General features: G+C 37.0%; 5 protein-coding genes across 5 annotated transcripts in view; 4 read left to right on the forward strand and 1 right to left on the reverse strand.

The window, feature by feature from the left end:
• The first annotated feature begins 3,466 nt into the window (after nt 1-3,466).
• Nucleotides 3,467-16,679, forward strand: LOC145774434 (uncharacterized). The gene is made up of 10 exons (XM_082585684.1): nt 3,467-3,589; nt 5,357-5,478; nt 6,171-6,200; nt 8,030-8,171; nt 10,872-11,023; nt 11,717-12,728; nt 12,957-13,125; nt 13,502-13,717; nt 14,087-14,232; nt 14,547-16,679. Exons 1-10 carry the CDS (start codon nt 3,467-3,469, stop codon nt 15,156-15,158), a joined length of 2,724 nt encoding a protein of 907 aa, XP_082441810.1. The 3' UTR covers nt 15,159-16,679.
• A 9,618-nt stretch (nt 16,680-26,297) lies between these two features.
• Nucleotides 26,298-27,797, forward strand: LOC145774436 (lysM and putative peptidoglycan-binding domain-containing protein 3-like). Its single transcript, XM_082585687.1, has 2 exons — nt 26,298-26,546; nt 27,050-27,797. The coding sequence occupies exons 1-2, from the start codon at nt 26,298-26,300 to the stop codon at nt 27,683-27,685; spliced, it is 885 nt and encodes a 294-aa protein (XP_082441813.1). The 3' UTR covers nt 27,686-27,797.
• An 8,918-nt stretch (nt 27,798-36,715) lies between these two features.
• Nucleotides 36,716-42,548, forward strand: LOC145774437 (uncharacterized). The gene is made up of 7 exons (XM_082585688.1): nt 36,716-36,822; nt 37,458-37,614; nt 39,570-39,669; nt 40,509-40,660; nt 40,871-40,981; nt 41,248-41,311; nt 42,176-42,548. Exons 1-7 carry the CDS (start codon nt 36,716-36,718, stop codon nt 42,412-42,414), a joined length of 930 nt encoding a protein of 309 aa, XP_082441814.1. The 3' UTR covers nt 42,415-42,548.
• A 12,035-nt stretch (nt 42,549-54,583) lies between these two features.
• Nucleotides 54,584-70,652, forward strand: LOC145774621 (uncharacterized). Its single transcript, XM_082585904.1, has 17 exons — nt 54,584-54,715; nt 56,148-56,371; nt 56,931-57,055; nt 57,556-57,754; nt 59,440-59,648; nt 60,302-60,485; nt 61,074-61,200; nt 63,026-63,168; nt 63,727-63,952; nt 64,589-64,774; nt 65,166-65,265; nt 65,733-65,900; nt 66,348-66,436; nt 66,774-66,915; nt 67,137-67,180; nt 67,409-68,009; nt 68,776-70,652. The coding sequence occupies exons 1-17, from the start codon at nt 54,617-54,619 to the stop codon at nt 69,150-69,152; spliced, it is 3,243 nt and encodes a 1,080-aa protein (XP_082442030.1). The 5' UTR covers nt 54,584-54,616; the 3' UTR covers nt 69,153-70,652.
• A 298-nt stretch (nt 70,653-70,950) lies between these two features.
• The window catches only part of LOC145774514 (serine racemase-like), a 2,234-nt gene continuing 1,095 nt past the window's right edge, over nt 70,951-72,089 (reverse strand). The window contains exon 1 of the mRNA XM_082585769.1: nt 70,951-72,089. This exon is cut by the window's right edge and continues 1,095 nt beyond it. The gene's annotated coding sequence lies outside the window, so the exon portion shown is untranslated.

Below are 72,089 nucleotides of genomic sequence, written 5' to 3' on the forward strand. Positions count from 1 at the left end.
GGCGACTCGACATAAAACAGAATTTTATTTCCTGAATAAGCATCTCAATGATGAAACGAAACGTAATAAACTCTTTTCAAAACGAAAGCAAGTAAAAAAAAATTCCGCACTAAATTCCATCCGAGCCTGGGTCCTAAAGCACCCCCTGAACCCCCTGTCAACTTTACTGCTAGTAACCAGCAAAAATGTATTCTGTTTTGCAGACTATGCCAAATCCGATAGTTCACAACATATTTTAAATTTGCTCAGTATGCTGGCTTTTCGTTTTCATGACAATTTACTAGGCCTACAGGAGTAAGGAGTTGAAAAAAAAACAAGCGTCAACCCAGTCAATTGACACAAAATCGCATTTGTGATACTTAAAGCTTATGCATCATTTTTATATCGCTTATAAGCAGTTAAGATTGAAGACATCAACAATTTATCGGCAGCATAGCCGAACGGTGAGAGCCCTGACACGGACGCTGAAGATGAACACTAAAACTGGCTTTATTGCCTTCCCAATTTAAATTATGAACCACTTATCAGTATTTAGGCTGAAAGTTCGACAATTGACTGAAAATGTTTTTTGTTTAATTCACCCTTATTCCCATTGTCGATTGTTGGATCTGGTGGTTTGCAATGCTTCATACAAATTTTCCACATTTTCTATTATTTTATTGATTACAAACTACCACTATTTGAAGGATCGAGATTTAGGCCAAATAGGTTTCTCAATTCTTGTCCGACAGATAAAAATAATGTGAGCAACTTCTTGTAACTAAAAGCAAGAGAAGCAGCTACCACAGCGATTAGTCCACAAATCAATTACTTCAACTTGATGCAGGCGAAGTTTGCTTGAAATCAGATAATGATAAACCACATTTGATTGAGAAGTGATAAATATTTTTGACAGTATCAGATCTAATTAGCAGTGGAGCCGCATCGCTCAAAACAGCTATGAAAATAAGTCACAGGTTGATTAAATTCCATTGCAACAAGGAAAAAAAATCTGTTTTATTTTCACAACTTGTTTTGTCTGTCTTGAGTAGTCACTCTTAATTGCCTTAAAAATAAGTTGGCTTCTTGTAAGAAAATTATGTTTTCGAGTTGTGGCTTCAATGTAAAACTCTGAGGTATTTCAAAACCGGAACGAAACACTTTCAGAGTAATTAAACACCGCTCACTTTTTGATTGTTGTAAAATGCAAAGGTGTTCGGAGTCAGGTTTTTTGGATTTCTGCTCTAGCCTACTCCGACGCCGTTGTCTGTGAATCTAGACTCCACTTCTGCCCTAGATATTTTGAGGATATTGACTGCAAACTCCACTCCGACTCCGAACGCAAGCCATGAATCACAACTTTTTATAGTGTTTTACACTTATACCTTCACTATTTCCTGTCATGAAAAGAAAAACAGGAACAGGACAAAACAAAGACAAAATTACTGCTTGGAAAAAAATCCATAGAAGTACACAAAATGACAATGAGAGAGTACAACGTAAATATTTGTGTGCTAAACGTACTAACTGGCAAAAAAATAGGCTCCGGGTCTTGTTTTTGCCAAAAAATTCTGACTCCTGCTCCACTGACTTGAGAAATTTGAGTCAGTGCGAGTCGAGTCATAGCGGAAATTCGAGACTCGCAGTCCCAAACATTTCAAAACTTTTAGTAGAAAACATAAATTCCATTACTGTAGTCTAATTTTTGTTGATGTCAACCAAACACATGAAATAATTTTTATAAAAAGTTCAAAGCTTAAAGTAGCTTAAATGAAAGGAATATACTGAAATATCTATTTAGTGTCACTTGGTTTCAGTGAATCAATAAATAAAATTATTTAGTTCCATTCGCGTCGTTTTGCTTAGTTTAGTTTAATCGTCCGAAGCATCAAATTATTTATTTCCACAAAAGTAAAAATATAACGGCCCGGAGCGGCACCAAAAAAAGTGCCACCCGATTGTCAACAAAGCAAACCAGAAAATTTGTTGAAATTTTCATGGTCAACATCTGAAAAACTGACACTGATGGAACAACTTTTGTCTTGTTAAAATTGATTGCCTCCTTTAAATGACAGCTTAAAAATGACAATGCATTCGTACGCTATAGCTCTGGATGGTGTCCATTTCAGGATGTCAAAAATAGCAAGTTTTTCCAGCTGGGTTGCTACACCATTGTTCTTTTTAATAAGAAAACAATGAATGATGATTGACTGATAAAAATAATCATGATAATGAATAATAAAATACTAATAATCAGATGATGATTTAAAATTTCTGCATAGCGTATAACGTACAAACAGTTTCGAGAACAAACCAAGTGCTATGAATGAGCCTGGTGATAATAACTTAGGCTACCAAATTAAACATGTTAATTTGCATTAAAAAAACACTTAAAATTTGGGACAGTAGTTAGTCTTGAACACTTGAACAGTAGTAGTCGCCAGACAGAAAATTAGTCGTTTTGGCATTGGTACACACGGTGTTTTCTTATGTACGTTTGTTTTTCATCCAAACAAAAATAAATGACCATCCATTGCTGCAAATCACAGCCGATGACAGCTGCTATTTATTAATGAATCTATATCACTTATGTGTTTACACACAACAATTTGGGTGACAAACAACGTTTTTGCAAAATCGATATTTCTGGGCATCAAATTTCAAAATTTTAATTTTATCAGTTTGATCTCTGAATGAATATTTTATATCATTCTTTCCAGACATAAAATCACAACTGAAAATGCTGCAGAGAAAAAGTGCGGTAGTTGTTCTGAGATCATTTTTGTTGTTGAAAAATTGGTGTCAATGTTGTTTTGAGCAGTACGATTTTTTGTATTTTACACTAGCTAAACTAAACAACTCTCACAATTTTGTAGTTTTGTTTGCTGTACATATTATGTCAAAGGTTATGTCATAAAGGCAACGTCGCCTGAAGATGCAAGCATATTTGTGATATTTTGCAAAACTGGTCGTAACAGGTTTGGTTGAGTTTTTGAAAGCAATACTTTTTCTTACTTGCCACTCTATGGCAATGTTATAAAATTTTCTGTGAAATGGAAGGAAATAAAGAGAGGCCTGTATTAATTTTAGTTAGCAGTTTTAGAGTTACAGTTCTGGCAGAAAGTTATTGAAATATCGGTTAATTGGTTATTTCGTAAACCACAGGACTACTGCGTTGTGGCAAGGTGACATGTTTATTTGTTAGAATCTTTATCCTCGGACGAAGATAAAGGTTCTTTGAGAGCTTAATCCTGACAGTCTTGCATAGTTGTAAGTGCAAAAGCTTTGAACCGTTGGTGCAGGCCCAGACACAAAGATCAACATGTTGAAGTCTTCATGATGTGACTAACTTCAATTTATTTGTCAGAAATAAATAGGGGAATGATTTGAAGTTGAAACTGACAAAACAGCTGAAGTAATTTAATACTTGCTTTTTAAGTAAGTATCAATAACTTACAAACGCGAACAATTGGGCCTAATGGAAATGATGGAATCCTTACAAATACATATAGACATAGCCATGGCACATTACGTCACTGTGTTATTTCTATGTGTCTGTGGCATGGTCTTGAACATTTTACTGCTGGTGCTGTTCTTCAGAAAAAAACAGGTAAGGTATAATTCTTGTTATTTGCATGATGCCATATTTGTCATGGTACTTTGTAAATACTGTACATAATATACAAGCACCGAGCGCATTTCACTGTAGTTCATGCATGCACGAGCGTTTTAGGGATAAGGACTTGAAATTTTCCTCATAGGCCTACCCATGTGAAAAAGATTAGCACTAAGTATTATGAGGAGGATGCCACTAAGGATGATACCCCACAGCCCACCAATGCAACAACCTCCTCATGGATTGGCTAAATGAAAATGCTCGGGCTTATAGCGTCATACAAAACAACAACAACTACGTATTATGTACCAATTTGTTAGTTTAGTGACTTTTTTCAAATTACGCTGTCTATTGCTTATTTTAAATTCACATTTTGCCGTGTTTCCCGGTCGATGTTTATTATATATATTGTAACACTGCTATTAGTTTTAAGCAAGACAAGTTTCAAACAAACCCACCAAAGGTTTAAGTCTATTCTTGGCAGACAGTTAATTTATTGCATGCTTCTAACAGCCTACAATTTGAAAGACATACGCTAAAAGCTAATGGATGCATCGACTTACTGTACCTGTAAAACAGCAAAAATCGAACATTTTAATTCTAGCACGCTAAATTTGAGTTTGTTTTCTGTTTTGATAGTGAGCCTGTCTTGACAAGTTTTCAATGATTTTGTGTTCAAAGATCTTTATATTTTTGATCTGTCGTTGGATCCGTTAATGTCTAAATGTAAATTTTAAAACGCTAAATAATTAATCGGTTATAAATGAAATGCAGCGTTTTACCCGCACGTCAATTTTTTCGGATAACAAACTAGCAATTCATTTATTGATACTCTCACAAAAGTTGAGTTATGTAACGTAAATCTGACTCATGTAGAAACTAAACTCAAGTTTAGCAAACTTTACAAAATCTAAACTACTTTCATCTTCAGTGCTATTGAATAGATTGAAGTGTTATTGCATTGCACTGACGATGAAAACAATTTAGTATTCGAAACGCTTGATGAACATGAACTTAGTTTCTGCACTTTGGGCTCATTAATTTTTAATCAGTATGAACATGCGTTTCAAACTGCTTTGGGCCTATGTTTAACAAGCCACTTGCTACTTTTTCATGCACACGTTACCGTAGGGTAGGCATTGCTATCTCGTTTCATAAGAAATCGGTGACGTAGGGAGAAAGAAAACTTTACTGAAAAAAAGCAACTGTCGGGGTGCAAACGTCATTCAACACTAATTAAAACGTTGTAATAATATTTAACCATTTTTTTAAAAGCAAGATAAATTTTTGGGGGGCGATTCCCCCCAACCTCCATGTGGCTACGGCCCTGTGATAAATCAAAAATCTTTCCATCCAAATCTATATTGTATCGCAGACATGTTACGTTTATTTGCGTTAGCTGCTTGCGGTGTTTTTCAAAGATTTGATCTTGATTCTCACAACAGCCAGGCTAATGTTCATCAAATCTGAAGTAACCAATTTTATACCGAAATTCCTGCTTTAAGACAACAAAACACGTTTAACAAACTGTCTTACCTATTTTACCTTCCAATTAACGTTTAACTTTTCGAATAGGCTGCAGATCATATTGTATAGGGTAATTAAAGTTAAATCAATTCATTGCCGTATGAGCATTTTGGGGCAGAGGGTGTAATATACTTTTACCAGCCTTAATTAAATTTATGTTGAACGAATACTGTTTCAATGTTAAACAATTTGATTATTATGACTTTAACTTGTCTGCACAATTTTACTTTGCAGGTGCGAAACTCTGTCTACACAACGTACATGATTCAAATAGCAATCACTGATTTTTTGGTCTGTATCGTTTGGTTGATTATGGCGGCCATGTATTTGGATGAACTCCCTTCAGAAAGCAAAATGTATGGAACAACGCAATTAAACAATGGTAGGTTACGGTCTTAGTTAACAAAATCAATTCTTTTTGTTTCTCGCAGTTGAGTGTAGCAAGAATTGTCAGTTATAAATGCCATGTTTTGCCCATGAGGCTGAGCTCGTCAGTATCGCACCACTGATTCATGCCACAAGGGATTTTCTACCACCGACTTAGCTCGCTGTGCTAGTGAGTGCTCAACCTTGTGCTGATAGCCAGGTAGAACGCTCCCCTCTTTATAAAATCAATTCTTGTTATTTTGGTTTAACATGTGATGTTGAATTAACGAAAACTTCTTACATAGTCACCCAGCTGGGTCACTATTTTTTTGCAACAGTGTTGGGTCGTTATAAAAACTAGAAATAATCAAACGAAATTTTTGAAGTTGAGGCACTTTAGACTAAATGAACTACATCTCAGTATTGTTTGAAACCTTACTTCCAAAGTCACATACTGTAAAAGCAACTCTTGACTTTCTACTTATCGTACTTACTCCAAAACATGCGATTTTATTTTAAAGACGTTAACCACATACTGAATATATCGTGCTCTCTCACCTTGTTTCATACAGGAACGGATTTAGAAAAACAATCACATGTTTTTTCCAGGGCCACGTGACAAGTGCCACCGGCCTGGATCCATTAAAACGCAAACGCTAAAAAGAAATTCTTTCGAACACAGTCGGGCTCTAAATCCCGAATGCCCACCGCAGTAGTTATATTTGACATCACAGCTCAGAAGCCAGAATGACAAAAAGGTCACTAAATTATATGTGCCAATTGGATTAACGGGTGAAAGGGTGGCGGTCAAATCCTCAATTACCAGTTGCAAACGGTGAAAATTTAAACATCTACTTTCTACTGCAATGCGACACTGGCAGTATTTTTTTGTTCTGCAATATGACAACTAGCTTGGCGTTTGCACTGCGACGCGGCTGGTCTTAGTTTTTTTTATAGCTAATGACGTAACCAATTTGACAAGAATACAGTCATGTCAACGCTACGGTTTGTGACATTGAAACGACGCAAAATGAAAAGTTTTCTTCACTTTGCTTGTTTACGGTTAACTTCTAATGTTATAACTTGACACAGTTCTCTAAAACCAGGAACACCAAAGCTGCTTGTCTTGAGGCGTTTATGCGAGCATTGACATTTTAATGATCGAACTTGTCTTTCGTAACAGTTTTGGCGTTTGCTTTTTGTATGTGAAAACTTGCATACGTTATCTCAGACAGCAAAATCCGTCCTTTTTGCATTGATTCAACGTCTGCAGATATTGCAGACGTTGAATCAATGCAAATATGACGGATTTTGCTGTCTGGATACTTTGCATAAACTGAAAAGGTGTCATTGCGAATTCTGATTTGCTCCAAGTGGCACAACCAGTGGCTTTGTGCCAACTAAGAAGGGGCAGATTCTTCATAAATACTCCCATTAACTTTATCTTAAATATACAGGTATTTAGCATGCAGAATAAGCAGCGGTGAATGGTAGCCTCAAAGAGCTAATGGTGGGCCTAAAATTTGCGTTCAGTTTATCGGTGTCCTTTTCCCTTGCGCCGTAGTATTGATTTTCCTTCATAGGCTACAATGTTTACTTGTAGCAGAAATGTTCTGCTGCTTAAACAAAATTTCCAAATTTGTAAGTTTTGTTTGATTACTTTTACTCGATTTTACATTGAATCAACACAAGTGGTTTTGAGGAGCTGACTACTTTAACAAGATTTTTCTCCGTACGTGTGTGATTCAGGATATCGATTGCTTCACAGCAGATCAAATCGACATAAACGTATAGCCTACTCCGAAAGAGCTTTTGTGGAGAAGAAAAGCTTTTTCAGGTTTTGTTAATCGAACAAGAAATGTAACATTTCTAAAGATCTAATTTTTTGGAAAAGTGCTAACGTTTCGTTTTGTTTGCAATCTCAAAGTTCCACCATTTTTCTATATTTTCCAATGTGTTAATGGGTTAGTTTATCTCTGATTTCACTGGTCACAAAGATGATAGTAGTTTTATTGCTTTCTAGTATACAAACGTTAAAACCGTAGTAATTTGAATTGTATTTTAAAAATCCTGTTTGACAAAATGTATCAAGTGCTGTTGCCATACGAATTTGTATCACCAACTTTGCTTAACATTGATATCACATTTTGTAATATGACTTCATTTTTAAAACTAAATTTAAGAAAAAATAAGAGCAGTAGCCTTGTGTTTGAAAACTAATACCCGTAATAGCCTACATGCTATATATTACTTAAAAGAAACAGAAAACATAGATGACCAGTAATTTGTTTCAAAATACCAAATAGACATAATTTCTAATGATTTGTCTAAATACCAATGTCTAAGTTTTTAATGATTTAACCTAACCATTTTTCCCTTGCTGAATCTTCACATTAGGCAATATTAAACTCATGTTAAGAATAATTTAATTCAACTGTCGCTTGTTTGCTGGTGGCCATTTAAACATGTGCTATTTTGTTTTTCAATAACAGAATCGACCTCCTCTGAAACCTCTGCAAATGAAATGTCCAAAAGTGAGAGGAGGAACTTTTCCGTTTACCGTTTCACTTATGCGATGTACAACTTTCATTACTACAACAACATATTCTTGCTGGCTACCATGAGCACAGAACGGTGTGTAGCGGTTTGGAAATCACTCCGCTGCCAACGATATGAGTTTAATGTGAGTGAATAAAGTTGGAGATTAAGTTTTTGTGTTGATCGTTAAACGTTTTTGAAGTAATAATAGCTTGCAGAAGAGGTAGTATATTGACTAACTCATCTGAAAGTTCATCAAAATTAAAATATGACTGATAATACTTATTGTTACCGGGCTAGGGGTGTTCAATTTCGATTATTTGAATATTCGAAATTCGAAATTCAATTTATTTTCGATTTTCGAATTTCGATTTCGAATATCACAACTATTCACCAAATTGCAAAATGTGATTTTATTGAATGAAACGACATGAAAATTCGCTAGAAAACGCGAAAAAAAGACATGAAAATTTGCGAAAAAAGAACACAAAATAACGTCTACAGCTCCAGGCCCATGTTGGTGTTTATGAACACAAGCTGATCGACATGGTCACCCGTCAGTCGGATCTCAGTTTCGTGACGGTCAGGCCAGCTTTTGAAAACGATCGCTCCGCTGGAGCCGAGGTCGCTGGGATCCCAAACACTTCAAGTTCATTTTCACAGCGAGCGATTCACTGCCGCGACATTTCACTGCAGAGTGCAGAGGTTTCGACCCGAAAGCGACATCGAGTATGTTTGCAAGCGCATTAAGCTAAACGCACGCTCCGTCTACGTAGCAAATTATGTTGTTTTTGGGTGCATTCAACATCTGATGACATTGAATCGACAAAAAATGGTAGATTTTTGCTATGTCCCAGGCAGCAAATCAGTCATTTTTAGATTGCTTCAAAGTCTGCAGATATTAAATCAATGTAAAAATGACAGATTTTGTTGTCTGGTGTTGGATTGTAGCATCGCAACTCGTTCTAGAGATTATTTATCGCGAAGCTGTTGCGGTTTGCATTCAAAAAGTGTTTTCCTGCTGCCGATCGCTAGTTCATCTGTTGTTTTATGTATCAATACAGCATAAAAAGTTGCCCCCACGCAGGCCCGCAGCCAAGGGGGCCTCTCACCCCTTGAAAAAAATGTCGCCCCCCCTTGGCAAAGTCTCAACATTCTCGAGCAACAGCTGCAATTATAATGATTTTGCCCCTTTAAATTTTTTCGGGCCCCCCTAAAAAAAAGTTGCCCCCCCTTGCTCTGCGGTCTGGCTACGGCCCTGCCCCCACGGCTTAGGCGCCTATGGATTCGGTAAAAAATGGATAAAACTGCGACAAAGCTCACCCTACACTTTCTGCTATTGCACAACCTAGCTATCTTCATTCTTGAGAAATTTGTGAAATTTGGCATTAAAAATGCCAACCTGGCATCCCTGGTGCACGACTGGCCGTTGGACCAGCGAGAGCGTGTGATAGTCACGTGATCGACGATGCGCATGCGTCGAAGTCTTTTTCGCTTGCAAAATGCGACAAGACAGATTTCGCGCCACTCGCGTTACTTTCAACCGCGTTCAGCCAAAAGGGCGGCTATAATTTCGAATATGTCCGATACGAAAAACGAATTTCGAATATCACCTTAATCGAAATCGAATCGAATCGAAAATCGAAATTGAACACCCCTATTACCGGCATAATTCATTTGTTAGCTAGCCATTTGAAACTTTGCTCAGTTAATATCTCAGTCGTACTGCATAGGATCCAGCACACAATGGGGTACAGGAGGACATATTGTTCTATGCCATCTGGAAGTTGTTTGGTTAATTTTTTTCACTTTGCAGTCCTAGTTTTGTAAATAATTGAAGAGCGACGTACGTTTTCTTGAAAACGGATACTTTAAAGACTTTAAGATGAATGTAACTTTGAAACGTCTTTGTTTGACCATTCCATATGTTGTAATTTCGGTGATCAATATTCATCACTTTGGTTTGCAAAAAGAATTCAAAGCCCGTCAGATTGACGGAGTTGACCAAAGTTAATGTATACATCGCTATTCAATTCAATGAATATTTTATAATCTATTACTGTCATCGGCATATTTAAAAAGCTTCGAAAGGTCAGAAACTCAACCTGAACAAAACGAATATGACTCAAGTTGTAAACGAACTGCATGCAGGAAATCACAAACAAGAGGCCCCAATCGCTTTCTCTCGGATATTAAACCCATTTTGCCAAAAGGTTGTTTCGAAAATGATTGCAGGCTTGGAGTTATAAAGAAGAATCAAAAAATGACAAAAATGTATATATTTTGGTGTTTGTATTGCTCTCAATACTTTTATTAAGTCCTTTTACAGCATTCACTTCAAACTGGGTAGGCCTATAGAAATAACTTGTCAAGGAAAGCTTACTGTTCATCATTCGCGGATTTGAGAAATAGATCCAAATTGCCGTTAAAGGAGAAATTGTGTGAATGTTATATGATAACCAATTGTTTCACAAAAAATCTTACAGTAGACCTATTATTATTAATCCTGAATAAAGACCTCAAAATGAAGAAGCTAAATTGGTTGAGCTATCTGTTACTAGCTAAATAAATTGTTTTTAATTTTTCGAGTTTTAAAATTGTTCTCAAATTAGCAGTAGCCTACACGTATATAACACAACATTTTAGTTATTTTCCAATCGAATATGTTAGCTTAGTATTTTCCCAATAAAGATGAAAACGGTGTAATTTCAAAGCATTTTAAGAAGTTTATTAGTTGCATTTTGAGCAAAATTTCTACCATTCTCATGATATCTGTTCTGAATACTTGAAGCAATATCATTATCATTGCCAACAGCATTGACTGACAAGAGACTTTTTTTTTCAGCGAAAGTTTATTTGTGCGATCAGTATTCTCATGTGGTTGTTGGCTTTGGCATGCTCTCTACCAAGCTTTATCGATCCAGATTTGATCACGAAAAGCGAACAAACTGATTTGATGTTGCAAAATTTGAATGCAACAAAAGAATACAATTCTGGGTGAGTCTTGTGCGAACCGGATTTAACTGGATGATTTTAATCTCTTGTGGAATCATTTGCTGCAAATGCGATGTGCTTTGTCGTTGGCTTATTAATCAAACAGAAAATCGGCATGTGCAGCCTATTAGGCCTACAGTTTACATTTATGGCTATGGCTCGACATATTGCCTTTAGCGCACCAGTAGCCTACATGTTGGTTGTGATCATAAAAAAGCAAAGAAAGAATCAAAATTTTACAAATATTGTAAGTAGGCGTTTGCGCGAACATTTTTGCATCGATTTTTATCGCAGCTTGTTTGTACCAAATACAAGTTGAAGTCAATGTTTAGTTTTTTCGGTGTGGAAATGTTTGACTCATTAATCAACGCAACAAATAAAAATTATACGTCAATTTTGAATTAGCGATATGTTGTCAAGGCTAATCAAATGCAGTCTTTGAGTGTCATAGCGCATAGACCTGGTTGATTTGCTAATGCACTGATGTCAAACTTACTTCATTTTCTCTCAATTATTAAAAAAAAAATCATATTTCTTTATTGGTTGATGTGACTGAGCTTTGCTAGACAACGTAGCCTACCACGTTGCACCAGTCATGGTTGTGTCCCAAAACATATGCAGGCTAACTATTTAGTGTTGCTGAGTTAAAAGCGCTAGCATACACCAATTAAAGCTGTACCACTTTCTCGTTAACAGACTTTCTACAATGTCTTCAAACTTAATTTCTTGCACCGAGCCTCTCCGCTACGCAATGGCAAGCAATGATTCCTTTGTGAGAGATCACGACGGAGTGTCTGTGAAGGATTGTCTTCGCATTATGATGGAGTATGACAAAAAGTATAATGGTAGCGTGGAAGCAAAAATGATGGAATTTTTCGCCAAGGATATACCAGAGACCCTAAATTCCAGCTATGCGTTTCCGGACAGTTTGTATGACCATCATTTGGACGACCCTTGGGAGGGTGATGAGGGTGAGTTTGATGATGAAGACTTCGATTTCGACGAAAGTGTAGACTTTCCAATAGCCTATTACAAAATGTTCCTGAACGCTTCAGTGACGATACTTACTGACATTGTTAGTAATCGAGACATTGACAATCTGTGTGATCCCCGCCTTTCAACGCGTGCAAAATACTATCAAGTGATAGTCAACCTTGTGATTGGGTTTTTCATGCCATTTGCTGCTATCATGGTGACAAATTTAGCCATTGCTTTCATGATTGGAAACAGAGCCAGACATAGACTGGGAAGTGATGCTGGCGACGAAGGCAATGAAGATTCAACTGTCAGGCGAATGTCGAGTTTTCTTCGGCATTTCGGTCAAAAAAGTGAAAGTAAGCTGGAAGGAGAAGCCTCTGGCATTTACAAACGATCGCCAGTGATGATAAGAAAGGTTAAAAATAGATACAAGACCGAAAAAAATCAACGCAGCAAAGAGCAGAAACAACTGCTCGATGGCAAGAAAGGGAAGCCGGAAGGCGCAACAATCAAGCTTCAACCAGCCACACCATCGACGTCACCGTGCCACGTTTGCGGGCCTGAGGCGACCGAATCCCGGCCGCACTTGTCATCGTTCTCGGTCATGCAAATTCGCGAATCAGCCAGTTCAGCAGAAAGCTTTCCAACGGATTTGACTTCGCTTCATACAGCAAGTCCAAGTCCAGGTGTGAGACTCTCTGCACCATTGTTTCTACACAACGACGGAAAGGTACATAAGTTCACTGTTAACATGACTATTCTTCCTTCGATTTCACTTTTTTGCAAAAGTTATGCTTGTGAAACAAGCCTAGCCTACTGTTTTTGCTGAAACATGAAAAATTTCAATTTTTGGAAAAAAATCAGTTTGAGTGTTGCCAGTGGGTGTATTCAAAGCTTTCATTCGAGAAGTTTTTATTCAGCCTAGCAAAATACTTAAAATGAGCTTTTGTGTCACTAGGTGTGTTTTCAACGAGCCTGTTCGGCTGATGATAGTATGACTGGTAGCGGATGTTCACACAACCACCACGCTTCCGCTAGACGGTGGTCAAGCGAAGTTTTCAAGAACAACACTCTTGGTCAAGACAAAAAGATGAAGAGTGACTGTGACAGAGTAGACAAATATAAAGGTTTGACCGTGCGAGTGATAGGTCTAAGCCTATCTCTTGCAAACCAATATTAATTTTATCAATCTTTGTCAAGGTTAAGTGTTGAAATGTAAAGTTTTGTAAATTGCTTTCGAATCTTTGATAATAGTTTAACACCTTTTTTAATCTACTTCAGTCAAGATGACTTGTTTTGTCACATCCATGCCAATGTCAATAGGTGATAATTATTTTTTCTGTTCAAGTGTAAGTTATTGAAAATACGCAAATGCAAGTTATTTGCAAGCAAACGCGAAAGTCTTGATTATCACAGACTTCAGATCTCTATCAGACATTAATCGGGACTATTTTAAATGATGGCTCACGTTTGAAAGCATACATCTACTTGGTATTTTGACAGAAACTAAACTTGGTCCTGGTGATAACAATGGAATAAAGGTCGCCTCCCCTTTGACCTCACCTGTTGAAAATGCGATGGTTGATTCAACACAAGCACTCTTGGTGGACCACCAGCCAAAGATACAAGTGTATAAACCAAAATCTGTGCTGCGGAATAGCTCAAACCTGTTTGCTGACAGAGAGCGGGCTTGTTCAGTTGCCTCGAGAACAAGCGGAGGTAATCTTACGCTTAACCAATGCAACAAAAGTCTTTGTTTTTCATGACATGTGGTTTCACAACAAAATGCTATTACGCCGGTGAATTCATTGTCAATTGTCTCAGCAAGCTTTGTTCCAGTCTTTTTGAACCTCTTGCATATTTTTTCCTTATTTTCCGTTCATAAGAAATTTTTCAATACTGGACACAACTGGTGGTGTTGGCAACCCTTCTTTGTACGCTTTTACTCCGAAGTCATTGTATTTTGATAATTTTATACCAGTTTCTTGCAATAGCAGTTTTAAACACAAATTTTATTTTACGCTGGTTAACACAACTGCTAGTCTCAACGTCATATCAAGTTCAGAGAGAACAATTATTATCTTGCAGCTGGTGAAATAAAGAAACGAAAAACACTGGTCTTGAAACAGGCGGAGAGGCAAATGAGAATTTCAAACTCGATCCTGGCTTACGTATTGGTGTTTGCGATATGCTGGCTTCCTCAACGAATCATCACAGTCATATACGTCACTGAAGTACGTCATAAACTTTAAAAATTGATTGCAAGTTGAACCATGGTGGTTTATGACTATAGGTCGGCTAAATCTTTTCTTTTTAAATGGGTATTGAAATTTGTCAGATATAGCCTAACTAAAAACTTGGAAAGTTAAAAAACTCAGTGGCCTAACGATTAACTTAATATGTACAGTATTTTCACTTCTTTCAATCTTTTGTTAACTTTAAGGTTGTATTAAAAATTAGTTGTTGTGTTTAATAATATTTTTTGTTGGTTAAAATATATGATATTATCGCAAGAAAAGTAGCACAAACCACTATCTTGTTTTTGCAGGGATTCATGGGAAGAGACGGAGTCTTTTGTCATCTCACTCTTTCCTCAACAAGAATTTTAAGCTTTTTCAGTGTTCTTTTAAATCCAATCGTTTACGCGGTCACGCAGAGAGAGCTACGTCATTATCTTCGGCTCACGGTCAATTGGGTCAGCAAATGTGTCTGTCCTCATAAATGGTTGAAGAAAAAGACTCCGAGTACAGCCACGGTAGTCAGAAAAGATATTCAACGCTGCACGGGAGCAAGCGCTAACGACAAAGGGCATTATTCGGCGATTGCTCTCAACAACTTGACAACTGAAGAAGCGACGCGCCAGGAGAGACATGCGAGAAACAAAGAACGATGGTCGCGAATGTTTCAGCGTCTAGGAAGAAAAAACTTCCATTTTTCCATGTCGAGAAGTGTCATGTCATCCCAGGGAGGAAAACCCAGCGACGGCACCATTGACGAAGAACGTGAAGAAGATAAGTGTCAAAGTTCAAAAAGTCCGAGTTCATCGGCTTCGAATAAAACAATTAACAAAGCAAACGGAAAGGAAGATCAGAAACAGATGATAGACACGACTTTACCTCAAAGCGCGCCTCAACATTTGAATGACGAGACAATCTTGTAATTTCTTATTTTGAAATTTTAGCCTTTAATTTATCTTCTTCAGACCACAAATCAGTAGGGCTGCTCACAGCGTTGAGACGAGCTACTTTTATGTCTACAGAAATAAAAGCGGAACAATGTTGGAACAGAAATAGCAGAAGGGGCAATTGAACCTAATTATTTTCTTCAATTGAACTTATTTCTTATGGTACCGTATACGAGGAAAATAAGCCAAACTGAATACTTCTTTGTTTTTCGGCTTATAGGCTATTTTAAAATTCTGCTCTGCCTATGGTGGCAGCAAGAACTGCCCTATTTTCTTTTATAGCCTATATTGACAGTTATTTTTCAGAAGATAAACTCAAAACGGTTTTTATCAAGCACGTTTTCTTTTATTTTGTTTAAGTTTCTTCGCTATGGAGTTTCTTAAACGAGATCGAATTAACAAATCACAAAGTCAGTTGTTGAAAAGTAGCTTAAATTACTGTCGGGGCTTGCATTCTTTTTGGGAAAAGGCCACAAGTTTTGGGAAAAGGCTACTATGTAGCATGACGATGTTCGCCCTTCGTTTCTGAAAATGGCCAACAAGACTGAATCAAACTTTAGTAGGTTTGTGTGGTTGACATGCATGGGTGCGAAGATGACTGATGAGGCCTATTTGTGAGTTGAATCTTTCGCTGCAGGATGGACACGGGAAGGATGATTGGCTAAAGTTCTTGTTCAAAGCTCTGATCTTGCACTGTTTCCGTTTCTTGACAGCAGATAGTGTAGCCTACGTTGTTTAAAGGCTGATTCTGCGCCTTCAGAAATAAGACTGGGCCATGATGATCGTTCTGCGGTTAAGCCTTCCCAAAAATCAACTTTGATAGAAATTTTATTTATGGAGACGCAGTGGAAGCCTATTAGCAACATAAATTAAATTTCTTTAATTATGAAAGCATTAATAAAAAGGGAATATTTACTTTCTCCCTTATTAGGTAGAGTACTTTCAAATCTTTATTAACTAAATCTAATCATCAAAGGTTCATTTTGTTCCTACATTAGAATTTTACAATCATCAGACTACAAATGGGTTATTGGTTATTTTTGAACACTGCAGCATTTCAGGACTAGCCTACCGTTTTTGCTTGTTGGAAGACTTGCGTGGGTCTCTTTACGTGCAATGCATGAAAAAGTTTTCAGAGAAGTAACACAACCTAATGTTCAGAGACACAAGCTTCCAAACAAGTAGGCTAAACTTGAAAGTAAGCAAGCACCCACAAAAAATGCTACACTGCCTGATGTGGTTGGTTACTGTAGGCCTACAGTAAACAACTAGTCAAAATTTGTTTCTATTTCAACCATTTTTGAAAAATACTAACAACTCCCAAGACAAAAAAGGCCAAATTACCTTTTGCCTAATATTGTGTTCATTGTATTCAGTTTTATAGTTGTTTTGTTTTTTAATCATGATTTGCTTGGTTATGTTGTGTTTTTATACATAGTCTATAAACCGTTTATGTGCTCGCTCAGTTATCAGTGAATTGAATCTTTCTCTGCATTGGTACGGTAATAGGCATTCGCGGCGTCTTCAAGTCTATGTCTATGTAGCATAATAGGCTACTGTAGAAAGTTATTAGATTAGACAAATGGTCTAGAACCGGGGAAGAATCACGGGAGAATTTCATGATTTCAAAAAAGAAATTTTAACTGTTTAATTACCGGTAGGCTACCGTAGCCTACTCAACATAGCTAAGCAGTGGCGTACGAAAGGGGGGATTTTGACGACCGGCGGGCGAAGCCCGACGGCGTTTTCGCTTTAAACGACACCCAGCGGCGGGGGGTCTGGGGGGCCTCCCCAAGAAAATTTTGAAAAATTGCTTTGAATTTGGTGCATTCTGAGAGCATTTTCAACAAAAATGTGGGTATGGATATTCCTGTAAAATGGTGCTGTCAGGTGGCATAGCAAAAGAATAAGATCATGTTTTCTTCGGCATTTTTCGGAAATAAAGCTAAGTCTCTATGTTTTCGTGTTGTTAATTCCTGGCTGAGATGTTTGAATGTTTGGTATTGGCAAAACTCGCTCTTTTAATGCAGTTTTGTTTAAAATTAGGCTAGTTTTTTTAGACTGAAAGCATCATTCCCAAGCATAAAGAGACTGAAAGCATCATTCTCAATATCGTGACGTCACACGCGTGCCAAGTGGGGTTGTAACCCCCCCCACCCCCACTTGGCTACGCCACTGGCCATTGATATCCCAGATGTCTTCATGATATCCCAGTATGGTTTTAGTTTAGACTATATCCATTTCTCTCTCACTAATCACTGTAATAGGCTTACAGAACATTATGCTACATTGACATAGCCTACCTGGGGTGGGGTAGGTGGAGTGGGCCATGCATTTCGTATTGGCTTAGTCTATAAAACAACATTGTTACAGTAATTGCTTTGACAGAGCAATGCAAAACAAATTAAATGCCTTAATCTACGTCGTTAACTACTAAAACATTTTTAAGGGGGGGGTGGGGGGCATGGCCAATGCCCCCCCCTGCGTACGCCACTGTAGCTAAGCATAAGCGTTTTTTAAGCCGACTGGTGATATCCCTATAGTAGGCTACCTACGACGCCCTAAAAGGCAAGATACTTAGCCTGATAGTCTACTCTAGACTCTCTAGAGTAGACTCTAGAGTCTAGCATATCTGAAGGTGCAAAAGAAGATTGGCTTCCTGTCCAAAGTTTCAACTAGCCTAGGCTACTGGAGCGCAAGCTTGGACAGCGGACACACTACAAAAAGGATTTTTTCAGATTGACATTGGCTTGATTATAATTTTAGTCTACCATCACTTGATATTGTAGCCTATGCTAGCCTATAGTTTCAGCCTATTTTGCGATATCCAGATTTAGGCCTTTGAAGATTATAGACGGGGAGGCAATCTTGAAGTAGCCTACAACCATCAAACTGCCATCGTGAAGTAGGGGAGACCGGGGCAAGTTGTAAAGGTTTTTTTTTTTAAATCTAATTTTTTTTTATTTTACTAACTTTTTCGAAGACTCAAGTATTGCATTTCAAAAACATGCTAATAAGCCAAGTTTTAAGACAAAAACTGGTTGGTTTTATTTATTATTTTGCATTGTATTCAAGTTTAAGTAACGATTGCGCAACTTGACCCGGATTATTTTCCGGGGCAAGTTGTGCAACACCATGGTGGGCAAGCTGTGTAGCACCATGGGGTAAGTTGAGCAACATTAGTGCCAGGGGCAAGTTGAGCAACATATTACGACCATATTTCAGTTGCACAACTTGCCCCATTATCAATTGCACAACTTGCCCCATTCACACTTTTTTTTAAAGAACAAGAAATTTCAAGAAAACTAACAAATGTACGAAAAAATTTTACCAGCGAAATACAACTACATCACATGTCTACTGACCCCTGCTGCTAAAGTTTGACTAGTTCTATTGTGCATCCAAAAAATCAAAATTTCGTTTGCATCCGAATTTAGATCCTAAGACCTAAGTAAACACCTTATATCGTTGATCAAGCCTAACCTGCCCAAAAAACTGATAACTGCAATTCACGTGCTTCAAAGGCATTATAGGTAAAATATAATAATGGTGTTAAAGATTCATTACGCTTTTTATTTCCTTTCAAATGGGAACTTACACAACTTGGCCCGTCGCACAACTTGCCCCGGTCTCCTCTACAACAGCCATCAAACCTGAAGTAAGACATTAAAGCAGGGATGTCCAACCATTTTGGCCAAAGGGCCACATGCAGTTCACGAATGATCGCGCGGGCCGCTTAAGTATTTACTGCTAATTTGTAATCTTAAAAATGACTGTCTTATAATTTCTAATTAAAACTCTCACACCAAAATTCTAATCTTAGAAATGTCTATTATTTTTATTTTACAGTTATAAGAACAATAGACAAACCAAGATATAGTAAAGTCAACAAAGTTTTTACTACACGTCGGCATTTCCATGCGAAGTTTGGCACTGTTTTTCTCTAACAAGTTAGGCCATGTGCGATGAAATGGACGATTTAGCAACGCAAAGCGAGTTTTCTATATGGCTGTCATAAATTAGTGATCACTCAGGGGATTTGACACGGTTCATCCGCGAAAAAACTTACTCGCACAAGTATGTGCTGCCGAATTATGATGTCACGAAAACTACCAATCTGTGAATCCTCTGATATTTTTCTTAAGAGACAATTTTTTGTAAACTTCTAGATATAGAAAGTTTTGAACTTCTCTCTATAAAGCAAGAAATATTACTGATTGACCGACTCTTCAACCACGAGTACGATTGTGTGAAAAAAGTGGACGTAACTGTGGAAAATGTGACGCGTAACAATATGCATTGTGATGCAATAAAATGAACTTAAACGGTTGCGCACCCCTGCACTAGGGACTATAGAATAAAAGACAAAGAAAGCAAACATAAAATGCCAATTTCTCGAAATGTAAGTTCGCCATAAATTACGTAGACGATTGAGTTGATTATATAGTCTATGTCATTTCGAAAAATATCACCCGGGCCAATCAGAACCTTCTCGCGGGCCACATGTGGCCCGCGGGCCATGGGTTAGACACCCCTGCATTAAAGTGTCTTGCCACCTTTCATTGACCTTAAAACGGGGTTCTTCCACAATGTCGTGTAGACGCCATCTACTCGCTAACTATGCGGCTAAACCGCCAACGTAATTATTCGCTTCTCCGCAGACAGTTTAGTCAGATTTGCTGCTGTTATTTGTAGGAAGAAAGCATCGTAGACTACAGACTGACCTCTACTGTAAAGAAAGTCGGCAACATTGTTTGTAGACTACGGATAAAAAAACGTTGAAAATTAAAGGCTACAAGATCAGTTTGATTTAAAGCAATAAAGCTTAGGCTACAATTTTACCTTTGATCTTTCTGACAACTAATGGCATAACTATAGTAAAAGTAACTTCCTAAAACACCTACCGTATATTAGCCTACAAACTATACAGTAGGCTATAGTAACTTCCAAAAACACAATCTCGCGTCTCGCTTAGAAATCTTGAGAATTCTGGCTATAGTGCTTCATACTTACGTAGATTTGCCGTTATGTTACATTGTGTGGTTGTGTTTAGTCTTAGCGCAGTGTTTCCCAACCTGAGGGTAAATTACCCCCCGGAGGTAATTTGCCTGTTTTCGGCGGGTAACGAGACCGGAGGTTGTAAACTTTATAAAAGCGAAGGAATGGAACAGTCGTCTTTACAAGGAACTGTGCAAGAAGATGGGAGAAATATACGAAGTATTACTGTACCACACATAAGTACGATGGCTGTCTCATGGCAAAGGATAACCCGCCTGGTCGAACTTCGTGAGGCTGTCCATGTTTTTCTGATAGAAAAGAAGTCCGACTTGACTGAATACTTCTCTAACCAACGGTGGATTTCCCAGCTGTGCTACCTGGCTGATATCTTTGGTGAATCGAACAAAGGCAATCTTTTAATTCAAGGCAAGAATGTAACTGTGATCGACACCAAAGTAGCCGGAGCAGCATTTATCTCAAAGGTTAAATTGTGGAACAAGCGAGTTGGAAGAAGCACAGTTTTAGACGTTTGACATGTATCTCGGAGGCAATGGACTTGAGTTGACCGCGGCGTTGAAGAAGGACATAGCTGACCACTTAGGCCAGCTAGCCAAGAAGATGGACAACTACTTTCCGAATTTGAACACGGCTAGTTTTCAATGGTGCACTGAGCCCTTCACATGTGATGACAGCCAGGTGGATGATGACGACTTTTCGGCCAAAAAGAATTTATCATTCTCCGAATTAACAAAGCATTGAAACTTGATTTCAATGGGAAAGGCTTACAAACCTTCTGGTTTAGCAGACTCCAGGACGCACCAACATTAGCGACACGGGCATTAAATATCCTGACATCTCTTTCAACAACGTATCGCTGTGAACAAGGATTTTTAACTGTCTTGGGAAGGAAGACAAAGAAGCACAATCGCCAGGATGTCGAAAGCGACACAAGAATTGTCCTCAGTAGCCTACCACAAAGCCCAGGATCACAAAGCTGGCGCCTGAAGTCCAGGCCTGACCTTCGCATTGAATGTTTACCACGCATTGTTATCTTGTATTCAGTATTGTATTGCATTTTGATTGTCATAGTTAGCCCTTTGAAATAGGCTACATAGCAATAAACATTTTTGTTTTTGAAAATTGATCGTGGGGGTAATTGGCTCACTTCAGGGTGGAGATTAGGGTAACAGCCAAAAAAAGGTTGGGAACCACTGCCTTAGCGCATCCCTGCCTTAGTGATTGCAATGCTTACAGTAAGGTGACGTTTTTCCAACCAAGACTATATGGCACTTTTCAGTAGCTACAACCATGATTTTTGACTCATTTTTTGGTCTTTTCTCACTCGTTCAAGAAGAAATCTTAATTTTTTTGAAGTCAAGTTGGCAATGTAGGACGGCAGAGCGTTGTGTTAATTTCTGGTGGTGAGACTGTCAGTCGTTCCGGACCTCCGGTGCTTTTCATTTGTTGCTCTTGCTGCCTGGATTCTGTTGTTCAACGTTCAGTTTGTTATGTTGGAATGAATCAATAAACGAATCTATAGCGAAGATCATCGTGTCCTGATCACTTCTAGCAATGACCATGCCCAGAATTGTTGTCGTCCCATTGACGACTGTATGTGGGCGGGCCAGGGATATCTAAAAAAGGGGATACGACGGCTTTTATTTCGTGTGACAATAGAAGGGCTTTTGTTTATCCTAAATAATCTTTGCTTACCGTAAAATGACAATTGGCACCGATAGTAGTTTATTAAATCTTGTTATGATAACTTGCATTGCGCCATTAACATCAGGCCTGGATATTCACAGCATGCTCATTGTTGCTTGTTAATACAGCTTCCCATATACTTGCTTTACATTTAGCCTACTGCAAAGGCTTTGTTAAAAACAAAACAGCTTACTGGTAACTTTTCAACTGTCTTTCTAAACAAGTATTCTTTAAATATGCTCTACTTAACATTTGCTAACTGTCCTCTGTAGCTCATTGTACCAGCTGCACGACAAAACTTTCTACGATTTTAAAAAGAACCACATGTTTAAAGCACTATAAACTACCGCCCTGGTAGTGTCATGAGAATAAGGCGATCGCTGCAAGCCTTCATATCCCCTTCTCTAGATATCCCTGGGGCGGGCATGCTAACAATCAACGTCCGCTACAGTTTCCGAAAAAAAAAAGCAAACAAATAAGAGAATCTTGAACTGAAAACTTGGCAAGAGAGGCAGTTCTGCAAGTAAACACTTCTTTTTTATTTTATTGTTTTATATTTGGAAATCACATTGGAAATACAATAGAATATACAATTTTCTAGAAGGCAATAACTTCTTCTATGGTCAGCAGTTTGGTTTCAGACAAAATCACTCAACAAGTCATGCAGCATTACATCTTGTTGATAAAATTTCAAATGCAATTGAAAGAAAAGAAACAACACTAGGTATATTTTTGGACCTGTCCAAAGCATTTGATACTATCGATCACCACATTCTGCTAAACAAACTGTACTATTTTGGTATTAGGGGTATAGCCCATGACTGGTTCAGAAGTTACTTACAAAACAGATTTCAAGTTGTAGAAGTATCTCACTCAATGTCTGCTAAAAGAGAAATATGTTATGGAGTACCACAAGGATCGATCCTTGGACCACTATTATTTTTAATCTATGTTAATGATTTTTCGAGATGTTTAGTACACTCTGAATCTATAATGTTTGCTGACGATACCAATTTATTCTTTTGCAGTAAAAATTATGATAAACTTTTCGAAATGGCGAATGAGGAAATGACAGGAGTAACAAATTGGTTAGCAGCAAATAAGTTATCACTAAATGTAAAAAAAACAAAATACATGTTATTCAATAATACAAATAAACTTTCAAACCTCTCTTACACACTATCTATATGCAATCAACCCATTGAACGTGTCAACACTATTAGTTTTCTGGGAATTTTGCTGAGCGAAGACTTGTCATGGAAACCCCACATGCTATCTTTACTGCAAAAACTTCGCAAAAACTTTGGAGTTATCTGCAAGGTTAAGCCCTACCTAAACACCAACAATTTGATTTGCCTTTACCATTCCTTAATTGAAAGCAATCTCCGGTATTGCATAAGTGTATGGAAGCATGGTCATGTAACTGTTTTAAAAAAGCTTCAAAAGATTTGCGACAAATTTATAAAAATGATTGCAAAACATGAATCAAATCACTCTGAATCCCATAATTTCTTCACAATTGACGAACTATACACAATAGAAACTGCAAAATTTATGTTCAAACTCAAACACAATCACTTACCCCAATGCTTTAATTCGCTATTTCAACTTAATAACAATTTGCACTCAATATCAACCAGAAGCAACAATCACTTTTTCCTCCCCTACTTCTCCAAAAGCTTGACTCAACAATCCATTCAGTTTAGTGGAGTTAAAGTGTGGAACCATCTCCCGAAAACCATCACTGAAATTGAAACCTTTTCAATATTTTGCAGTAACCTGAAAAAGCACTTGCGTTTTGAAAATTAACCTCTAACAACCTATGCGGTAACTCTTTAATTATCTGACTGTATTATTGATTGTTGCACCATATCCTGGTATAGCATGCCTTTCCAAATGCCACTTTTGTAAATTTATCCTACATATCATATATTACTATATTATACATTAACATATCTTACTATACGTATATCTTATATATTACACCCGACCGGATAAGGATGATGATTACTATCTTTACTCTTTCATGAATAAGCTACTATACCGTATTGCATAATTTAATATTTGCCAGATAAGAATATATCACTAAGTTACTACCAGCTTGCATCTAACTACTCCCCTGATTATTATAAGCTATTATGTTCGTTCAGAGGATCGCTTGACTTTTCGTAAGATTATTATTTAGGTTGGTTTGGAAAAGATGCATGAAACAACTCAGACACTACATCCTTCATCGGCGCTACCAAAGAGTCTCCACCTCTCATTAGCGATACCAAAAACACTCCATCCCTCACTGACGCTATCAAAGATGATTCAACTCTTATTAGAAATACCAAAAACACGCTGCTATATCATCATGCTTGTTATGCTCTTACATGCGTAGGAAATTAATTTAAAAAACAAAGCTTTTTTAACTATTTAATCTTGATAATGAGCTGCCATATTATGTATTTGTTCTACAATATATAGGCTACTTAATATCGTTGCTGCGAACACTTTATTTCTGTATGAAATCTGTAAATAGTCCTTGTTTTGATAGTCCGTTATGTAATTTCAATATGTGTGTGTAACTGTGTATATTAGTTTGTTTTTGTGATGTTGGGTTCAGTCGTGTTCTCATTGCTTTAAGAATTGGCGCTCCAGTTGTTCCAGGAACGAGGAGGCGACTGATTCTTAACTAATTCATCAACTTATTTTAAAGTATCAGGTTTGGTGGCCGTGCTTAACTATATTTATTGATGCATATACCGCAATATTAGATCCTTTCACGCACGTCTTAAACCATTAAGGTTTTGCCACCTTTTCCTTTTGTTAGTTTTGTTACTGTATTTCTTTTTCTCAATATCATTTCTTTTGCATTCTGACAAAGAAAAATAAATTGAATTGAATTGAATTGAATTTTGAAAGCCTCTGTGGGAAATTTATTTCTCCGCATTTGGCAACACTGACAATCAGTCATTATCTTTTTTGTTTTTTCATTTTTGGATCAGAAATCAGACTTCAGAGTTACATTACAATAGGCTACGTTAAACGTTAGATGCTTAGAGCGAGAAAATGGGATGGAATGGAAGACAGATTTTGGGATGGAAAGGAATGGAAGATCTTGATGATGGGATGGAAGACAATTTTCCATCGTTAACTTTTTAACGCTTTTTTAAGACATGCAAACAGCAAATATTGCGTTGCTTTCTGAAATAATTCGATTTTCTGGTTGTATTAAACCAACGGGACTGTTGCCTGACGTGCAGTGCCGGTCTTCGGGGTGTGCAAACCGTGCGATCGCACAGGGCCCGCAATTGACTCAGAAAATGCAGTAATTTTGTCATTTCCAATGGAAAAATTCAACGAGGGAATTAGCAACAAGAAAACATAGAGACTCAACGGGTGCAACCTATTTTGTCCCCTGAACATTTCGTACCCTGAAAAGATTGAGAAAAAAAAACAGAGCCGAAGTCGCTGATTGGAGTTGCCGCAAACATTTCAAAATTTCTCTCGATCTTTTCTGGGGACAAAGTAGGTCGAAATTTGATTTTGTTACTCCAATTTCAGGTTACGAAATTGGGATACGAATTTTTTAAGGGACGAAATACGGTAGGTTGCATCCAGACTCCACGTAGAGACATAGCTTTATTTCTGAAAAATGCCAAAGAAAGCATGATCTTATCCTTTTGCTATGCGCTGCTCTCCATTCAGTGACATAAGGTGGATGGAATGATTTACAAACCACAATAATTTAACAATAAGCGGAAACTTACTGTGTCAATTTCAGTATCTGGACCTGTGTAAGTGGTTCAAAACCTTTACAGATATGCGAAACTGCCAGGAATAGCCTAACTTCTTAGAGGCTTTGCCAGTTAAGAGATCCAAATCAACCAGCTCAAGGTAAAGATAGAGCCCATGCAAAAGCTGTTTATGCCTTCACTACCTCAAATTTCCTTGGCTATTTTTTCAACCTAAACCCTCACCTTCTAGGTTTTAGCATCATTCAAACACTTCACCCTGTATTTTTTGGTCGATTTTAATGTTTTAACATCAAGGCATTTTTTGTATTCCAACTTCAATAGTTTATATAAGTTAGGATATGCTAAGAGTAGATCTCTGACGCTAATTGAAACCATTGTTTCTGAACTTTTTAGGCTACTCATAATACCTGTGGTGATGTTTTCAATTTTGAAAAGGTTTGTATAGTTTTCATAGCAAACAAGGTCATCTTTCAGACTTTTATCTCTAAAGAGAAATTGCAAATGCTTGATTGTATTTGTAACAGACATTTCTTAATGTTGCAGATAATTTCTAGGTTTTTGCAATTATACTTTTTAATATCTCCAAGTGTGACTTAATGAAATAACATCAGGTTTGTTAATAATTAAAGCATAGAGATGACTTTGGGTGACTAAGTAGCAATTAGTTCATATGGATTTTAAGATGAAACAAGCTTCTAAGAAAATCGAAAAGCAGGTCAATTTGTACGATGATACAATTGACAATACTTCTAGTGATGTCACTGAGTTGACTCAACTGCGACCAAGGGGAAGTACACCCAATGTCCAATCATATACGTCAGAATCGACCAAAGTTCCTGGTGCCAATGTTGTTTATCTTGAGCGAGAAATTATGCCAAATGATACTCTTCAATCTTTTGCTCTTTTATATGGATGTTCGGTATGTGTTTTCTTTTTTGGTTCTGTTGTCCTGCATGTTTTTTTAAATGTTTTGTACAACTCCAACATAAATGGCTTGAAAGTGAATAATTAAATTTGAAATTATGATTGTCGCTTGCTTTGAATGCACATATGTTAACGTTGAGGTACTACGCATTGTAATTAAAATGTGTTACTGTACAATACATTTAAAATCGTGCCAAATAGTGTTGCATGAAATGTGTCATGCTTTGAGATTCCCCTACAGCATGTCGGTCACGAGCAATCAATTGTCTTGCTTCAAGTTGACCAATTGACCATGCTAAAATGTCCTGATTCCTCAACGAATATTTTCACTACTGGTAATGGTTGATTTTAGAAATTTCAAAACCTAATAACAACATGTGTAATTTGTGTAGGATAGGTATATATAATTGTATATATACCGGTATTTTGTGTTAAATTTTTGTGCTATTTTACTTGATATGTGCATCAGTGCCAAGTGAGTTTGTTTTAATTTTTCAGGTCAATGACATCAAGAGAGCAAATAATTTAATTAACGAGCTTGATTTCTTTGCGTTACGTCGATTAAAAATTCCTGTAAAACGTCATGGACTTTTAACAGAGCCAGAAGAAGAACATAAAAGACGCCCCACAGCCACAACGTCCTTAATTAACATAAAAAGTGCATCCACTTCTGTGAGTTCTCACAAGGAACACCTTAAAGATTTTGAAGCTGATGAACGGGTCTCATCCAATGATGTGTATCAAAAGCAGGCTGACAGTTTTGATTCGGGAGACAGTTTAGACAGTTTACGTTTATTAACTAACGAATCTCCTGTGCATTCCAAAGATGCTGCAATTGATAACAACGATACCAGTAAATTTTTAAAGAAAGTCGATAAAGAAATAAGGACAACCGTTAGAAAAAATGACAAACTTGAAACGGAAAGAAATGAAGCTCTTGAAGAAGTCGTCTCTTCTTTAGGCTCTGTGGGATATCGTCCTTTACCTCTTCCAAGTTCCCACTCTCAAGAGTGTGATGGTTCAACATGGGGAGTGAAATGGTGGACCTTGATGCTTTGCTTTGTAGTTGTTATGGTTGTTGTTATTTTTGTAATAATTGAAATGTACATACAGCATAAAAAAGAATCTACATGACCACCAACTTTTACTGACGTTTGCATTTACCTTTTCACAGTGATTGTTCTGAGTGTGATTTTCGATTCCATGCTTTTACGTCGTTTGTTGTCTTTGTAGTACAATCACTGAAGGTACGGTCTACTGGGTCTGCTACTATTCGGTGAGTCCGATTCGGTGAGAGCCTTCTCGGTGAGAGCCCTATTCGGTGATTTTTTTGAATTTTTTTTTGAAAATTATCGGGTACCGTAGCCTAATTATCATTGCCGCATTTACATCGTTTTAACGTCGCTAAACGTTGAAATAAGACCCTAACCCCTAACGCTAACCCCTAATCCTTAACCCCTAACCTTTACCCCCTAACTCCTAACCCTTAACCCCGGCCCTTACCCTATAACGGCAATGATAATTAGGCTACAGTACCCAATAATTTAAAAAAAATCACCGAATAGGGCTCTCACCGAAAAAGGCTCTCACCGAATAGGGAACTCACCGAAACGGGCCATTCCACGATCTACTACACCACTATTTTTTCCGTAATACCATTTCTTTTCGTAGTTTTCTGGACTATGGTGATTGGTGATGGACATGCTGAAACGCAGAAAGTGATGTAGGATGTCCTTATTTAAAAAAAATACATGCAATAAATTTCATGGTCATTTTACCGTAAATCAGTAGATGATAATTAATTTGTAATATTTTGACATGTCTAAATTAAGCATTACCTTTATTGCCCTTGTTCTAATGTTCAGTTAATGTAGGTATATATTTAAACTATTTATTGTAATGTTTAAATGTGCAATAATCTCTTGAAAATTATTCTTTCAGTTCCAGTTAATCTATCCTTTGCTGTGGAGGGATGATTTGTTGTTTTAAACTGCCTGACAAAACACCACATGTGCCATGTTAGGAGAATAGTTGTTACAAATTACAAGTGGCATTTTATTGTTTTAGAAAATGATAGAGGACTTTGAGTTCTCAAGTTTATTCAATTGGGACACGATGCAACCATAGTGCTGTACTTGTCCAATTTATTTTTTGATCCGTTTTACTTTTGTTTCTCCAACTGCTCTCCAAAAAATTGTGTGTTGATTCGAATTGATGTGAAGTTGCTTTTGATTCGCCTATTACTCAACTAGTCAACTCACTTTTGACTGATTTTGCCTGTTTGAGTATTTGTCTCAACATAATAGATTTATTTTTGGCCATTTTCCATAACTTGAATACGAATACGGAACTGAGTCGTTTTAAGTGTTTTATTCCACCAGTATTTCGTTTGGTCAAGTTCAGTTTTATTATTAGTCAAACAATATCATAATTCACAACAGTATAACAATGCCATGAAACTGCTGACCAGACATTTACTGTAATTTCTACTCTTTTCCACTGCTAACGAGCATTGGTCAACGTTTTTTTTCCTCGTAAGTGTTGTGAGAAAACTATTTCAATGCGGTTTCTGCTTCGGAGCGGTCATTTTATTGAAATTCGTTGTTTCGGTTTTTGCTGCAAACAGTTTGATGACATACAATGTATAGTAATACAGTTAGTATGCATCTGCATCTGTTACAACCTTCAGTAGCAGTAGGTTGTCAAGTACTTGTCGAGCTTTTTTCTACCATTTTCATTTGTTGCTTTTCTTTGCAATGCTGCCTTTTTTTTGGTTTGGTAGTTGGGTAGAGATTCGGTTTTTCCAATTTTTAAACGCATTAAAGTACAGTATGCTATTCATTTTTGAGACACAATATTTTTTCAAAATAGAGTTTTGTGTCTTTATGATTCGCAATAACTTTTGACATTTTGAAAAATATTACTTTCCATAAAAAAATGGTATGAAACAGGTGATCGGTTGGAAGAGCAAGCTGTTTTAGATAATCTACAAAGACAAATTGTCTATAGCTCTCTTGCCTTCGCCTTTTGCTTGTTGCAACTATCTTGTAAATCTCATGTACTATAATACCTGAAGAGAGTAATTAATCTTCCCAGTGTTGCACTTTGTTGCAGTTCAATGTTCCATTTTCATTTTTTTGACAACTTTTGGTCAAAAAAAAGTATGGTTCAAACTTTATAATGTTTATCTGAACCTTATCCCAAAGTATTGTTTTGCTAACAACATCTTTTTTTCTCAGAAAAAGATGTGAAATAGTTAGATTATAATATTAAAAAACACAAATTTAATAAGGTTTTTCAACGTACTGTATTAACATTAAAGTTGCAAATTTTTTATGTCCCCAACTTACAGTCACTTAAAGACCAGTTGTTTCAGTTTTGTCAAGGTTGTTTAATTTCTGCCAATTGAGTTTGATGCTTGAGAAGTGCAGAAAAACGTGTCATTCTATTTTTCTTAACGTTTCATTCACCAAATCAATATGCATCTTCATAGTTAACGACAGCTTACATCCAATTATGTTTCTCCCAGTCTCCCAATACTATATGTGCATTATTAGACTCTTTACGTGTTTCCCTTCAGATTATATTTTTTGGCGCTAGGTTAGCTTTAGGGTGATGAGTGTGTGTTGGGGTTGAAGGAACTTGTAACACGGTTACGGTAACACGATGGTGTAATTTTTTATTTAGTCGGTTTCAAATAAATTGAAACACATTGTTTAGTTCTTGTTGAGACGTGTCTTTAAACGATCTGCTGGCGTATTAACAACGTTAAAGTTGGTACCGCAAGGCTTGTGCGACACGAACGCAATGAAGAGTCAAGATAAGATACAAGTACTTTGTATGCGGTTAACAGTATCCTATGGTCTTTATCAGTGTCGAATCGCATAGTCTCCTACGTTAAATTTATACCTGACCTACATCATTGTTTCGTTTGTATTCTGTAGTTTAACAACGCAACTCGTGTTAAGGAAATTGTTCCACAGTGGATAGTTGCGTACAAACACTGTGGTACCGTGAGTTGTCTGAACAACACCGAATGTTATTTTAAACTAATTTATCAATCCCCCGTGTGATTTGATGAAACACGTACCTTCATCGATATGGTATAAAATTCGAGTCAGTTTGAACCAGTGTTGTAAAGTTGGCAGAATCACAATCCAACAGTAGTAGTAGGCCTATGTCAGTGGCGTAGCCAAGGGGGGGGTTTTGGGGGTTACAACCCCCCCCTTTGGCACGCGTGTGACGTCACGATATTGAGAATGATGCTTTCAGTCTAAAAAAAAATTGCCTAATTTTAAACAAAATTGCATTAAAAGAGCGAGTTTTGCCAATATCAAACATTCAAACATCTCAGCCAGGAATTAGCAACAAGAAAACACAGAGACTTAGTTTTTTTTCCGAAAAATGCCGAAGAAAACATGATCTTATCCTTTTGCTATGCTACCGGACAGCACCATTTTACAGGAATATTCGTACCCACATTTTTGTTGAAAATGCTCTCAGAATGCACCAAATTCAAAGTAATATTTCAAAAATTTCTGGGAGAGGCCCCCCAGACCCCCCGCCGTTGGGTGGTCAAACCCCCCCCCTTTCAAAATTTCTGGCTACGCTACTGGCCTATGTTATTTGCAATTTTCTGTGACTTCATATGAGCCATTTTCTTTACCCAAATACAAAATTTCAACTTTTTACTTTTACAAAAGTTTTATTTGCACTCATCAGCTAACAAAGGCCAACACCAACCAAAATCTGTTAACCAGGACTACTTGAATGATCCATAGTCTCTGCAACTACGTGAAACTGTTAGAATTAAGCTTCAAAAGAAGGTTTTTCATGTTTGAAGATTAGTATTTTTTCTATGAATAATAATACAAAAGAAAAATTTCGCTTTAAAGCAAACTTTAAATCCCTAAAGAGCAAAAGGTTTATTTTTGTCATTTTCGTGATGCAACTCAATTTACATTGCAAGTGCGCTGTTTTAACCGTTTCTTGGTTTATTACCTGTGAGAACCAACATTGAATTTGTATTAGTGATTTCGGTTCACATGGCCATATTTTTCTCCGTAATTAGCTTGCCTTACACTGTATGATAACTTTTCATCTTGAACGCTATGACAGCGTATATGTGGGCATGATGCAAAGCATTTTTATTATTGTTCCAAATTTGTTCAGTTATTATTTAGTCACTCAGGTACCAAATGAAGTCTTCACCTAAGATTATTCAATTATTTTTATAAACTGCATAGCTCGCTTACATAACTTTCATGGGCCGGAATGGCGTTCTACTTCATTTTGTTATATGATTGAATAAATATCAGACAAGCGAGGGAGTAAAATTTACGCTTTCCCATTGTTTCTGCATACATGTTCTTCAAAGTGATGCACGGTCCGTCGCAACTTTTTACGAGTGAATAACACAATTTACAATTTTCTTCACATCAGTTTTTAAATGAAAAACAAGGCCCACGTTACAGATTACCATTAAATTTGATATAAGCATTGTTTGCATTGCAAAATCGGAAGACAAAGATACATCCGTAACATTGCCACTGCGTTTTATTTAACATGTGATATTCCTTGTTAGATTGCGCTGCCAGAAATAACACATTTTGATTTGGTCTTGCTTATTCATCCATGACTGTGGTGAATTCACATCCATCTGCTGTACTTATGTTGATTCAACGTATTAGAACGTATTTTATCACTAGGGTTCCTTGTCGTGTTATGTGAATTGTTTTCTAGGTATTTGAAAATGAAATTTTCAGGTCGTTTTGTGTGATTTTTACTGCGGTTAGGTTTTAAAAATGGCAATAAATGAATTGGTTTTGGTGAGCGTTCTCTTGATATTGACTGATGTTTTAAGTGCAGTGAATCACAATCGGTCCACCGCATAAAGGAATGCAACAATAATTTTCCAAAGATTTCAACCAAAGAACCAGCCCTTGCAACCAGAGTTGGACCAATCACACAGTTTCCAGTTCAACAAAAGTAGGCTACTGATATCATGCGTGCAACTTACCAAATGTAATTGTAATTTGGATCAATTTTTTTTGAAATTACAATTACACGAAAACAAAAACTTTCAATTAATATTACTTGAAAATGTGTAATTAGTTACATTCCATTGTTATTGATGCGACAGACTCAAATGGCAAGCTATGTAAGTGCAGCCTGATTCAACATTTTAAATCTTGAGACTCTTTTTCCATACAATGCAGTCTCCCGACAGATGAGCTAAACGAAAAGACTTCACAAAGCCAGTCAATCACTTATGCAGCAGCTCGTATTTTAATGCTAAATCGTCGTATTGTCTGAATGCTCTTAATAAAGAAATAAAAGAGCGATGCACATTCAGTCTAAAACCGGGTAGTGGTGGCCCTGTCCGTATCAAGCACAGTGTAGATGTAGAACATCTTGGATTCTTGGTCCATGGAGATATCACCATCTAGGCGTGCGTATATCATTACCAGCTTTAAGCTTCAGATGATTGTCCGTTACTCCGTTTGGTGTCTCTAATGTTAGGCCTACAAGGTCATCAAACATCGTAGTACGAGGACTTTCAGAATTAATCGTTTTGTATTCGCTCGATAAACTCTATTTCCAGAAATTATTAGGCTAAATGAAACCTGCTTTTACATTTTAAAACATAGACCACGCTCAATTATTTTTGTTTTTATCCAGACTCCCTTGCATCGAGCAACACCTAAGCTTAGTGTGACAGTGTGTGGCCTTAATATTTTGGACCCGTTGATGTTTTTGTTCTTTCTTTTTGAAAACCGCTATGTATGAGCTGTTATCCAACCTGTCTTCTTCCTAACTTTCGACTCAAGTTCCACGTGTGTTGAGTGAAGATTGATTGTATATTGTTAACAAGAAGACGGGTTCAATTGTGATGTGGAATAGTCACTTCACACTCTTAATCACGTCCGTCCGTTAGATTCACACATCGCAAAAGAAAGACGAAACACGTTTGGAAAACACAAGTCAGTAAATAGAGAAAGAATGACGAGAGATTGTCGCTCAAGCGTGACAGTGCATCGCAATGATGACGTCACGATTGCGCGGCAATCTATGTCACAATACGGATAATAAGTTTTTTAAACATGGGCCGCATTTTGCTATTTGTGAGCCTTGGCGGTCCGCATTACAGTTTTCACTTATTTTTGTCATTAAAATTCGGCCTTAGCTTCAAGATTGTAGCCTATATTATAGAGAAGGCAGTCATGAAACGTTTTCAGTTTTACAATCAACCCCTCTTAATTGGCCCAAGTTTAAGCGGACCACCCGTTTAATTGGACCATTTTTCGCTGGTTCCAAACCTAAACTAATTTTTCCGTGCAATTTTTCTCACTTTAATCGGATCATATTTTGCTCAAACGGATCACCCGCCCACTAAAAATAGGCATTGTAGGCCTAGTTAACGTTTTTTACTACATGTGTTTGGCGAGATTACATTTCTTTTAAAAAATAATCATTTTATTTGGAATTTTTCTGCAATCACTTGCTAATTTTCGTTTCTTTTGGTGCTGCCATTTCTGGTGACTCGCGGTAAAAGTTTTTCTTTGCTTAATTTTGTTTAGTAGCGGTAGCCTAAAAACAGTTGTGAAGCACTGTTTCCACGACTGGCTTTGTCTAGTGCTGAAACTGAGAAGTGCAACAAATTTGAGCTCAAGCTTCTTGTGCGCGCCATGTTCAATTATATTTTCAAAATTTGCTGCCGGCGAATAAAAACTGAATCACGGCCCCCAATTAATCTGCGGGCCGTAGTTTGGACGCCACTGTTTTATAGGATACTTAGTTAAGTTAGAGTAGATAAGAGAGATGTAACACATTATTTTCAAAAAACCTATAGCTATTAGGCTATACTGTATATCGAAGTCCTGCTTAAACCTTCATCTACTGCTACCATCAAACGCTTAGGAGCACTAGGCTAATTTAAACGCAGTCTCGCATGCATTTTCATTCCTTCTGATAGCTCAGTTGGTAAAACGCCCGACTGTGGTCAAAGAAACATGAAGATAAAACTGCTTTCGGGTTGTGCGCTTGAGCAACGCATCAGCCTATAAGGATTTCTCTCTCTTCACCTGCACCTAGTAGATAAAAGAATTTACTGACAAGATCACTTCAACCATCACTCGACAGTTTAATTGTCGGAAACATCAGGCCTACGTGTTTGAAATGTGCAAGTTATTTGGTAAACGTTGCACAAGGTCCAATAGGCCTACTGACACGGAGACAACAAGATCACCATATGGTCTAGCCTACTCATAGTTAGACCCACAGAAATGACAAATTTTCATTTAAAGTAGAAAAATTTAAAACAGAAAGGAGGCCTACAACTTTTCTGAACTTTAAACAATAACTTACACCAAAAAGAAAACAAACATGACACAACATGACATTGCGCATCGTAAATTATAAGAAAAGATCAGTCAAATTTTTGGCTAAACACTAATTGCATGTCAACTAACAAGTTGGTTTCCATAACAAATCACTTACGATCGGGGTCCATGTAAGGCTATTTTGCTCTTTAGGCAAGCTTTAACTTCTGCGCCCTTTTGCTCAAGTTTTAAACAATGAAAGTTGTGATTTTTTTGATTTTGATAACTCTGGCTATACTGTTGATTAAATTACTGCACAGTAGCCTACTATTAAATAGATCTGTGTTGTCGAAGTCCGAGGGATTTTGGTGTGTCCGGGGTCGGATTCGTATATTTTTCGCCAGATTTTACAAGTCGGATTCAGAAGGGTTTTGACATGTCGGGGTCGGCTAGTTATAACCGAGGAGTCTCTGGTATTAAGCAACAATTCAAAACTAGGCTAAATGCCGGCCACAATTTATGCAATGAATACGCTTACGTCAAAATAGATGCAAAAGTTGGGGATGCAAGGGGTGTGATTGCACATCAAAGTTTTAAATAGCTGACCGTCTTTTACAAAACACTCAGTGTGCGCCCGCACAAAGTCAAGCAACGCATTTTAGAACTGATCTTCCTTCAGTGGCACTTACTGGATGGAATAGTTTTCTGTCAATAACACTTCGACAACAACAATCGGAAACTTCACTCTACCAATCTCGGTAGTCGGCGCTGCGTCATTGGTTCAAAGCCTCTACAAGTAGGTGAAACTGTTAGGAATAACCTATCAGAGGCTTTGTCAGTCCGAAAGTGAAGATATAAAACCAATCAATTATTGACAGGCTAGGCTACCTAGTTTTTCTTTTTTAAATAATAATTGTTTATTTGGTCCCTCTAGCCTACAACAGAGGGTTTTTAAAATTTTTGGCTGCGCCCCCTTGACGTCACTAGTAAAACTTTGTGCCCCTTTATTCTCGTTTAAGTTATGAATTTAAAGTCAAAGTATGTAAATTTGACATGTTTTGGGTTTTAAAACAAGCTTTATTTCCATCATAGCCTACATAAATTATTAGCCGAGCTCTTTTTTCGAAGCCAGCAGTTTAATCTGTGGCTTAGTATAAAGACAATACACATGGCATGTCAAGGTCACAGTTAAGTTTGTTTCGTGCCTCCCCTCGGATAATCTTCACACTCCCAAAGAGGGGGCGCCCCTCAATTTGAGTACAACTACTAGAGTCTTTTAGCGACAGGACTCATTTGTAATTTTGTACCGTATCAGATTTAGAAGGTCATGACATTATTACCCAACTCATTCTCACTGCATTATTTAAGAAAAAATCCAATCGTTACCGTTTTTACATTCTTCAGTATGGCCCAATCTGGAATCGATCCCAAATCTATCAGCACCATTTAGAGCCGAAGGCGATAACCACTTGGCCTCTGAGCTGGTAGGTCTCTGTTTAATTTATTCGATGCACATTTTTTTTTCGTTTTCAAAAGAATAGCTAACATTGTAGGCCTGTATTTTACCCCAAAGGTGACTTTCACTTTTTAAACTTTGTTTCCACGAGGAAGTAAATTATAACTTTTTCTTAAACCAGCCCGAACACCAATCAATGGCTGCTCAGAGGACAACAAAACTGCCTTAATCTGCAACATTTATTTAAATTATAGTTACAAACGTTAATTGGACTGTTGCTCGGAGCTACTGGCGCCTTTCACAACGCATCATGTTGTTACTGATGTGAATGCAATTTCATAGAAGTGACACAGCTTTTTGTTTTTTTATGAACAGCCTTGATAGAACATGAATGGGAATAAACCAAAGCTATGGTATAGCAGTGACGAAAACGACGAAGGTGCTGGTTGTGTTGATCCAAGATCTCGCCTTTCTTTTGGATGTGAAGATGACAAGTAAAAGTAGCTTAGGCTATAATCATTTATTAGCTTTTGTTTGATCAATTTTTATTTGTTTACGAGGTATGTTGATAGCTCACTCGATAAACAACTTCGCTTGTCTTGCTCCAATATAGAATTTAAATGCAATGCATGCAAGAACTTCATTTTTATAGGTAGCTTAATGTTGTGCTGGTTTAGGAATAGAATGTCACTGTTTAGTTTAATTGTGTGTAAGAGAGGAATTTTTATTGTGTATCTAACAAAAACATTGGAAAAACAAAGTATAAATGTAGCTAGCCTACGAAAGGTTTTTAGGTGATTTGTAGGCTAATTGCATTTGATATACTTCGCTCTGCTTGACTTTTTTGCTTGGCATTGAACACTTCTTTGGTGTTAATAAAATTTATTGTTGAAATGTTTAAATGCTTGGAAACAATTTATCTACTATAGTCTAGTGGCTAACCAATATTCACACGTTTTCGTCTTCTATAAGGCCTACTGGAAAATCTCCATAGAAAATCTGACACTTTTTTAACTCCGCACTATGCAGTCTTAATCTGCACTGCGCAGTAGTTTATTAGGCTACTGTGCATAGTAGCTTAGCTTGCGTTTTTCCAAACTTTTGTAACAAGGTCAAATTTCTGTTGCAGCGAATCTGATCGAAACCCTCTCGTATCGACTGCACCCAAAAGACTGCCGAGCTTTGTGGAAATGGTCGTCGAAGCTATAAAATCAAATGCAGATAAAAAAGGGACAAGCCTACAATTCATTAAAGCTTTCTGCAAAGATAATTATTCTGTCGGTGACGTAAGTGGCGTGAAATTGTAGCATACAGATCTCACCTTCATTAAACAACAGTTGTCTCCCGGAAAATTTTTACAGATATATTTTTGTTTTGGTCACTCTTTTGGCATTTTTGGCGCAATAATGCTTTTTTTTTATCAAGATGCACACTTTGTAGGTTATGTAACTATGGGTCGTTTCGTGTGAAACCAAATTCGTCAAATTAAAATTAGACTATTTGAGTAGAAGGTTTGGTTTGAATTTAAGTCACCGTACTATTTCACAACCACATTTATTTATGACCACAGAAGGATATCAATGATGTGAGCAGTGTATACTTTGGAAGATTGCATTATTTTGTTAGTTTTTCTTTTTTCTTTTGTGGGACATAAAAGCGTTTTACTCCCTTCACAGATAGCGCAGCGGATACAGCGCTCGCTTTTTAACCATAAAATCCTGGTTCGACAACCGGTTTCAGCTAGTTGTTAAAAAACACCGCTCACCTCTACCCAGAGTGTAGCCTAATAAATTGGGTGGGCTTAGTTGCTGAAGGTATAAGGTGGCCGAGGGAAAGGAACTGGCAACCCTACTCTCGTTACTGCCGGATGCGTAGTACAATGAGAATCTTATCTTCTCATCCCCCGATGCTTGGATTAAAAATGAGTTTCACCTTTTTTAATCCATTCATCCACTTTCCAAAACTATGCATGCCCAACATCGGTGGTTAGATGAATAAAATGTAATTGAGCGAGCAAAGCGAGAGACACTATTGCAACAATAGAAAAAAAATTGTATTAAAAGTTACCGGTTCATGCAAAATTATAAGCCGAAAAACGCTGCTCGAACTAAATATGCATGGACCCCTAATAAGAGGTGGGCCACCAACCGGAGGTTTGGGAAGCAGTAACTACGGCCTTGCATGATTTAAGCTATTGATTGTCGAGCATTTGTAACAGCTTTTCTTAAACCGTCAAAAAACATTAAACATATCAAAGTAAGTGGCCCCCCCCCAAACGTCGGTGCCCCTCCCTCTGCCGGGAAGAGGACCCGGAGAGCGGTTAACACGGTTCTAAGCTTAGTAATAGTTGTATGCTGTAGAAGTAAATCTTTGATAATCTTTTTGGGGAAATGAATCGATATACGTATTAATATAAGGCTGCTCTAGGAGGTAGTTTGAAATGAACTGGTTAGTTCGTTGGGCTTGCAGTCGTGAGCCTGCATGTTCGACTCCAGCCACCCGCACTTGCTGTTGTTTCTCTGGACAAGAAACTTTACAATAATTGCCTCTACGCAGTGATCGATTTCGAGTAATGGGTAGTACCAAAGTTAAGTCATAAGTAGAGTAGACAATCGGAAACAGACATTGCCGCCGGCTGCAGCGTGGGTCAGGTGTACGTCGGAAGGCGTACACCGATGCATAGCGCTCAAGTCCGCTTTCCCGCAATGCAGGATAAAGATATGAAAAACAAACAAACAAACAACTATTTTCAAACTTCAGAAGAAAGAGTTACTTAAGTTTTCAATTATTGAAACCAAAAAAATCTAATAAAAACAAATAAAATTTCATCAAAACAAAACGATGCGTCAATGTTACAGCTTTTTTTTAAGCGTTTTTGGTTTTAACATTCGTAAGCATTCTATAAGCTCGGGCATTTTGAGATTCTTGTGCGTTTCTTTTCAGTTTCAAGCACTAGCACAATTTCATGGATCTTGAAGCAAAGTTTTTTTACTTCTCTCAATATGGCCTCAAATGCCATTGCTTACACTACAATGTCACGACATAGAATATAATGGATAAAGTCTTTTAGTTTCTGCCAATCAATTTTACATTTTATATGACTGGTAGGCTAAGGCCACACTTTTTATTGTGTTTATAAAATACTTTGTAAAACCATCCCATATCACCAAATGTACGTAGCCTGCATAGATGTCTGTGCAGTTGCATTTTCTGACACGTTAGACATGATTATACCTTGCAGGCTGCAATAAAACGTCGTTTAAAGCCTGCGATTGAAAAATGCTTGAGTGAAAACAGAATTGCACGCCCCAAACCCAAGAAAGGAGCAAAGGAAGCGATAGGTGAGAAAGGAAAACAGATTTAAGGTTAACCCAGCTGTCGTCATAGACGTTGCAATATTTTTGACTTTGCACCCGTGTCGACAGTAGGCTTGTCTTCAAGTTTCTTGGTAAACACTTGCAAGTACAGTAGGCCTATTTGTCTTTTTAAAAATACGTTTTACTTACCTGTCACAAACGATAATACAAATGGGCGTCGACAGCGGGACTTAGAACATGAAAAAGTGTAAGCGGGACCTCCTGGATTTTAAATCGAAACGTCGTGTTTACGTGCAATAGAACGTGGTTAGGATGCTTTCCCCCAGATATGCTTGCTTCATAATTGTCAAGAAAGGCTGAACGACCATATTGTACGCATCACAAACACAATTTTCTACAACTTAAAAAAAACGACATGTGGATTGCAGGTTTGCTTGTGGTAAATGTTCTTGCATCTCTTTCACTTTGCTACCCCTCTCTCAGGACAACGCTCATAAAAATAAGTAAAATAGCACGAGACGTTTGTAAAAACTGCTCAAAATTGTTTATGCATAAAAGCATGTAACCCCTTTCTAACAATAATCATGTGTAGCCTGTATTCTCAAGATGGTCCTGCTGCGCTCCGACAAACACTTTGCCACAGTCATTGCATCGTGACCTTGTTTTTGGGTACTCTACATCTACTAGCCTAGCTAATCGATAGATCTTAAATGGAATCTTATCGAGGCCGATTTAATTCTTAAAAAACCGTATCTCTGCCATTGTGTTTCTGATGTCTGCATAGGATATTGTGCGCGCAAATACTTTGTCAACAATCTGTTGATAGAAATAAGCATAAGAGTTAAATTATGTTGTTATCACAGGGATCACAGGGAGGTTTATATTAGCTGTTGAAGCAAAACACCCTGCTACTGTGAAGAACAAAACCCAACCAGCAAGCCAAAAACAGCAACAAACTTCCGCAAAAGTACAAAAGGGAGCGAAAAGCGTGAAAGAAAAATCATTGACAGTTAAAGTTTGTTGGATGTGTTGTCATTGTTGGTAGAAAAAAATTTATTGATTAAAAGTAATGTACAAATAGGCTATGCCTTAAAATTCTTTACCGTAGGCTACATTAAAACTTAGCTACAAACTACTGTATATCTTCCTTCACTCTTTCAGTGTTAAACTACTATCACAGATTGTTTATTGTTGATTTCGATATGTGACTGTAAAATTCTTCCAGTTAGCGCAATCAAAAGTGAAGCAAGCTCGATTGTCGCTGGCTGTGCAAAAAGAAAAATCTGCTTTCAAAACTCGAAGTGCAAAATCGAAACTCACTCTTGCCGCAAGAAAGGTTAGTGTACGTATCTTACATGTGGATTACTCAACTACCAGAAATGAATGATCGTGTACTTATAATTAAAAGTTAACATTTGCTATCAAGTGCTATAAAGATATTAAATATTTTCGCAATTCAACCACTTACAGGTCTCGTGACCCAAACGACGGACTCAGCCTTAATTTGCGAATCCTGTTGCAGATTACGAATCAGATACTGTCCACAGCTCTACAATTTTTATTGAGTAGTCTCTTCATTTACCTTAATAAATTATATTCCAGTTTCCTGTGGTGAGTGTCACTGTCAATACAGCGAAGCAAAGAGAAGACAAGTCCAGGCTCGCAGGTAAAATTTTTCTTTGTGTTTATCGACAAAGTCCTTGCAGACATATCTAGACTGTGAAATCTGTGTAAAATTTAGAAATCTGCGAGTCCTTACCCAAGAAGCTAAGCTACAAGTAAAATTTTTGGTAACATGCAGTTAAAATAAAGAACAATGTTTGAGACTATTATAGGCCTACTACCGTTGGCACCATTGCCATACATGAGCATATCTAACACTAAAAAAAGGGGATAGAGGAAATTACCCCTGACAAACTTCATGTAAAAATAGGTACTTCAGGTTGATTGTGATATTTTGCTTTAGAATGTGGTTAGTGCCTCTCTCTGGTTACGTTTATTTTTGACCTAAATCTTCAGTTTCTTAAGTGTTTCTACTATAGCCTACAGTATTGCGATGCCCTTTTAAGCAGGGGCGCCAGAACGGTTTTTGACTGGGGGGGCAGGATTATGAAAAAAGGGCACTTTTGTTGCTGAAAGGCCAATTTTTTTTTAATTTAGGCGTAGGCTATAGGCGTATATTTATTTAGGCGTAAGCTATAACTACCTACGGTAATATAGAATTTTGTGTCTTGAATATTATTTTGGGGCAGAAATGAAAGATTGTAATTAGGCTAAAAGCGAATACCGTAGCTGAAATTGTTATATCGTATTGAAAAATGTGCAGTAGCTTACATAGGCTAACCTTAAAAGGGCAGTGTTTCTCCCCCTGCCCCCCCATCCACAGAAAAATTAAGAGCAGGGGGGGCATCCGCCCCCCCTTCCCCCCGCTTCCGGCGCCCCAGCTTTTAAGTACATTATTTAGAAAATTAAACTGCAATAGTTAAACATAAGATAAGGAAATCATTGATCGTTCTTGTTTAAATGTCAGATGAACCACCGCATGCAGCAACTTCAAGGAAGCCAACAAAGTCACCCAAGAAAGCTTTGAAAGAGAATACGACTCAAGGGAAACAGGATAAGGAAGTGGTAAAGCGGAAAGTAGTCAAAGAGAGCGACAAAAAAGCCACTAAAGTCACAAAACAGAAAACTTCAGCAACAACTAAAACATCTCAAGCTTCAAAAGCAAAGTCAGCATCGAAAGCTAAAGGAAGACCCAAAAAAAAGTAGTCGTGATTTTATAACAGCTCCTTTGGAGTCACTGGACTATTTATTATGAGTGATTTGCTATATTGTTTTTGTCTGCTTCGAATGTGCTTTTATCGTTGCTTTTTGATTATTCTTTTCCTGAAGGAAAAAGCGTAGCCAACAAAGTCCATTTCTACCAAGCAAATAAACACGTGTTTACATTCATTTAACGTCTTTAGACGTGTGTTTTTCGTCATAGCCTACTGAAGAGGCAGCAATTCAGGCAACATCTCCCAATCGTCGTTTCCCAGACGTAAGTTTAGACATCTTCAGACGTTAAATCTGCCTTAGTAAGTTAAAGATTCACACTCTCAATCTAGTTTGTGAATCAGTTCCCATTTTTAAATAATTGAAATCAACTTAAACAAATTATTGCGACGACAGTTTATTTAACCAAGGTCAATGCATAGACCAGTCAGGCCCGGATTTAGGGGGGGGCAGAGGGGGCAGTTGCCCCGGGCCCCCCGACTTTTGAAGGGTCCCCCTATGCGGAAAAAAATGTGATTTTGTGTTATTTTTTCCCTTTTGGCCTTTAAAGTTTCTGCAAAATGGTGTGCAGTACTGGACTGATGCTACTGTAGACGTAGAGATGGGTTTTCGCGCCGTAGGCGCAAAATTTTTTTTTGCACGGGGCCCCCCCAATCTAAAAGTGCCCCAGGTCCCCCATCAGCTAAATCCGGCCCTGGACGCAGATGGTTTTTCGCGCCGTAGGCGCAAAAAATTTTTGCACCGGGGGCCCCCGATCTAAAAGTGCCCCAGGCCCCCCATCAGCTAAATCCGGCCCTGAGACCAGTGACCAAGGATCAAGTTGAATCGCCAACAGAAACCCAAAAAAATTCTTGTGATTAAATTAAAATTGAACAGTTTCAAACTGAATTTTTTGCAACCGATATTTGATTCTGACGTCTGCCAATGAATTAAATCGAAGCATGACGTCAGTGACGAAACTTGAAAATTTTTTTAGGAAAAAGCAACTTTTGGAGGAAAACGTTGTTTAATATAAATTACGGTGGTATTAAGACGTAATAGTATCAAAACATTTTTTTGGGTGGGAGGGGGTGCAAAATAAATTTTCAAGAGGCGATTGTACCCCCTAAGTCCCCCGTGGCTACGTCCTTGAGTGGTGGTTAAGGCCTAATGTAGACTGTTAAATGAGTAATAACAGTAATAATGAAGCTAAGATACTAAGGCTACACAATAAGACTTTTGCAGGAGGCAACAAATCATTGCGACATCTTGTGACACTAATGCCAGTTTATTTTGCTATAGGCTATACTTCCAGAGCTTAGCTTTGAAAGTATAGCAAAATAAAAAGAAAAGTTTGTTTGTTTGGGAATCCTCGCTTTTCATTTGTACCTAGCCCAAAATATTCTTAAATTTCCTGACTCAAAATATAAAATGAATCATGAGTAATGTTTCGAAATAATTACCGTACTCCAAGATCAAAAATTTTAGGGCTTATATTTTAGCTATTTTTAAACACAGGTAGGCCACATTTACTGATATTATTAAAGCCTTTCACGGACTCCACGGATCATGGACTTCACGGATCACGGTTCTCGGATCACTGGCTTGGCCACGGCCTTGCAGACCTGGAGCCATTGTTTTAGCAACGCTGTGATTACTCACCTAGCACCATTTTTGGTTAGCTTATTTTGAAGGCTAAGAAAAAGATCTACAGACACCATACTTTCTTGTCTTTTGGTATTAAATCAATCTGGTGTCTAACCCAAGCCAAACACTACTATACTATACCATAATTTAATTTCTTGCTTCCTACTATTTAATTAACCTGTTGTAAATGGCTCTGGCATTATACTTTTAAAAAAGATGATAAAATCTCATACCGTTAGAGTGCGCAAGAAGCTGATGATGCTGGATGCATTGAATGTAATCGAGTTTTAAATAATATGCTGCAATGATTTTTCATAAGCTATAGAAATAGACAACAGTTTTTCTTTTTCTGCGCTTGAACTCCTCACTAACCCAAAACTCGTTTGCGGAGAGCCTTTTCACACATAAAACGCAGGTCAGTAGTCCGTCCTTGATGAAGCGGGAAAACGCATTTCGTGTAAACATATTTCTTCTTTGGAAAAATCATGCTGGGAACGTTAAAAATGCATCTTTTTTGTAGTTTGCTTTTAAGTGACTTTCTTACATTTTTGAGAACCATTTTTTGTAGTTCTGATCATTGAGTGATTGACACAGGTTAACCTTCTGGAACTTCTGGGGATTGGTTGACTTTTTTTTTTTTTTTTACCAGTAAACCCATTATATTTTCTTGTCAGAGTCATTAGTGTGATTATTTGTTCTCTTTAAAAAGCAGAGAACAGATGCAAACTTGCAATACGTCCCTCACAGACAAAAGCGTATAGCACCAGCAAAAATAGCCCACTTAGTGCTGAAGCCTTTTTGGTTTAGATTTAACTCTTTATCCACGGACTGACAAAGCCTTTGGTAGGTTATTCCTGGCAGTTCCGTATGCTTGTATAGGTCTTGAATCACTGACGCAGGGCCGGGTGCCAAGATTGAAAGAGTGAAGTTTCTGCTTGTTGTTGTTGAAGTGTTGTTGCCAGGGAATTATACCATCCACCATGGCCACCTGGAGATCTTTAGGTGGCCATGCATCCACTAGATACCACTGAATAGAGAGCAGCCGCTAAGCTGCCTATTTCAAAAATTCAACGTTTAAATTCCTTGTGCTGGCTATCAACAGTTTTTGTCAGGAAATTGTGTGTAGCCTAACTGAAGTCGTAAAAGGGGTTTAATTTGATGCAAATTTTGCATTCTTGGCCAGCAAAAGACTGTGCTGTTTTAAATTTTTACATTGTTTTATCTCGATGACCAGTAGCGTACGCAGAGGACGTTGGGCCATGCTCCCCTCCACTTCAAAAAATGTTGATTTTTTGGCTTTGTTGCGATTGTGTAGCGCAAACATGTTATTTTTTTAAGAGTGGTCTGGGGTAACAGGGCCGTATTAACCGCCCTTTTTAGCGACGGAGAAGGGGCAAGGGTCACGACTGTTGCTCATTTCATTTTTTTTAATGTTTTTTTTAACTACTTGAAATAAAAAATATTGCGAATACTGCCACAGAAGTTCAATATTTAATAGCTTAAATCACGCAACGTCCTAATTACCGCTCACAAAATCCCGGTTAGTGGGCCCACATCTCAGTTTAGGAGCCCACCCATATTAATATTCAGTTGGTTCTACAGCGTTTTTCTGCAATTTCGATAAAAAGTGTGGCAACACTGCTACAAAAACTCGACATTTTATAGCTTAGGCTGCATCCATCGGTTTTGTATTGTTGATGATCAATTACTCACACGGCCCTGAGTGCGAGCAGAGACCTAAGTGTGAGCCACTGGTTAGTCAGAGCTAAGGATGGCGTAAGTCTTTTACACAAACATTGCGCGTATGTTGACTGTGGAAGTATTTTGCAAGTCGTTTCCATAAAACTAAACAAACTTCATGTTATAACGTAACCGAAGTCAAATATTTGTTGACGTGAATTGATTAATTTTGTTGCGCAGAATGTTAGGTAGGGTTATGTTGTTCAATGTGTTGCATATAACATACAAAAAGATTTTCAAGGCAAGAGATAAAATTACTAGCCATTTTTGTCAATTAGAATTAGCTTACTTCTGTTGTTTGGGTGAAATTTTAATGGCACTCTAAAAAAAAAAAAAACGTGACGGATTTTGTTGCCTGTGGTCAAACGCAGACAGCAATGTAAAACATATTCGAATCATCTATCTAGCGCAGTGGTTCTCAACCTTTTTGTTTTGGTGGACCCCTTTTGGTACCTTCGAAGCGGTCGCGGACCCTTATAAAATTTTTATCTGAAATTTTGGTATATCGCTTCTCCTATAATGGAATCAAATGTTTCATAAGTTTCGAAACGACACACTTTTAGAAGAATTTGGTGAACTCGGGACACACTTATGGCTATTGATGACATTGACAAAATTATGTTATGAGCTTTATGTTGGCACACAGCGTCAAAAATCAGTATATAATCTATATGCTGATTTGATGTTTTTCTATAAATTTTATCAAAAATTATTAGAGTTTTGCGACTGTTACAAACAATTTTTTTCTTTTTTCATTTCTAATCAATATTAATTCGTTATAATCTTTGTCATTGCAAAACTGTGAGTGATGATAGACTGCTGACCAACGTTTGTATTTCTAAGTTAAGCATTGATCAATAGACTGCTGTCTCAAAAGAATTAAGTTGAACATAGTCTTATTAAAAAATTAATTCATTTATGTGATATTTTTTTAGGAAACCAAACCTTTGAACTTGCAATAGACATCGCACCAGTTCGTTGGGAAGTACAGTTTGAAAATCACAGTAGGCTAATACACAAATAAAGCACAACCAACCAATTTTTAAATTTCGTAATTTATTAATCATGCTCCAAACTCGGAGACTTTCACGGACCCCATGAAATCGCTTCGCGGACCCCCCGGTTGAAAACCATTGAATTCTAGCGGGTTGCATGTTGCCGCGGGTCGTATATTGTGAAGACCTGAAATTGACAATGCAATTACAGTGACTTTTTAATTTTTATTTTTAATATCTTTAAAACTTACCTAAAGTTTTCATGATTCATTGACTTGGAGATCAACAAAGGCTATTGTAAAATTCCAGTGGTTAACTTTTCATCAATTTTGCAAATCTACTTTTAATGAAAATTATTGAATCTAAAATTCTTAATTCATTGACGTATTGACATTGAAATCAGACTCCGCTGTGGATAAACAGACTTGGCACGAGAATTTCAACTTGACATAATTTTTTTATCTAGCTGTTACAAATTATTTCAAAAGAAACTTTGTTACGCAAATAATCTTCGCAATAGCTAAATGCATACAAAATTGCAAGCGGGTAAACTGATCAGAGGTGGCTGCTTCGTTTGTCTCTTCATAAATGCACCGCTGGCTGAGTTCCACTTAAGTATTCTTTGGCATATCCTGGTTTGGAAGCCTGGGTTCCAAAAATGAAGGTTGTTGATTTTGCTGCAAAACAACGTTTTATAAACGTTTAGTAGACCTAACAGCTATCTCGCAACATTAAATCCCCAAAAAAGTATTCTCCTTTCGAAAGATTTGAGATGATGCTGAAGATATGATAGAAGTATCCAAACCAATATTTTATTAGTCAATATAGCGATTGATTATTCTACAAATGACAGTTCGAAATAAAACGAAACAATCACGAGGCTACTGCATCCTGAGCGCAAAACAACGAAGCTGCACATGGCCGATATGTAAATGTTGTGGTGTTGACTGCAATAGCGTACTTGAAGGGTCATTTGGTCATATCCCACAAATTAAAAAATTGCATTTTTTGCCACATATCATTTTCAAACGCCCAAAATGTTCTACAGGCACACTCCTCTGCGAAGTGGGCGTAGGAAGACTTTGCTCTCAACAGACAGACAGGTCACACCCTCAACATGAGGATTAATTCAGTGCCTGGATGATCAAAATTGGTCGATGATGATGATGACTCTTCAAACATTCAAACCAAAGTGTAGTCCCTTTCGGGAAGTTTTTTTTTTTCTTTTGTGGTTGTTTTAAAGAACAAATTAAAGTGCTTTATTTTCTATTTGCTTTCTCTATATGATCCGTGGTCCATCATCTACAATTGGCTGGATTGTTGTCAAACAATCTTCTACCACTTTTACCGGACTAGTTGCTGTCAATGCTAAGTTTACCATTGTATCGGAGTCCACCTCAATAGCGCAAGTGATTGAGTCATCGACTTTGTAAACAATGAATCCTCAAGTCCAACCAACAATGTTCAACTCTCGGGGTGTGCGCTTGTGCCGCTTGAGTAACCCTCTTCAAGGAAAGTTCTCCATTAAGAGGTACTTAGAGGATGGAATAATTTACAGACAACAATTCTTCAACAAGTAAAAACTTCACTCCGTGAATCTTGGTGGCCGGGGCGCGAAATTTTTTTTTTCTCACGAGATTTCTGTCTCATTGATTCTAGTAACTCTAAAAGTAAGATTTTCCGAAAATGTTTTGAGAGATTGGTTGATTTAGATTGCGAAATAACTATTTGCCAATAAAATTCTGCAATGATAATAAAATTTAAGCTTTCCCTAACCCTACTTTTTTTGAAAAGCTCTTGCGCACCGCAAAAATTAATTTAAGAAAAAAGATATTTGACTTCGACTGGCGTCGAACCCTCGTTCTCACGATCACTAGGCAGAGGATGAAACCACTGAAAAAATTCGCGGCCGGGGCTGAATCATCGGTTCAAAGCCTCTACAAGCATTTAATATTGCCAAAATTATCCTTCCAAAGAAGCTTTCTTGATCAATCCAAGGTTAAAGATTCCCACAATCAATTTGTGATAGTTCTCATGGTTAGTCTCAAATTAACAGTAACCAGTCGCTCCTTATCTTTTAGTCCACTTCATCTTAACTTTTAGTCATCGCGAGCATGCACAGAAACGACAAAAAAACAGCAAACGCAAAAAATTAACATAGAGTTTAAATTTCTTATGCGTTGAGAAGGCTTGTTTGTTCGCTGGTTTAATTTAGCAATGAAAGCTTTCTGTGTCCAATTTTTATTTGCTTTGTTTGTTGGTTGTTATTCATCGTATTGTGTCATCATTAATCATCTTCTAATTTGCTGATCAGTTCATTAGGCCGCGACAATTAATAATTGTTTAGATTTAAGTAAACAGAGACCACTTCAGTCGAAGGACCTCACATGATAGTCGAAGGCAATGTCGTAGCAATCTGCTCAAACAAACCATCAACTGAGTAAGTGGCCAAATAAAATCTGCAACGTTTCAACATGAAAAGGAATTTTTGAAATAACAAATAGATTACTTTTGGGCTTTATCGTTTATTTTTGACATGTCAGTACACAACTCAATTGTCGCAATGCTGAAACTTTGACTGATTAGTTGTTGTTTTTCGTTTTATGATGAGCTTTTCTGGATGTTTAAAATATCATCAATTTTAATAACACTTACAATTTTCTCAACATCATTATACAAACACCAGCAGCTCTATGTATTGTAACTCACCGACCAAGGCTACAAACGATTTTAATGAACGGTGTTATCTTTACTAGTTGTTGCGTTGTTTTAATGTACATTTACGCATCTTACTGCTTAGACCGAAATGTCTTTGAGGCAGTTTAAACTATCATCGTTTCATTGCTTTTTTTCACCCTCCACCACCCAAGGTATCTTCAGATATTTGAACGTTTTTTTTGCAAACAAGCTAACGACCAGCCGAATGATGAGGTGTGTGGATGATCTACGACTCATGGCTATAGACCTATATGATGGATTAGTTTCAGTTTTGATTATGTTGCAGAAAAATAATACTTTGAAGTCGAGTTAATCATTTTATTGCCTCTCGTAAAGTTGTGTCTCGACAAAAGAAGACTTTAATAAAAGGCAATTTTGTTTGGTTAAGACAAACTTTGATGAAACCAACGACTGTACCGTCTGTACGTTTCATGCGTTTGCAGATCATTTTTCTATTTTTGGTTTTTAGATACGAGACGGAGTGATTAAAATTTCTGAAATAACACAAGTAATAGCATGATATAGGGTGCATGAAAATTGGCTTCCTTATCTTTTCATCCACTTAATTTAACTCTTGAACCATCATACAGATGCCTGAATAAGTTAAAACAGATTTTTTTAACTTTTTGTCATATTCAAGCTAACGCCTGTAGTTGAAGATTTAAACTAAGAAAAACGGAAAAATACAAGGAAGCCAATCTTTGTGCCCACCTTTAGGCATGTCAATATGTGTCTTGTGAAAGACACAGCCGCATGCTTTAAAGTGGTGTCAAACAGGCGTATTTTAGAGCGTTGCACCATCGTTTTCACCACTAGGCTATACACTCAGTATACAGCCGATAACTTCTTCCATTTACCAGCCCTTTGGTGTTCTTCTGCTTTATTTTTTATTTTTATTTTTTTTTTATTTATTTGCATCAGACTCAAGATGGTCCATATTACACAATCACACATAGCCTAGAAAGTAGAAACAAAGCAGATACTCAACTCCGAAGAGCTGAGTCGTAATGAACCAAATACAAAGATTGATAATAACAGTCTGTTCGCATTAGTTCGTAAATCCATTGATTGGAAGACAAGTTACATCGGGTTATAAACTGATATAATCTTTTGCGAATGAGAGCTTGAAAGGTTGTGGTATTGTTATCAACGAATGCAGAGGTGATGCTGCATCGTCTCTGCAGATTAAACAACATTCTGTAACAGTTATTGTATCCAACACGTAAGCGATTACTACTGGATGAAAGATAGTTGCACCATAGTTGACAGGCATATAAAGGCATACAATAGGAACGAAACAACACATTTTTAACAGCAATCGAACATTTGGAAAACCTTGCTTTTCACATGTTTCCAGCACAATACAACGACCGTAATTGTCGTTTCATATCTTCATCATCGGATAGTAAGTCGTTAATTATTACTCCTAAATATTTCACAGAGGTTTTACTTCTCCCGTTGATCGAAAGAACACGAAAGTGAAATAAAACCTCCCTGTTAAAATGAAAAAAACTAAATTGTGCTTTTGTGGTAACACAGCTAACCATAATGTCAATGAAAGTTTGTTGAGTTTTTTTAGATTGTATTCTACTGTAGAAGATGCATTATTGCATGTTGGATAATCTTGCTTAATAGAAAATGAAAAATAATTATGGCTAAGCCATTTTGAGACAGTAGTTTATCATTTTGGATTTACTTTTTTCATTCAAATGAAGGGTTGCGACACCAAACCCCAGCAGCCTTGATTAATACAACTGTGCGGAAAAAGTTGACAGTCTTTGACAGCTAACTAAAAAGACCCATTGTTTCCCTTGTCATGAAGGTTTAATGTTTAACTCGAAGATACTGTGGGTGATTGCGTATCATGAATGTTTACTTAGGCCTAAATCATTGAAATATAACATAAATGCAACTGCATTATATAAATCATGTTAGCATGGACGGATGCGTGAGTGGTTAGCACGGTAGGCCTATTCGTCGTCGTAGAATTGTTTCTTAGATTCAGTAAGGTTTTCAAGGTTGAGCAAAGTAGGAAAAAAAGACAAGATGCACCAAGTAGCAAGTGAACTAAAGCATAAAGAAAGTAAGGTATAAACTTCCAACCGACTCTTTGAGAGCCTGAGACCCCAATCTAAGAATTATGGCGTATTTAATTTATTTTTTAAAATTAATTCAGGAATTGTAAAATGAAAATCCCAATCCCGAAATTCGTAATTTGGTCCGAAATTCTAAAATTAGCTTCAGTTTTAAATTAACTAAGATGCGCAAATTTCTAAAAAAACGATCCAGAAGAGACTTAAGTTCAAAGATTAAAAAATAAAAGATACGTCTCTGTCAGTTTCTGTTTGATGAAGATCATGGATGGCTTTAATGCTATCAACAGTTTCCAGAAACTGGGCTTGAGAAAATACCACTTGAACATAATATGCTTTTCAGATATTTTGCATCCCATAATGCAATAAACAAACATACATCTAGTTTTAGCTTTGTAAAAAATTTTCCAACTTTAAATTCATCAAGTTGTAATTTACACAACAATCGATGTGGAAATGTGGAATGAATGAACAAACAAATCTTTTCGGCTCTTTCTTTGACGAAGGTGGTTTTGTATTTATATAAATCAATCAACCCAAGGAGTGGTTGTGGTATTTAAACTTTTCAAACGTTGCTGTTGGTGATGAATGTTGTAATCCAAGATATTTATAAGTGTGGACTGGCTTATTCCCATTAAAACTGATGTAACATTGGAGATTGGTAGCATTGATTGCATGGTAGTATTGATGCATTTTTATATTTCTGATTCAATCGTATAATTGTAGTCGATTCTGAGCAGGCTCTAGAAAATGATGGCCTAGGTCTGATCTTGCAGCCAGTATTTTTGTACCGTAAAGTTAAACTCAGTAAAAAATTACAAAAAGTTGTTGAGAATTGACTTTCAAAAGTTTGTAGACCTACTTCAGAAAACATTGTTTGCTTGGCCATTAAGCAATCTTTCCGTCCCTGTAGGCCTAGTTGTTCCCATAATAGGCGTACAAGAAAGGCCGTTCTTTAGACAATTAGGTTATGGTGGACTATGTTTAAGTAAGCCATGATTGCATGGCCACACCTTTGATACATTGCGATCTTTACTGGTAAAGCATAGATAGGCTACTCTTACAATGGGATATAAAGCGAAAGTTGGATGGTTTGACCAAATTTAATAAATTTCTTGCGAAATAAGAGATAAAATTTTGCTGCTAGAGTAGAGTAAAAGCACACATCTTACTTTTGCTTGCTAACCGTCAAAGTGCAGTAGCCTAGATGTATTACCTCTGTTGATGACGTCATATCATTACGCAACACAATACCTGTCCAGAGATCAGTCACTTCGCCTTTTTCTATTCTATGACCACGTGAGCTAATCCGTTACCGCCATTATTGTGACACGCTATCATTCTGTTAATGAAGTGCTTCGTATCAACAACGTAGAGACATAAGAAACAACCTCCTTGATAAAAACGCTGGCTAGACGAACTTTTACAGTAGAGGTGTTGTGCTTGCAGTCGTTGTGTAGGTTTATGTATAAATAACAATGAGTTAGTCTAATTTTCAAGCTTTCTCTAATCTTCTAACCAGCTTTGCGGAGTTAGACAACAATATTTGACACGGAATCGACAAATGTTAAAGATATTATTTCGTTTCAGGATGTATTAGAACCCTTTCAACCCTGGCTTCATGCATAAAGCCCAACAAATCTATGCATTTTCATCCACTCGAATCTTGTCTAAAAACAGCATCGTGTGATTTTATGGACTAGCCTAATTCGGTTCAGGACGCCCTAAACTTCTTCTGAAATCTAAAATTTTTATCCTGCTGATAACAATTAAGCAAATGGATTTCAAAACTCCATGTAGGCCTAACCAAAAACTGATGTTAAGGGACGGAGAATAAAAGCGGTAAGAAAAAACATTTCAAGAAGTCAAGACATACAACCAAACTCCATTGAATAATGCAATAATTTAGTTGATCAAGCGCCTAACTTTACGAACGAAGAAACTGCAACATCAAACGGAGCTGGTTCAACTCTCGGGATGTACGCTTGAGCAACGTATTTCAACGACAGCTCTCCATTCAGCGGCTCCTGATAGATGGAATAATTCACAGACAACAAAACTTCAACAATCCGAAACTTCACTCTATCAAACTTGGTGATCGGGCCTACGTCAGTGGTTCAAAGACTCTACAAGTATGCGAAACTGCTAGGATCAAACTCTTAGAGAAGCTTTCTCAGTCGGAGGATAAAGATTTAATCAATAAATCTCCAGTATTTCCATGGTCTCCTTTTCCTGGAGCAATTTTTTGCACTAAAGAAAGCACAAAAGAAAGCTCCATATTAGTTGGTGTGAGTTCGGTTGCAAACTTATTGAGATGTGTCCTCATGTGTAGCGCTCAGGTTTTCTTCAAGTGTGTCTTTTATTTGCACCTTTGGATTTATTGCTTTCATTACTTTCCACTGGAGTTCAACGAGTTGGTAATTATTGAAATTTTTGCATGACTTTCATTGAAGCATATGATGAAAAACAGGTGTTTTCATATCGGCTATTTGTTTGCTCTGAAAAGAAATTGGACTTTGTCGACAATCAGCATTTGTGTGATTAATGCAAAGAAAACTCACAATGTGACAAAGAGCAAGCAAACGTGCGGTTGTTTATCAATGAAATCATTGTTCGCCTTCTTATATTCTAATCAAGGTGCAAAGTATTTATCCCTTTATAAGTGTATAAGGAGAAACCGTGTTTGTGCAGCCCAGTCTAGTTACATTGAAGGGAATGACGTTTTTTTTTTTTTAATGTAGGCAAGGTTTACAAAACTTAAACAGCTTATTTATGAATATGTGACAACTTCAAAAGCAAAAAAAAACTTTTAAAGTGGCAAATTTTATTTATTATGAATACATATGACATGTTTTGTATGCAATAAAAAAAAAACGTTTGAAGTTGTTAATTGCTAAAGTATGGCGTAGACAACCGGGTTTTTCCTTCTATTCGAAATGATGTGAACTTAGATAAAAATAATCACTGCTAACAGTAATGCTTCTTTTCGACAGAAGATATTAATGTTTGTGTAGTAAAAAAGAGATGTCTGCTGACTCAAAAAAACGTTCTTGCCATGTCATAAAAGCAGAGGATGAACAGTTCGAATTTAATCTCCAACAGAGTGACGAAGGAAGGGGTCAGGTAATTATATTTTTTTGTGCATTTTGCAACTGTGTTTCCATCTACTTTTTTCACATTTAAACCGTTGATTCAGTTACGAAGTTATCAGTTAATGTTGTTTGGTGGTTGCATTGGGCGCTGTATCAAGCGACTATTTTACAAAAGTATCACAACATATTAATATTATGCAGTTAGCCTAAATAGGTATTTGGCCTTTGTTTAATAATTATCTAGCTCCACTTCTCTTTAAGATCTCCACCCACGACCTGCCAAGCACGGTCTCCGCAAAATACAGACGACCTGGCAATTCTCCACTCCACAAAGTTGTGGGAAAGTCTAGAAGACACCCTGACCCAGAACATAAAAACCCCTCTCAGCTTATCTCGAGAAATGACGACTGAAACTCAGCGAAACCAAAACTGTGGCAGCAGCTTTCCATCCACATAACTGAAAAGCTGATCGTGAGCGGATTTTCTTGAACAACGAAAAATCACTGTCCTTCTGCTCCGAGCCAAAATACCTCGGGGTGACATTATATAGATCGTTCAAGTACCACTTTCATTTGGTGTCACTGGGCAAGAAATTCTGTTCAAGCGCTCGACAGGCTCCAGTTGGGGAGCGAGGACTGACACTTTGCGTATAGCAACCCTCGCCCTTGTCTACTCTTCAGCAGAGTACTGTTCATCTGTCTGGTGTCGCAGTGCTCACTGCCACGACAGCGACGACACCCGTCTCACCGGCTTGACACTACAAAGACAGGGATGGGTGCGCCTCAACAGTCTTCGTACGGTCGTCGATCTTTTTCGCTCAACCATGCACCAATGGGGAATGGCTTCTTTCTCTATTTGTAAATGTGGTGCTGAGGAACAGATCGCAGACCACATCATCAACGATTGCACCATCTTCAAGTCACCTAATGGAGTGGACGATTTGCGTGTCTTGGATGATGATGCAAAAGACTGGCTTGTCTCTGGAAACCTTCCATCTTAGTCAGGGAACATCGTGAATCTGGGGTGTTAAAAGGATAGACCCTCGGCCCCAGAGGCTCACACGACGACGACGCCGATGATCTAAAAATAATCTTCATATGTAATGCAGTAGGCGTAAACGCTCAAGATTTTTTCAGTGACGTTTTATTGTTATTTTTCCTTTTTGCTGAAAGTACGCGAAAAATAAAATAACACTTTTACCAACTTTATTAACCATAATATTTTCTTAAAAAATACCAAACATAACGATATGAAACTACATATTATAATTTTTTTATTCCTTATTTTACATCATTTTGTAAAATAGGGCTAGAAAAAAATAAGTTATTGGCACTTGGAATCTGAAACAGTCCAACTGAATTTGATATAGGCAGTCAATGGACATTAAACGCTTTGTTGACAATCGAAAAATAAAGCGAATCAATAAAAACGAAAAAAGATTAAGTTTGTTTTGTGTGTTCCAGTTGATTTCTTCCGTCACAGCAGAAGGCCCAGCTGATCGTGCAGGCTTGAAAGAGGGAGACAGAATCGTCACAGTAAATGGAGTGAACGTGGAGAAAAAAACTCACGCAGAAGTTGTAAATCTTATTAAAGAATGCATTGCAACAAACGAAATCAAATTTGAAGTTCTTGACGAAGAAGATGCACCAAGCTCGCCTTCAGCTTCCAAAACCTCGCAGAAGGAAAAGTAAGAACAATAACATGAAGGTCACAACTTTCTAAGGTTTTCGGCAAAAAACTAAAACTTTAGGAATTTGCAAAAAAAAAAAAGATTTGTAACTTGTAATTAAATAGATGTAGGATCCGGTTGCGTGTTTTTGTCTACGAAAAGTAACAATTTGTTTAGAAAAGACACGTGTTTGTCTTCTAAGCAAATCAATGAAAGCTTTCAAGTGTTGCATGAAAAAAAGAATTAAGTTTTTCAGTAGGCCTACATTAACCCAAAATAACTAAGTTTCATTTTAAATCGCAACTGCTACAACAAAAAAGGGACTTTGACGAGCTATGGTTGGTTTGCTCTGTTCATATGTGTACAGCGTATTTTCATTTTACTTTTCGAACGCAAAAACATCTTTTTCAATTTTTTTTTTGTCTGGAGAAGCAATTTACACTCTTGGACATGGCGTCAAGATGGTCTGTAAACTACAACAAAACTAGGTGTTTCTGTTTATAGTTTTACTTGGTATTTGTAAATCCCATTTTGAAATTGCTTCCAAGACAAATCCTTCACTACCGATACTTTTCAGCACAAACGTGGAAACATCAGCGTCTTCCCCGGAAGATCTTCGTCCTCGGATTTGCACAATTGTGAATACTGGAGAAACAATGGGGTTTAAATACGAAATGAGGAAAGGAAGCGACAAGAAACCTAGTAAATAGCAATTCATTCTATTTTTTCTTTTGATTTTTATTCTACTTTAGAAATTGACTTGGTGATGACTGATGACGCTTTTTATTTTGCTCTGTTTGAAACATATTTGATAACATAACAAAAGACTAAAAATTGATGTAATTTGTGCATGGGGGCCTTCAACTCTTTGACACAAACTATAGTGTACTCGATTTCAAAATACATGTGTTGGGAAAAATACGTTTTTCCTATTTACATGCCACTGACGTATGAGTGGCAACCTAAAAATTACTCATAAGAGCTTTTCTTTGTCTCTCTTGCAAAAACAACAAAAAATTCAAATCTGTACAGATGTTGTCTGCTCTGCATTGTGTTACACCAAAGGCATGTTTGCTTCTGATAAACAAACTCTTTTTGTGCCTCCATTTCTTTGAATAACAGGGGTTAGCAAGATTGAAACCGCTTGGAGAAGCAATGCACCTTGCTTACACTAATAACTGTCTCAATGTTTTCTTTTTTAGTTCATTTCGTCCAAGATGTCTATGAAGGAGGACCGGGAGCTCATAGTGGGCTGAGAAAAGGAGACAGGATCATTGCTGTTGGAAGCACCAATGTGGAGAAGATGAGCCAAGCTAAGGTCGCGTCTTTAATGAAGAAGAAGGGAAAAAAGATCACTCTCCTAGTCGTAGACGAATCCACCTACAAACACTTTAAGGCAAAGTAAGATTTACAGTTCTTTCTATCTCTTACACGCAAAGAAACTTTGGAAAGATTAATAACGTAGTTCATTGGGATATCAAACCTTAAAGAGTGAGATAAAGGGTCTAATAGTTTTACTTTTGATATTGTAGAATGCTTCCAGAAATCAGCAAACTTCTTCGTCAACTTTAAAATAGATATACGCTACTACTTGCTACAGAAACTTTACCATCGACAATAACTTCCACTTTTACAACTACTCAATGTCAGCTAGCACTCTAGAATCCCATTCAACATACTTTTCATTACAACTTCTCAACTTCTAATCCCCATAATTCACAACTCTACATACATCATACTCAAATCCCCCAGCTATTTATAACAGGTTTGCCTTGTCCAAAAACTATGGTAATATTACATCACAAGAACTCATTTTTCTGGTCAACATGTCAAAGACGTTTCTAACATAGCACAAACACAAATTTTCTAGAACTAATTTTTGCAATAAAAGATTGCGTAATAAAAGATTACTTCAGGACAATAAGACCGAACAAAAATTACACAATTAAAACAGCCCACTTGTTCAAAAACCATGGGCGCCGATCGCTCTCTAAAATTGGTGGGGACATTTACTAGGAAAGGTAGAAAGGGGTGACGAGCAAAGCGAGCTAGAAAAATCGGGGGTCTGTTTTGACAAACAAACAAATACAGTAGGTAGGGTCTAATGCGATGTAGGCCTATATATATTAATTGTCAGTGTCAGCATTGGACAGCAGACGTCCAAACACTTGGCAAAGAGTCTCCGGCAACTTAAAAACGAAGTCCTTAGAAAGGTCATGGAGGTTAATCGAATTCAAAACTTTGTTGTGCACATGGCAGACCATTGCATGATTTAGCCGTTTCTGTGTCATGGTAGATCGTAACCAAGTTTTGATACGTCGCAAAGTTGAAAATGACCGTTCAGCTGAACACGAGCAGGCTGGTGAGATGAGTAATTTCTCCGCATAATAAAATATTTCTACTACTGTCGGGGTTTCCTCGCATAAAACAAAAATGTTGTCCCCTTTCAATAGATTTTAAACGTCTGACTAATAAAAATGTGACATTCGGGTAATAATTTCTTTTTTACGTTATAAAAATAATGTAAAAAGATGGCGGGAACATGTAAAAAGATGGTGGGGACATGTCCCCGCTGTCCTATAGGGATCGGCGCCCATGTCAAAAACAAATAATGTAACCTGCCGTGGGGCTACGCATATTGATTGTGACAGTAAGAAAGCTGTTTATATCGTGTAGCCAGTAGCATTCACAAGTGGTACAGAGGGTAATTTTAGACCAGACGTGGGATGATTTTAAGGGCCCAGAACTTTAACAGGGGGTCCGAAAACTTGGAAAAACACCGTGTACTTTTTAAATGTAAACGAATTTTTTCTTAAAAGTGTCTTGGTTCAAGGCCAAAGATCTCACTGGTACCGAGCACAAACAATTCTCTCAATGACCCTCCGTGTATCATATGCGGTTTGTACTGTGCTGTAGCTGCTGTTTTGCTTGTTGACTATATCTAGTGTGAAGTTCAGTTCGTTTAAAGTTATTTAAGTAGCGCAAGGTCAGCAGTAATGTAACAAAATTTACTGATGTAAAAATGAGCCTATACAGAATGAAAGGTTTATAGAATTTCAAGAATAACCAGGATTATCTTTTCTCAGAAAAATGAAGATCAAAGCTAGCCTCGCTCGTAAAGGCAGCGAAGCTGGTTCCAGCCCAGCACATTCTGTATCAAAGCCGTCAACATCATCAATATCAAAAAACGTCTCCAGCAAATCTAGTGATGACGTGAAAGCACGGTTGGTGCACGTCATAAAGAAAGCAGATATCGGGTATGGATTTTCCCTCCATGTTAAACATGAAGAAAAGGGTAAGTGACAAGATACCCTATAGGCCTACTTAGATTCAGTTTATTTATCTCAGAATGTGTGCTGGGTAAACGTCTTTGTTGTTAGCATTTGTAGTAAAGCGTATTGTGTTATCAAAAAGTCAGTGAAGCATGAAAGCATTTTCGTGCCTTTGCTTTCCATTTTATCGGATTAGCATTCACCTGCAAGAAGAGTAATCCACGTAATGACAACGATACACAAAGTAGGCTACAGTAGACTGTCTTTCAACTTTTCTTTGGTATTTTGATTTATAGAAAATAGATAGTGATGATATTTGTTCTAAATGTTGGTAATGCTTGTAATATTGGTAACATCTTTATCAATAAATCCTCCAAAACGCCAGTTATAGTTACGGTTATAGTTACATCTTATCTTCGTAATTTTAAATAGCTACAGCCTGGTCAGAATTCTCGCTGCAGTTCTGCAGCTTTCATCTTATCACCGTCTATGCGAGTATTCTTACTTTTGCAGTGTCCTATGCAGCCCCCAAACTTAAATTGCACTTATGCTTCATTGTTCTCTTAACAAGTTGACAAATATTTCCATTTAGGGGTTATGTTATAAAGGCACGCTGTAGTTGCGCAAGATGTAAATTGTACACCCTAAATGTTAATTGTGACTTGTGTTCTTTCAGGGGAATTCCTCGGTCAATTGGTGACAGGCAAACCAGGATCAAGATGTGGTTTGATGCAGGATGATCTTGTCATTGCTGTCAATGGACAACTGGTGCTTGGTAAATCACATGATGATGTTACGGGATTGATAAAGTCACATCCAAATCACGTTGTTTTGTTGGTCACTGGTCCAGCAGCAATCGAGTAAGTTGAAAATTCTCTCAGCTTTAGTTGGGGTTTTTATTAGACTTTAGCATACGTTCACAAATTTCTACGTATATTTGTTTACACCACAAGTATTGTTAAAGTTACAAAACCAATAAGTTATTTTTATGGAATACTTTATTAAATCGTTTTGACTTTGTGTTGGCACAAATGTGTAAAAGTAAGGTATTCTTATAATTGAAGTAACAAATCAAATTTGTGAATAAAGAAATGGCAAGACCAAACAACGCTGTTGTAAACTTTGCCGAGTGCTCTTGAGCAACATAATTCTGAGAAAACTTTGTATTCAGCGGCATCTAATGGATAGAGTAACTTACTACCAACAACTATTCAATAATTTTCACTTCAACAGCAAGCGGAATCTTCACTCTGCAGTCAAACTCGGGGACAGGCTCTAATAGAGCCAATGTCAGTGGTCCAAAGCTTACACGAGCAGGCATGCTAAACTGCCAGGGTTAAACTACTAATGCGGCATTCTCAATCCGAGTATAACAATTTACAGAATAAATCAATCAAGAGAGCATTTTCGTATACCTTCCTCATGATACACTTGCAATTTAATTCTAGGAATTTAAAACGCGATGGCTTTGAGACAACACTACGCGACATCACCAAGCAATTGTGGGAAAAACCAAAGTCTTTCAAACTGCAGAAGGAAGCCAATGGATTTGGATTCAGTTTGGAAACTGAACCGGTTTGTAATCTACATCATAACTTATTGATCCTACTAAAAATAGTAGGAAAAGATGAAGGTGGTCCAATATTCAGTAACTGAGCTTCAGTGAATGAAGCGATCGAAAACGTGATTCATCTGAAAATAGTAGACTCTTTAAATCAAAGCTTAAGTTCAGACGAAATTCCTCAAAAACGTCTAATTTTGTGATTGAAAGTTTTTGTCAGAATCCAGCGCTGTTCTCACAAAATTTGCGGGCTTTTTAAAACTTTTTAACTGTGTTGATAGATTTTTAAGTTGCATTTGTTATCGGAAAGTGCTGTAACGTTTAATTCGATAAGGCTATCTTGATCCTATGCATGAGCTGATTTCTGTAAAAAAGAGTGTTCAAATTCACCTGGGGTATGATAAATCGAGTAGGCGTAGTCTCGGCAAGGAGCCGGCCGAGAAAAAGGATAATAATAATGTTGTCCTTTTATTTATTTTCGTTCTACAACAGCTAAAGTCTTTCAGCGACAGGGCTCATTTTTCATTCCATATCAGGTTTAGGATGTCATCACATTATCATCCGACTTATTCTCACTGCGTTATGCAAGAAACAACACAATCGGTAGCGCTTTTAAATTATTCGGTTTAACCTGACCTGGAATCGATCTCAGACCTACCAGCACCAGAGCCGAAAGCGAAACTACTCGGCCACTGAGCTGGTGTCGCGGGAGGAAATGACTAACTTACTTCCACAGGAGTTGAAAACCAATTGCAGAGAAACATTGTTCATTCATCTCTGCGCTAATGAGCTAGTATGAGACTATTGTCACTTTCATTGTATATCAGGCAAATAGAGCGCGAATGAAACTGCGCTGTGACGTTGCCTATTTTGCTTTTATGAATTATTTATATGTAGGCTACAGCTTAAAACATTCCAATTAATTTATCATGACCCTCTTAGGAACAATAAAAAGTTGTTGGCTAAGACATCTAATTAATTTAATCAACAACAATCTGTGAAACATTTACCAATCAGCATAGCAATTAAACATCAAAGACTGATTGCAAATACCACCTCGTTTATGATCGGAATTTGGACAAGTAGACTTATAAAAACAAACAAAAAAACAATCATTTCAAGATGATAAATTTGTATTATTGTGTGCAAAATGCACACTCCGTTTATATAGGCTATAGCTCGTACTGTAGTCTACTTAAACCTAGTCATAAATAGCCTACCATTTTCTCCTTTTTTGATTAAAATGCTTCATCAGTGATTTGTGTGGTACTGTTATTTATTTGTCATACATCTCCAGGAAATGTTTAACTACCAAATATTGATAGACCATGTACCTTTCTTTGAGTTTGCTCCAAGTCTTTGGTGTGTGATTGACGTGTCACATTGTTGTGTGGCATGTGCATATTTGCAAATGGTTGAAAAAAAGCTACACCTGGTTAAGTTCTGCATTTAGTCAAAGAAAAATTTTAAATTTGATTTGTCGACATAAATATCCAGCTCGCAAAATCTGTTCTATTCAGATTGATTTAAATTCTGCAAAACACGTTTTACTAGGTTGTATGCTAAAATGAAAATATTAAGCTACTCAAGTTTATCAATCGAAATGGTGTTGTTTGTTTTCGTATCCAAGCTTAAACCTGGTGGTTGAAGATTTAGATTGAGTGGACTGGAAGGCAAGGAAGCCAACCTTCATGTCCACCTTCAAGCGTGCCTTTAAGTGGCTCGCACCACTCGGCTATCCAGCCGACAATCGGAGTGAAAATGTACATTGAACACATGTAGCCTAATACCTTGTACTTTTGACGCTACAACAATAAAAAAATAGTGCTACATCTACAGGGGAGTCAAAAAAACATAATAGATAATGTTGAAGATGGATCTCCTGCCAAGGAGCAAGGACTGGAGAATGGAGATGTACTTGCCTGTGTCAATGGCGACAGTGTAATACACCTGGACCATAATGAATGTGTTAAAAAGATAAAGTGAGTTTGTATAAACAGTGCAGCCAGTACCGAAATATGGGTATTGTAGGGCTAAATGCTTAAATCACTTGTGGGGCTATTTTTACGTGCTTAAAAACTTCTAAGATCAATTTGGGCTCGCAATGGGAGCATTTAACTTACTTCGACTAAATCTCTAGCATAGTCTAACAACCAGTGCGGTATCAAAAAGGTTATAACTTATATTAGTCCTCAATGAATTAATATATGCTACGCAAGCCTGCTGTAGGTATAATGGCTACAAATCTGTCTATACCTAACAACCACAGTCGTTAAGTGTGATGGTTAGTCTGGAGAAGCCTGCCAAGGCCTATCTATGCCAAAGCATTATGTCACTATAGGACTCCAGCGAATGTAAAATATTTCAGTTTTTGGTCCCTCTGGAAAAACACCAGAGTTCTAAACCGATCCCGAGCTTTTGTCCAAAAGTACCCCCTGGACTCCTATTAACGCTACTGCTAAAAACTTCCTTGGTAAGCTATTGTAAACTTCCTTGGTAAGCTATTGTATACTTCCAGACTAAATTTTCGTTATTCAAAGGAAATCTGGTAACGCTGTGGAACTGATTGTGGGTTCGGCAGAAACCATGAAACTCTTTCACGATCTTCAAATTAACATCTCACCAAAAATGCTACACGAATGGCCCGAAGAAAAACTTTTTGCTATTCCTGATGTTACTGAAGACGATCATCATTATTTGACAGACTTGACTGTGAGCTCGGTAAAAAAAGAAATCAAAACAAAAGCAAACGAAGAAGACGTTGAGGTAGTTTTGTTGATCTTGTGTTTGCATTTGCTGTAAAATTTATGCAAAAGTATAAAAATTCTATTGTTTTTTATTAGTTTATGTTACAGTTAGTAGAAAATACTTCAAAGTTATAATATAGTGCAATAAGATTCAAATTATTTCTAAAAAGCTATAGCCTATGTCAACTCCAAAGTAATATTTTTTTAAAGTGAAAGCATTGAATAAAATTATCCAGTAACCCCACCAAAACTGGTTTCCTTTTAAATGACGTATTCTGAGCAATCATCAACAACCGAAAGTGGTGTTAGAATAAACCTTCAGCCCTGAAGTTTCCAACGAAAAAAAGTTCAATGTTGTTTTTTGATGTTATGTTATAAGTGTGCACTCTTTTTAATTAGGCTACGCGGCAATCAGTCGGACACATCGCTGGGCAGTGATACATTTGGGATTGCCCTAGGTCACGGAGACTACCAATACTTTTACAAATGATAACATCAGCCCACATGGCAACTGAAACCTTTTATTAACTCTGAAATAAATCTACTTTATTTTATTTTTTGTAAGCTAAAATTGTTTGGATGATCATCTATCCAGTAATTACCGGTTGATTTATTATTATTTCAAGTTGAAAAACATATCAATGAACTTTTTCAGCCCAAACCTCGTCTCTGTAAGTTGAAAATGACGAGTGGAGGATTTGGTTTCTTCCTAAAAGACGACGACTCTCATCTTCTTGTGAACATTACGAAAGAAGGAGCAGCAGCCGTTGCAGGGATTCAAGAGAATGATCGCATCATTGAAGTTAATAAAGTCAACGTTGAAAAGATGAACCATGAAAAGGTAAGTTTATTATTTATATATACCTAGTCGAAATAGCGCTAACAGGGGAGTTTAGTGAGTACTTTTGAACCAGTCCCGGGCCCCCAGGATGACTTTACGGGCCCATAACCTTTTCAAGAAACCCGGGAACTTGAAAAAATCACCGCGTATTCTTTGGACATACTTCGTTTTTCTTAAGTGCCTTGATTTATGGCCTGAAGATCTCAATGATACTGGGTCCAAATTATCCTCTCAACGGCTTTGGTCTCAACATAAAGTATCATGTAGATTAAACAGAAAAACAGGTGATAAATTGGTTATGCATGAACAGTAGTAGGCTTAAACACAATGAAATTCGCCATATTTTTGGTAGATGGTATATGGTTAAACTCGTATTTTTTTTCCTCTTTAGGTTGTCAAATTAATAAAAAAATCTGGCAAGAAAGTAACGTTTCTAGTGTGTCTGCAAAAAGAAACTCCACTTGAAGAAGATGCTCCATCCGCTGCTGCAGGTAAAAAGTGTTTGCAACAACAGTTTTACAACTATTGAAAAACTTCAGTCAATGTGGAAGTAATAATAAAAGAAAAGGAGTGCTTGTTTTGTTTTTGATTTGCCTGACAAAAATAAGTAGGCCTACCTCTATCTCACTCCATGTACTTCATGTTCAAAGACGTATGCACTAATGTCTGGGGAAAAATGTAGCTGCAAAGAAACCACTATTACATATTAAAAATAAGATCTACTTTAATGCAAAAGTATATGCAAAGTAGGCTAAGTCTTAGAAAAGTTCTATATTTCACTTTTCATGGGACCGTTTTTTCCGCATTTCCCTTTGTCAATTTATTTTTTGAGTTTTTGCTTCTGTGGACAAAAAAGAACAGGCTTGATATTCTCTTCTCAGTGATTGTTTTACTGTTTTTTTTTTCATAAATGCATTGTTTCAAAGCTATGATATCTCCAAAAACAACCTTTTATCAGACGACTCTTCGAAAAAGAAGGAGATCCCCAGGCCGCGTTTCTGCGAACTGGTGAAAGAAAACAATACGTTTGGGTTCTTCTTGATTGAAGACAATGATGAAAATCCAAATCAATTCATTCGCGATGTTTTAGAAGGAGGAGCTGGTGCAAAAGCTGGACTTTTGAATGGTGCTTTGCTTTTTTGGCTGTTGTTGAAAAGTTGATCAGCTTTATACGTTAATTTGCAAGGCATTTTATTTGGTTTTAATCTTTGCCACAATAAGGAACAAGTTTTGGCCAAAATTAATTGAAGGAAGATCCATAAAACCATAAGGGAAAATATTAAAGTAGTAATGAAATGAATGATATGTTACAGTTGATTAAAATATGTATATTATTACTAAACAAATTTCTACTAGAGTAATATAATGAAAAGTAAAAATAACAAAATTATTTGATATGCTGACTTTTTTTTAATTCTGATTCCATCATTTTCAGCCTGTGAGAGCCCACTGCAGAGCGTAAGCCTTTCCCTTTTCATGCCAATTTACATGATTATGTGCTAGTTGGTAATTGGAGCTAATTGGAGCTAATTGGAAGTGCAGTGTAATTGTGGTCAAAATTAAACTTTTTCAGGAGACAGAGTTATTGAAGTGAATGGAGAAAATATCAAGGACAAAACACACGATGACGTTGTTGAGTTGATCAAAGCTAGCGGAGATCAGGTAGGTAGATGTTGTGGTGCTCTCTGTTATCAAACTATCATTCTCAACTAAACACCAAAATTGTTCCTAATAGTGTACAAATTGACCTCAGTGGAACTGTGATAATTTTAACCAAAAAGCTTGTAAAAATTAAATTGAATGAAACAACTTTATGTTGAAAAAGTTTTTTGCCATTTTCTTCTTTCAATTTTCTTACTTAGGCAAGGTGTTAACGATATCAAAACTTTTTTAGGCCCAGTGAAACAAAGCCTAGTTTTTGTCTCGTCAAGGTTAAAATCACTTTTGCATCATTGCTACTTACTTCTATGCAATTTCACTCTGGCTACGTGTGCTACAGGTTAATTTCTTGGTAGTGGACACAGAATGCGATCTCTTCTACAAAGAAAAAAAGATGGAAATCACTAAAGCACTGATCACCACTGACATACAAGATGACTCAGCACTGATCACCGCTGACATACAAGATGACTCAGCATTGGGTGAGTATTTAAATTGTTTGTAAGGTTTAAATTTGGAATATTTTTTATACCCAAAAATTACGCTTTGTGTTAATGCCTTGCTGCTTAGCAGAGTTGTTCCACGATATTGCTTGTCAAGCATCTTTTCCAATAAGACAAAGTTGCAATGCAGTAGTAGGCCTACACCTATATCATTGCATGTTTTGATTTTGCTAAACTGCGTTTTTTTTCAATATTTTTAGATAAAAGCGAAGCTGATTCAGTCAAAATCGAAGCTGAAGATCGCGTAAGTAAATTCATTTATTGCCAATTTGCCATTTATTGCCATTATATGCCAATTCTAAGTTTTCTAGCTTTTCTCCCCTTTTCTGTCAACGTTCAAACTTTCTAATCTAACGTTTAAGCTTTCTAATTGCTGACTTAAAATGGTGGGTTTTAATTGTAAGATAGGCTACACTTCATGCAAATTCAGTGAAAATTGTTGTCTAATTTTTCCATTATTAAACCACTACAGAATTCCGAGGGAGAAAATGAAGACGTTTCAGAACTGATCAAAGATGCCATCAGTGAAAGTCGCGCACAGGAAGATCGAGAAGAAACTGGAGAAGAACTGAAAGATGACACAAAAGATGATGTGGCTTCTGGTGGCGAGGAGGATTTGGAAGCAGCAGGAACTGAAAGTGACGCAAGTGAAAGTTTGAAAGAAGGGACCAAAGATAATATTGATGCAGCAAAAGATGCGACCTTGGAGAAAATGAAGGAAGAAGTTGTCGATGAAATAAAGGATGACTTTGAAGATGAGATTAAAAATGCTTCTGTGGAAGAGATGAAAGAAGAATTTGTTGAAGACACGAAGGAAGCTGTCTTAGAACAAATTAAAGAGGAAGTGCACGAAAGCATAATGGAATCAATCGAGGATGAGGTGAAGGAAGAAATTGTCAGAGAAACCAGAGAAGAAGCGGAAGAAAGAATAAAACGAGAAATGAAAGAAAAGATTGAACTTGAAATGAGGCAAAAAATGGAAGAAGAAATAAAGAGAAAGGTTGAGGAGGAAATGAGAAAGGAAATGGCAAAAACGATGAGACCGAATATCGTCGAAACTTCTTCAATTCCAGGTAACAATAACTTTGCTTTAATAACATTAGAAACCAGGTAGCTTTTACTTAAAAGTAGGCTAATACGATTTTACGGAGAAGTGTAAGTGAGAAAAGCCAGAGGCTGCAAAAATACTTTCTGCTCTGTTGGCATAAAACTTTAAAGAATTGAAATATTATTTCTGCGATAACTTTAAAAGTTCTTTACTAGAATAATTTGACAATAAATTAAGGTTGCCAAGAAATGTTTAGGCAAAGAATCCTAGAGTAAGAACCATATGAACTTTCAAATGGGGCAAAACTTTGGGTTTAGGTCATTGGAGAATTTTAGTGTTTTTCATATAGCCTACAGTACTGTAGGTCTAATCATACTGTATTAGTGTATGTGTTTCATCTTCAATTGCTTTGCTTAACCAGACTACGACCTAAAATAACTAACCATCAATTCACATATTTCCATTACGGTAAGCCTATAGGCTATGTTTCACGCATAATTGCAACTGTATAATTTTACTGTACTGTAGTTTTTCCGGTGATGAAATAGAGCATTTCCCATTAAAAATAAACGAAAGTTGCTCGTTTGTTTGACCAGCCCACAGAGGAAGCAAACAAATTGCTATTGATTTAAATGCCGATAACATTGTTTCGACATTGTATGAAGTTGCTATGAGTGACAACAAGTAGGCTATACGTTTTTTACGATTTGTGGGATATGACAAATTTGCTTACTTAAAGCACTGTAGTGTAAGCAGTGAAAAAATTGTAGTTTACTTCTTTATTTTCGCAGAACCACCAAAATTCATAGGCTCTGTTTCAACCGCCAATGCTGTATCAAATCAAAAGGTTTCAAGAGTATCTGTAAAGAAAAATGCCCAAGCATTTGCAGCCTCTTCACCGCCGCCAGTAAAGCAAGAAAATTTATTTAACGCAATCAGCAGTTTGAGGAAAGTCCAAAGACCAAACGGTGCAACCGGTCCGTGTGTGAATGAGGCCAACGAAAAACCCGCCGAGGCAAAGGAAGACACAGTGAAGCCAAACTACCTATCAGCCAGAGCAATGTTTGAAAACAGAAGCAAGCCGCAACAATCCAATCAAAGGCCCAACTGGCAGCGCAACCAAGGAGCATCAGTAAAAAAATTTTCTTCCTCTTATGGGAGATCTTAACTTACAGCTTTCTGTGCAAATGTGATTCTTTTTTAGGATGTAGCCTACGGTTACTGAGAGAATAATGTAAAATCTTAAACATGTATATTAGTAGTCAAAGTTCAACATTGTATCCTCACCGAAGATGGATCAAACGGTCTTAAAGGGAGAATATAAAAAAAATCTTTTAATGCAAATGTAGAAACATTTCAATGATCTGTGTTCATTTGTCATCGTGTGCAGTGTAAATAGACTATTTTGCCTCAAAAATTTGTTTTTGTGAGGAGCTGATAATGCAACTGAGTACCGTGTGTGGTATTTAGTGTAGGGAACAATCAATGAACTTATCCTTAAAATTAAACGTTTAAACTTTGTCTAACAGAGACGCAGTTTTTACTGTATGTATGTAATTGTAAATACACACTATTGGATTTGTGCAGATATTTATAACATCTGCAAAATAAGATGAAGTATGGACTTGTCCAAATTAAAAAAAATTCTACTGTAGGCTATATTAGCCTACAATATTTTGTCTACGTATAATTTTTTTCTCTCTGTATTGTTTCGTTGTGCTGTTGTAACACTGGAGAATGCTCGTAAAATTTAAAGTGCTCTAGGTCAGGGACCCTAGGTTTCCGCGTGTAAAATGTTTCCTAAGTTGTTAAAAAACAAAACTTCTTTTAAAATACAAATTTTCTCCGACTGATTTCACATTGAAGTGCTGAAGGAAAATAAAAATTATCTGGTGAACAACTACTTTGTTTATTTCTTTCCTTCGATTTTGTTTTGGAGATTTTCTTAAGATCTGGTGGGCGTACTCGAAATGTAAAAACCCTAACCTTTTTCGTACTTAATTTAGAAAGCAATTTTCATTGCAATCTTGTCCGAACCTCCAAATCAAACGCTTTCGTTTCGTCTTCAAGGTGTGAACGTTGCACTGTACTATAGCCTACCTTTTGTTTACCCATTACTTAATACTTATGCAAAAGTTATTGTAGTCGTAATTTAACAGTAGTTTTTGTCTTTAATTCTTTTTAAGTTCAACTATGCTGCATTCAACATAAGTTCGGTTTCTTTGCAGACTAATGATTTGTTAATGTTATGATTCTTTTGTCTCTTGCTGTTTTATATTGTTGCAGATCTCTCTGGTGCTAATTTCTGGTACGTGCTGTTACACTGGTGTTGTAACTTATGGTAAAGTTAGAGAATGTAATTGGATAAAAGGTTTTGCTCCATTCAAACCTTAATCCAAAATGACTTGACTTAAAAAAGCGACATTTTTGTGCCTTTTTCATTTGATGAATTGAAAAATGGCATTGAAGCAGAGTTGCTTCTCGTACTACTTACTTTTACTTAAGCGAACTGTCATTCCCAGTGAGTGAGAATTCCATCATTTGGTGGATGCAAACTGGGTAGGCATGAAGTATTTAGTTTTGTTTGTTTCTTAATTTCATTTCTTTTGAATTAATCTTCGTAATGAATTTATTCTTGTTTTGAAATAAAAGCAATGTCGACATGTTATGAACTCGAAATGAAACGCACAAAAAAAAACGAAAAAACGCGCGACATCATTCAGCCATTGTCTTCAAATAATTGCTGAAAGCGTCCGTGTGTTCAACACAAAATGTTTAAATTTTTTTTTTCGATCAAGACGTTTTGTTTAATTTTACTATGCTTTGAATTTTGCTAAGTTGCAAACAGCCTTTAAACCTTACAGTTCGCGAAAGTTAATTTTTTTAATAACACCTAAATGAGACTCTATCAGTGGAATGTCTGTAAGACTCATCAAACAGTGACAAGGCATTCAGCAGAGAAATATTTCTTAAAACGATCAAACACTGCAAGTTCAACGACGAATGGCACAAACTAAATTGAAAGGTCAATGTGTTTGTTGAGAAGTAATTGGTTCTGAAAATTTTTCATTGCATTTTGTATTCAATTTTTCTTTACTATTTTCTTGCGAAATGCTATCAAGGATTCCGACACCTGACCTTTCACATGAATGTCAGTCGGAAATATTCATTGTAAATCCAAAACAAAATAATCAAATATTGACTATAAAATAGGGACAAAAATGCAAAAAAAAAATAATTATTTTTTATTAGAACTTTCAACGTATTTGATAGAGTCATTTATTTCTCAAACAAATATCTTTCTGAAATTAAAAAAGCGGAATTGCGATGCAGCCAAGTAAATGAACAAAAAATAAAATAAATTAAACTAAAAAAATTACACTTTATAAATTCAGCAGTGATAATACAACGCAAAAGCACATCAAGCTTTTTTTCTACTAGAACTTTAAGGATTGTATGGATCAACAGCAGGTTATTTACTGGCAAATCAGACGAACCACCTTATTTGATGAAGTAGGCTAATCTTTTTCCTGGTGCACAAATCATGATCCGCTGATTTGAATAGGCGATTTTTATCTACAGATGAGCTTGGAGCAAAGAAAATTCCTGGTTCACTAATCAGTTGATTAGTTTAATCGTTCGCTTAAACAAATCCGCTGTTGGTGCATTCAACCTTAAAACTAGATGCTCCAAGTAATCATCAAAAATGAGATTCAACATCAGTCGGATATATCAGTAGTCTATTCAAACCATTAATACTAAGGATAGAGTGATAGCCAGGGGCGAAACCAGCACAATATTTAGGGATGGGAGGCAAATAGGCTATGATTTATTGCAGATGTCAGAGCCATAGCAAAGTGGCCATAGCAAAGTGGCCATAGCAAAGAGCCATAACAAAGAGCCATAGCAAAGTGGTTTCCACGTTGTCTCACATTTGGTTTGCCAGAAAAAATCTCTCTTCTTGGCTATTGGAAACTTACGACTTTGTTGAAATGTCAGTATAGCCTAGTAGCCGCACAACAGTGGGGAACGCTGAATTTAAAAATTCAAAATTTGACAATGAAGAACGGGAAATTGCAAATGCACGTATCCTCTGACACGTATC

This window comes from Aplidium turbinatum, chromosome 7 (assembly GCF_918807975.1).
Source record: "Aplidium turbinatum chromosome 7, kaAplTurb1.1, whole genome shotgun sequence".
Taxonomy (NCBI): Eukaryota; Metazoa; Chordata; class Ascidiacea; order Aplousobranchia; family Polyclinidae; genus Aplidium; species Aplidium turbinatum.

Excerpts from the sequence above, each read along its gene's own strand:
- LOC145774437 (XM_082585688.1), top strand. The coding sequence starts at position 36,716 with ATGAATGGGAATAAACCAAAGCTATGGTATAGCAGTGACGAAAACGAC. Across the intron at positions 40,661-40,870 it reads AAAAATCATTGACAGTTAAA|TTAGCGCAATCAAAAGTGAA; the intron begins GTTTGTTGGATG and ends AAATTCTTCCAG. Across the intron at positions 40,982-41,247 it reads TCACTCTTGCCGCAAGAAAG|TTTCCTGTGGTGAGTGTCAC; the intron begins GTTAGTGTACGT and ends ATTATATTCCAG.
- LOC145774436 (XM_082585687.1), top strand. The coding sequence starts at position 26,298 with ATGGATTTTAAGATGAAACAAGCTTCTAAGAAAATCGAAAAGCAGGTC. Across the intron at positions 26,547-27,049 it reads CTCTTTTATATGGATGTTCG|GTCAATGACATCAAGAGAGC; the intron begins GTATGTGTTTTC and ends TTAATTTTTCAG.
- LOC145774621 (XM_082585904.1), top strand. The coding sequence starts at position 54,617 with ATGTCTGCTGACTCAAAAAAACGTTCTTGCCATGTCATAAAAGCAGAG. Across the intron at positions 65,266-65,732 it reads TGCTCCATCCGCTGCTGCAG|ACGACTCTTCGAAAAAGAAG; the intron begins GTAAAAAGTGTT and ends ACCTTTTATCAG. Across the intron at positions 66,437-66,773 it reads TCAAAGCTAGCGGAGATCAG|GTTAATTTCTTGGTAGTGGA; the intron begins GTAGGTAGATGT and ends CGTGTGCTACAG.
- LOC145774434 (XM_082585684.1), top strand. The coding sequence starts at position 3,467 with ATGGAATCCTTACAAATACATATAGACATAGCCATGGCACATTACGTC. Across the intron at positions 6,201-8,029 it reads AATCCCGAATGCCCACCGCA|GAGGAACTTTTCCGTTTACC; the intron begins GTAGTTATATTT and ends CAAAAGTGAGAG. Across the intron at positions 13,126-13,501 it reads CAGAGTAGACAAATATAAAG|AAACTAAACTTGGTCCTGGT; the intron begins GTTTGACCGTGC and ends GTATTTTGACAG.